Raw genomic sequence first — 52645 nt, forward strand, 5'->3', positions numbered from 1 at the left:
GTACGAGTACGAATACACAAACCGCTGCGAGTACGACTACTAATACTAATTAATTGAAATTGAAAGGAAGAGAGAACAAATATAAAGCATCAAAAAGAAAAAAATCGTTTAGTCCCGGTTGGTGTTACCAACCGGTACTAAACTGCTCGGCCTAGCTGCTGGCGTGGCCAACAGTTTAGGACCGGGCCAGCTGACCGGTACTAAGTACGCGTGCACTTAGTACCAGAGGAGCGGTATCGATCAGCAAACCGTACAAACCGGGGTTCCGACCGTTACTGATGTGAAATTTTCTAGCCGTGATTGCACCAGTGTCGAGGGCGACATGGCGTGCAATAATTGATCATCAATCAATAATAAAGCAAGTGGCTGACATAGTACTATCTAACGAACCCCAACTACCTCTCTCTCTACTTTGTAATCTGTGATTTGCTACATCTATTGATGACAAGTTCAGGCTGCCTGCCGTAGTTCGCTTAAAAAAAACACGAATCGAGCCGACGGCATGGCCTCCGCCAACGATGCCGAGCTGCGCCGCCATGGCATCCGCCGGGTCGACCTCCGCGGGGTCAAGCCCGGCTCCCGGGGCTGGGAGGAAGCCCGCGCCGCGGTGGCCGCGTCCATGGAGGCGCTCGGCGCCGTCCTCGTCGTGCATGACGCTCTCGGCCCGGACCTCCGCCGGGCCCTGTTCGGCCGCGCGGTGCCGGAGTTCTTCGCGCTCCCGCCGGACGTCAAGCGGGGGCTTGTCTCCGGCCCCATCAACGGGTACATCGGGCCGAGGCCCTACGCGCCGACGTACGAGAGCGTGCGCGCCTGGGAGACCACAAACGGCGGCGGCGTCCGGAACGTCGGCGACCTCCTCTGGCCGCACGGCAGGAATCCTTCATTTTGGTACGAAATCTTCGTCAGCTTGCTGGTGTTTCCATCTTTGATTTGGTCACGTTTTTGCCCTGCATCGTGCAGCGACACGGTCTCGACGTTCGCGACGAACATGCTGGGCATCCAGAAAAGAGTGGGGGCGATGATCCTAGAGGGCCTGGGCGTCGGCCAGGGGAGCGTCGTCTCCCACCTCGACTCGCTCAACTACAGCGTCCGGGTGTCGCGCTACGGGGCGTCGGAGGCAGCAGCCGCCACCGGCTACGGCAAGCTCATGGCGTCGCACAGGGACTGCACCGTGCTGTCCGTGGTCGTGCAGCACGACGTCGAGGGCCTCGAGTTGCAGGCCAAGGACGGGAGCTGGCTCGCGGTGGCCCCCGAGCCGGACACCGTCGCCGTCATCGCCGGCGAGCTGCTCGCGGTAAGTGCACGCGCCGTGGGTGCACGGCCGGCCCGCACGACGGCACAGGAGACGGTTGGTGATTTTTTTTTCCTCTCGTTGCGCGCGCACGTGCAGGTCGTGACGAACGGGAGGGTGCCGGCGTGCGTGCACCGCGTCAGCGCGCCGGGCGGCCGCGAGCGGCTGTCGGCGCAGTTCGTGTCCACTCCCAAGGACGGCCACACGGTGCGGCCGCTGGACGAGCTCGTCGACGGCCACCACCCGCCGCTGTACAACCCCTGCGACTTCGACGGGTACGTCCACTTCCGGTTCGTCGGGGATGGGCGCAAGTTAAGCGACCCGTTGGAGGCCTTCTGCGGAGTGGCCAAGGACGAATGAGCGATGGAATTCGTGGTCAATGCTAGCTCCACGGTTAAATCCATGCCAACTACTCCCTCCGCTATCTCCATTCTAAAATATAAAATATTTTGGTTTGTGCTACGTGAGACTATTCCAAGTTTTATCAAGTTTATAGAAATAATAATAATATTTTGTATTTCAGAGATAAGAATAATTAGATCTATTATGAAATATGTTTGTATAGTTTACTTATTTGATGTGGTAGCTACTGGTATTCTTCTCTACAAATTTGATCAAACTTAGACTATTTGACTTATGATAAACAAAATACCTTACATTTCAGGATAGAGGGACTATATATTTATCGCTGCAATATACTGGCAATTTGCACGTAGCTTCGTTATAGGAGTCTGCATGTTTGTTACAGCTCATATGCATGTTTCTTCCTGTGAGACGAGCCATGTGGCTCAAAATTCTTATTCTGGGCAGGTGCGCGGAGTAGTAACCAACGGACAAGTGACCCAAAAACTTGCTTGTACGAGGTGACGACTCTTGCATCTATTCGCGTCCTCTCTCTTCTTGATCTGTTTGGCCACTCCAATCCCTTCTCTGTTTCAACTCTCTCCGGAAATGGTTGGTGTCGCTGCCAACGAGGCAGAGGCGGATGCAGAAATTGAAAGTAGGGAGCTCATCTCTCTTCTCATTTGTTCAATCCCCCTCCCCCCTCCCTCTTCATGTTTCTCTTTTTTCTCTTCCTCTCCCTCCTTACTCCCTCTAATTTCCTTGGAGTCCTTTGGGTAGGGGGGCTTGAGATCCCCACGCTGGCTCCGCCGCTGCAATGAGGCATTGTTGCTACATATAGATAAGAAAAATGCGGGATCAAGATTGTTAGGGTTAACCGATGCTTGACTTAAGAGTATTTATGCATGTGTTAAAAGTTTTCAATATTCAAATAGAATGATTCAAACATATAGTCTCAATGTTTTGAATGTCGAAATTTTCCATAGAAATTGAGAAGTTTCGGTATCTAAGAAATAATGTTTCGCAAGCTAATTTTTTTGGGTGCATAATCTAAAGTTTATATTTGGAGTAAAAGATTCTCAATCTTTTACTTAGAGACAAGATGTCCAAGCTTTTCATAAAGTATTGGATCTAAGAGTATAAAGTATTGAACTGTGAGGACAAAGTATTGGATATAAGAGTACCAGTCCAAATTAAGCTAGTATAAACTTCAAGCTTTTGAAATGTAAAGTTTGGAATTACAAAATTTTGAATCTATGAGTAAAATGCTTCAATTGTGATAGTAGTAAGTACGTGATTATTTAGAATGAGAAGTTTTTGATATAGTACTTCGATGTTTGAAATATGTTATTAGAAACTTTGCATATTTGTAGTGAAAGCTCAGAGTTTTTTATGTAATTTTTCTGACTACTGACTTCAAAGATCCTAAATTCATAGTGTGAACTTATTGAATTTGGAGTTCATAATTTTTTTATTTCAGAAGTTTATTTTTTGAATAAATTGTGCACAAGTTTTTCATGTAGTGTAAATTTTTTTAAGTATCCATGTATAAAGTTTTCATTTATAAAATTTGTTAAACCCGTGTGGGTATAATAATCATTAGCTAAAACAAAAAAATTAATGAAAAGCACAATAATCTAAATGAAGTGAACAGGAAAATATGCTACTCATTCTGTCATATAATATAGCTACTTCTAAAGTTTTCAAATAAACTAAGGATCGAGAGTAAAAGCTTATATTACCCCCTTCTATTGTTACCATATTAAGAGAATATTTATGGGCCTTGCGCTGCTGCCATTTAATTTGTCTCAGAAGCACCCAGCTGATCCTAGCACACATTGATTTCTAAACGAGCGCAAGTGAATCGGAAGCATATAGTTTGAACCTTTACATCATATTATTTATTTCTCGTACTTAAGAACTTCGGTTCAATAGAAAAATAAAATAATTATTAGTACAAATTGATTATATGTGAATATAAAAGTGCAAATAATTGTACACAATATAGCATATAAAGTTTTGAAACTTGTCAGATAAAAATAATTATAACAAATAAAATTTGTTCTTCATGAACAAAAATTGAAAAGTCATGTGAAACAAGAAATAAAAAAAACTTGTTCCATTGGAACATATGTGTATAGATATTGTGTGGAGTAAGAACTCATATCGGTTGTGGATCCGATGCACGCACAGGCGATTTTTGCTTCCTGCGCGCCAAATCCCCCTCCAAGCACCATTGAAATACCCCCCCCCCCCCCCCCCCAATCCCCCTCGACCAACCCTAGCAGCACGAGAAGCGATCGGTAGCAGCGGTGCAGGAGCTGCTCAAGGCGGAGGCGCAACAGGAGCAGAGGGGCAGAGGGCCAAGGCGGCGGCGCAGAAGTGGAAGGCCAAGGGGTGTTGCTGCGGTTCCGGAGCAGAAGACAAAGGCCACGGGAGAGGCTACGGCAGCGCCGTGCTTGCTTGTGCTGGCCAATGGCTCCGGCTTCTCTGCGCCTCCGTGCTTGCTTGTGCTGGCCAATGCCTCCGGTTCCTCTGCGCATGCTTGCTTGTGCTTGCTTGAGTATTTGTGCGTGGCTCTGCTATGCCATTTAAAATCAACTCATACCATCATATGTTTGTGTCTCTGTGATTTGTGTCCCTGTTTTATTTACTAATTGAGCTATGTGATGTTTGTTTGTGCTATGAGCTAGCTAATATAAACTTTTTGTTACTGTCAATTGTAAATTAGAATGGATTGTGCTAATTTTTTTGGTCAATATTGCTCGTACAAACCACTGGACAAAGCTTTGATTAGGTTGTTGTTTATTTTAGAGGCTTAATCATATTCAATTAATTTGTCATTCGATTAGGTTGATGTTTGTTTTAGAGGCTTAAACAGATGATGCTATTCAATTGATTGTCCTCTCCATCTTACTTTGTTTCTCTAGGATTGCAAGCCAACTGATTGCGTTGTTTTTGTGTTTTGAACTCGTGATCTATGCTTACTTTGGAATATTTATTAGCACCGCAGATGCTTCTCTAAAAGACTCATGCGGATTATTTGAATATATCATGCATTCTCTCATGTAAGCACTAAAATAGCTACAAATATCAAATAATGTACTAGATCATCATGATTTATGTGTCAAATGATGAATTAAATATCTTGCAGACAACTAAATAAACACCAACATTCTAACTGTTAGACAAGCTGTCTTTTTAACTGTCTATATGTGATAAGAAAACAATAATTGTCTAAACTGTTGTATTTGCTCTAACTGCAGCAAGTTGCCTGCCCATTTTTCGATGGCGATGGCCGATCATTTCGAATCAAACGAGAAAAGGAAAAACTGCCATACCTCAAGGATATGTGGGCCGCTAAAACCACCATGGGCTGCAAAACCGAGGAAAGCTGGCTTCTGCGACGCGGTAGCTAGCGGTATCGCGTGCCTCTCTCGGTGACACGCATGAGTGGTAGTGGAGTCATGTCACAAAGAACATCGTGGTCCGGTTCACACGCGTATCTCCAGAGAAAATATATAAAAGAGAGATTTGAAGTAAATAAATTTGTAAATCAAATTCAGATCGGACCATTAAATTTGTTACGATGATATCTTCAAAATAGCATCCCAGTTGACTATATTTAAATAACTTTTAACGTGGAGCATTTCTCCTGAAGGGAATAATTTTATTATGAAGTTGGAACAATTGTTTCCCGCTTGAAAATAGAATTGTAAAGCTGGAACAATTTTATTGTGAAGATGGAACAATTGTTCCGATTTAAAATAAAATAGCAAAACTGGAACAATTTTATTGTGAAGTTAGAACAATTGTTGCCGATTTAAAATAAAATTGCAAATTTGGAACAATGTTCCCGATTTAAAATAAAATTATTTCAACTTAAATTTCTTCGAATGTACTAGTCAAGTATAGTCTTTCTTTTGCTCCTCAATCCATCGGTAACCTGCTGCGGTTTCTTGCTTTACCCGCTGCGCACCTCACGTCGGATCTACCAACCCAAGCGCTCTGCGAAGTCACCGGATGGCGTGATTGGACGAGTTCCAAGCGGCGAAGGGAATCTACCATGATTAGGAGCACCCTAATTAGAGGACTAAACCGTCCTCAAGACATAAAATATGTGTTAAGTAATCAGGTCCATGAAAGTCTACAGTCTCTTTCCGATTCAAAGGAAAGGAAATGACTCAAAGAGACTCAATTAGCACTCGGTCCACGGCCTGACTCCACAGTGCAGCCCATTCGAAAACCCCTCGAACCCGCGGAGCGATCTCCACCTCGCTCGATGTCTTCGACAGCACCCTGCATCTCCGCCTCGCTCGAGGATAGTGAGCCTACCCTCGAAAGAGCGGATCAACTCCGTCTCGCTCGAGGCCACCCCTCGGCAGAAGAAACTAGTGACCCATCTGCTCATCCACCCGTCGTACGGAGGCATTAAATACCAACAACTCCACCGCAACACCCGGATCAGACGGCGTCAGACCACCACTCCGTACAGTGGCTGTGATCGGAGACCCGTCCGCCAACTCCGGACACTGCTCCGCCATCCCCGGTGCTGTGGCAACACTGTGGGAACCTGCGGCGCTCAGTCTCCACCTGCCCGGCACTGTTATCACCACTGTACTGCCAACTCCCTGTACTTCCCTCGTACTCTCCCCACCGCGGAACCCTCAATCGGCATGGGCACAACCCTCGAATGCGGCCCGAGCCTTGACCGAAGCAAGACTCCCGCCTGCAGAACCCTCGAGGCGTCGCCACATCGAGCACGGAGGACGGTACCATTCACAGCAACCACCACGACGCCCACTGGAGCCGCAAGGACGCCGGCGCAATCTCCGCAAGGCTAAGGACGACGCTTAGGACAACCGCACGCCCGACGCCATGATCTCCAGTGCCCCACAGTGTACTTTCTACATTAGTTGTTCACTGTGCGCTCCCGATTCGGGGAGAGACAGCGATTTCTTCCCCCTCCCATGCATGTACACCGCCCCTCTTTGTGTCCATAAAAGGGGGAGGCAGGCTCTGTCTTCTTCATTCTCTCTCTGGCCTCCACACTCTCATACGACCAACTACTTAGTTTCGTCCGCTCGATCTGCTGATATTGGCACTTGCCTCAATCATCTAGCAGAGACTTGGGAGTTTCCCTCCCTCTCTCGTCTTGCTTGTGCCCTTACTACAAGCACCCCCGGTGTAAAATAGTACAGTGCGCTCGCACTCCTTTGCTGGACGTACGGCCCCGTGACCGGAACCAAAATAAACCTGTGCGTTTTTGTGTTACCTCTTGCATTAACCATCTGGACCGCCGGGTTAGAAACCGGACACATCCGGAGCGGGAGTTGAACCCGGAGGCCGGAGCACGGCGCGGGGCGGCAGGGCACCACATGGGTCATGGCTTGTTGCGCCGCGCGCCCTCCCGTCCGGCCGCCCTGCCCCATGTTTGTGCTCCCGTCATCCTGCTGTTTCTCTTGCGCGTCCCAGGCCCGGATTTCAGGCACCGGATCATGTGGGGCGGGGGGCGCCGCGGGGCTCGGAGACGGGGGCTGGGGCTGGCCGAGAGTGAGAGATCACAATCACAGACGAGGTCGAGGATGCGATGCTGCTGATGGGACTGACGGGCCCCTGCACGCGCGCGTGCTGCCGTTTGATCCGTCCAAGCGTGTACCCTGTTCCCAATCGGCAACAGAATCCCTGCACTGAACTGCCGGGGGGAGCACGCAGGGACGGCAGACGAATCCGGGCCGGACAGAGCGACGCGAACGGTCAAAAGCGGCGAGCACGCGCGCTGCACACGCTCGCACGCACGCATGGCGCACCGGGTCCTTGACACCGAAGTCAAGCAAACGCCGTGTTTAGTTGCGCGTTGTAAAGTTTTTGAAAAGATATATTTCTACATTTGAAGTACTAAACATAGACTAATTATAAAAATAATTACATAACTCGTATGTAAATCACGAGACGAATCTAACGAGACTAAGTAATCCATCATTAGAGGTTATTTACTGTAGCATTTTAGCATCTAATTACAGCCTAATTAGGTTCATTAGATTCGTCTCGCCATTTACAGACAGCAGTCGCAATGTGTTTTTTATTTCGTCTAGATTTAAGTCTCCATGCAAGTTTCGGAAAAAAATTTGGAATTTTGATTTTTGTAACTAAACACAGCCAAAGTCTAGCCAGACTCGGGACTACAAGCACGAATGCACGGCCGTCCGGTCGAGCTTACGGCGGCCGAAGGTTCCAAAAGGGGCGAGATGACAGCGACACAAAGGTCTTTCCTCTTCTTTCTTTCGAACAAACAACAGGAAGGTCTTTTTCTTCTCCGCTCGTGAGAGGCGGAAACAATGCCCGACCCACGTATTCCCCGTTGCAGCCGGCGATGCTTTTACCACTAGCACCAGCAGCGTTCATGGAAAACAATGCGTAGAAAGGAAAAAAAAAGGTGCCTCATTGCGTGGACTTGGATGGAGGAAATGCATTTTAGTTTCTTCTCACGCTATCCGTTTCACTATTTGTGTTCGTGTGATTGGACTCGGTGCGTGGAAATAAGAGCAACTCTAGCCCAAGTCCCTACTCTAAATTTTGAGAATTCAGGGAGAAAATAAACTCTACCAGGCTCCCTAAATGGTCTTCCATTTTAGATAGGCTCTCAAATTAGCACCCAAACCCCTAAGAATAGGAGCCTCCCACGGCGGCCGGCCTGCTCGCGCTCTCGTGGCGCCGGTGGCGCATGCAGAGGGTCGCTGGGGGCTCACCGTCGTCGCCCACGGTCACCGGCGGCCGCTGCAGCACTGAGGCCACCTCCCATCTCGCCCTCTCTCAAGAACTTCCTCCTCAGCATCGTCTCCGGCGGGGTCGTGCTCGTCGCCATCCTTGGCGCCGTCGTCGCTAGGGCTGGAAACGAGCCGAGCCGAGCCAGGCTCGGCTCGGCTCGGCTCGCCGCGACTCAATCATCCAGCGAGGCGAGCCTGGCTCGGCTCGGCTCGTTATCGGCTCGCGAGCCGGCTCGAGCCGACTCGCGAGCCACAGCTAGTTATTGCATATTTGCATCACAGTTCACAGATTCACAGATCACATACAAAAGTGCAACCACATCAAGATTTTAACAGTACCACATAAAGATTTTAACAGTACCATATCAAGATTTTAACAGTACCATAGCCACTACAAGGTAAAATGAAGAGAAAATATTTTAAATTACATGACAATTGACAAGTGGTCCATAGGTAGCTCAGCTCGCGAGCCAGAGCGAGCTGGCTCGGCTCGGCTCGGTATTTTAGCGAGCCGAGAAAAGAGGCTCGGCTCGGCTCGTTCCAAGCTCGCGAGCCGCTCTGAGCCGAGCCGAGCGGCTCCGAGCCCGAGCCGGCTCGCGAGCCGCGAGCTTTTTTTCCGGCCCTAGTCGTCACCGTCTCCAACTTCGACCCCGTCAAGCGGGGCTGAGCTCCACCACAAGCACGGCTGCGCCATGGCTGTGCGTTCGGCTGCATGTCCTCCGCGGACTCCGGCCAGGCCAGGCCCGCCCCTGCCGCCACCCTGGTCTCGCCATCGAAGCCGCCGCCAGCCGCGCCCGCGGTCACGCCGGCCAAGCCCCCGCCGACGGCCACGCCCCCGGCCGAGGCGCCCGCGACGCTGCCACCCGCTGCGACCCCGCCCGTGGCCGAGGCCCCCGCGACGCTGCCGCCGGCCGAGGCGTCGTCCAAGGGCAAGAACAAGCACAAGAGGAGGAAGAAGCAGCACCGCAGCCGCTGAGCCCGCCGGCTCGCGAAGGGAAAAGGAGGAGGTTGAGCAGGAGAAGGACTTGCTGCGGCAGAGGTCCGGCAGCGCGGCGGCGGCGTTGAACGACCTGTATAAGAGCGAGCGGATGGTTTGTTTCCTGACAGGTGGGACCTGTTGATTTGCAGTCCGAGAATTGAGAGGTCCGCTGGAGTTGGGCTCAATTTTTAGCCCTCATATTATGCAGGCCGGCTTGCAAATGGGAAAATAGGGACTCTGTTTTTGGAGTCCGGCTGGAGATGCTCTAACAGGTCTTTTCGGCTGCGAGGATAGGATTCGTGCCATCGCCGTATCGACTAAGCGCAGGAGATGCTTGAAGCGTCAGAGATAATGCGGTCAGCTTATTCGCAGTGGGATTACGATCATAGCGTGTCAGGTTTTTTGCCGGAGTGGCTGCCGGTTTTCTCCGATCTTTTTTACTGCTGGCTGAAGCAACGGGGGGCACTGGACTCACGTGTTCTCGTACTAACCAAGCAACTCCCTACGGTATTGTCGCAATGTAAGCATTCTGCTCTTTGTCAGCCACAGACACACAATACTTAATTCATAAACTTTACTCTGAAGAATCTATGCATAAACAAACTTTGCTATCGAGGTCGTAGGAGGATCGAATCGTTCCTGAAATAAAACAAGGCACTGTCAAGTGGTGCCATGGTGGGCGCTGGAAGTACAGAACCCAAGCCCAAAACGGACGCTGTCGAGATCCCGAGCGACCAAACCGGGTGCACGGGCAGCAACTTGTTTTTATTATCTCGTTTTCCGTCAGAGTTCTTCGGTGCACGCGATCCTGCGACCACACCGCCGCCGTCAGAAACAGCAGGGCACGGCCAGCCCGGGCACCGGGGTTGCCGGTCGCGGAGGCCGGGACGGCGCGGTGGACCCCGGAAAAGCAGAGGCGAAGGCGCCGAGGCCCACGGTTTCCGCGGCCACGGAACGTGCGGCCACCCGAGCGGCGCATGCCATGCCAAGCTTTATAATCCCGAGCCGCGGGGGCGTGCGGTGCGGTGGCGCTGCGGCCTCTCAAAATTTCCAAAGCCCCGACACCTCTTGATCTCAAGAGCACACATCACATACTCTCTCTCTGTCACTCACTCGCGACTCGATCGCCGTCGGTGTCAGACTGGTCGTTCCGGGCGCGCGCGCGGGGGGCGGCGGGAGGGCGACGACTCGATCCTACAAAACCGTGCTGGTCCCCATGGCCGTGGCGTTCCCGGCGCACGTCATGGCGCTGAGCAAGGTGCAGCGGCTGTACGACGCCTGCGACGTGGTGTTCGCGTCGCCGGCGGCGGGGCCCCCCACGCTCGGCGAGATCAGGTGGCTGCAGAAGATCCTCGGTGAGCCGCTGAGCCCCCATCCATCTTGTTCGTATCTTGCCCGTGTTCGTGTTCGCCGGCCGGCAACTTACGGTGCTGGGATTCCGTGCGCTTAGATGGCGTGGAGGCAGCGGACGTCGGGATCGACGACGGGGAGAATCCGGCGCCGTTGTCGTCGTCGTCGGACGACGAGCTGAGCCCCAAGGGCGCCCGGCTCCTGTCGGCGCGGGCGTTCACGCGCATCACCTACGTGCACATCCACCAGTGCGAAGATTTCTCGGTACGCGCGCGTGGTCCGGCACGGTTGGGCAGTTGGCCAGCGAAATCAGCGGACGGTGCTGATGGTTTGGGGGCGAGTTGTGCTGGCTGCGTGCTTACTGACCATGGGCGCGCTGGTTTTCTCTTCTGGTGGCAGATGGGCGTGTTCTGCTTCCCGGCGGGCGCGACGCTGCCGCTGCACGACCACCCGGAGATGGTGGTGCTGAGCAAGCTCCTGTACGGCTCCGTGCGCGTGCGCTCGTACGACTGGGTCGCCGCGCCGCCGTGCTCCGCCGCAAGAAAATGTGCGCTTCCGATCCTTCTTTCTTCCCCGGCCATCGCGCACTGGTCGCGTTCGTCTTTCGTGGCGCCGCTTGGGCTAACGCGACGGCGTGCCGCTGCAGGTGGGCTGGCCAGGGTGGTGGCCGCGGACGAGGTGCGGCGCGCGCCGTGCGAGGCGTCGGTGCTGTTCCCGCGGAGCGGCGGCAACCTGCACGCGTTCACGGCCGTGACGCCGTGTGCGATCCTCGACGTGCTCACGCCGCCCTACTCGGAGGAGCGCGGCCGCCCGTCCACCTACTTCAGCGACGTCCCCATCCCGTCTCTCCCAGGTGCACTGCCTGCTTCAGTTTGCATTGCAAATGCGAAGCATCCGACCAATCGACCATTGGTGACTTTACTCTCTGACAGACTGACACGGTGCCTCCTACGATGTTCATGTTCAGGTTTTGCGTTCTTGGAGGAGACGGATCTGCCGGAGGATTTCAGCGTCGCTGGGGCGCCGTACCTTGGGCCTGAGCTGACGGTCGATATGGATGATTACGATGACGATTACGATGCCTACGACGAGTAGCTAGATGCAGATGCTAGCTATAGAGATAGCTAGGCACACAGGCTCGCTGTACATGCCATGTTTGTATAGTACTACAGAGTTTTCAGAGTAAAGTTTCACTGCTGGAGTGCTTGCTGGTTCGTAGTCTAGCACACAAGTTTCACATTCCAACAACCGTGTAAAAAAAAAGGACGTTTCGTTTCCTTTCGCCTAGTTAAAACTTGGTGCGTGGAACAACAGCCCCCCTTCCGGAAATGAGAAGAAGCAACAGCAAGTGGCCAATAGAATATATGTCCATCAATGGAAAGTGGGCAACACAAGTACACACACCATGCCCGAAACGGGCCGAGCAGGCCACCCCACGGACAGCAACTTGTTTTAGTTTTTGTCAGAAACGGTGGTGCCCGCGACCCTGCGAACGCACCGCCGTCAGAAAACAGCACGGCTGGCGTGACCCCAGCGCCAGGGTTGCGGAGGCCCACGGTTTCCGCGGCCCCGCCGGAAGGTGCAGCCCCCAGCCGCCGCGCATGCCTTGCCATGCCATGCCGAGCTTGCCTTTATGTATCCGAATTTCCAAAGCTGGACACCTCGCATCGCAGGTTGAAAGAGGAAAAGAATTCAGGGCCCGTCTTCGTCTCGCCGGCCGGCGCCACCTTCAAACCGGTCACCGTCGTGCTCGTGCGTACGTCGGAGCGTGCGCGGGCGACGACTTTATATAGCGTGTGCGTTCCGGGCTTCCTGCAGTGGCGACGTGGCGCTCAGCAAGGTGCAGCGGCTACGCGACGTGGTCTTCGTCGCCGGCGCGGCGGCGCCCACGCTCGGGGATGTCAGGGGCTACAACTTTAGTACTTGACTAACTTGCTACCTAAGGAAAATATCTTGGCATGCTGAATAGTATTAGATTAGTACTAGACTAATTAGAAATAATATAAAAATAAATAAGATTATAGTTAATATAATTATCTAACTCATATTCTCTTTCATCTATTAAATTTTCTAACATATACTCTAAAATATATTTACCATTATCCAGTTGCAATAGATTTCATTTTACATCATACATTCATGTATGTTTGATATATATTTATTTGAACGAATTGTCATTTTTTATCTCTTCCATCATACATGAATACATGGTGACACATATCATGAGTAGTATTTTTATATAAACAATAGCATAAATAATATAATAATAATGATAGAAATAGTTATCTAGAATTTTATATTGTGTATTTTAATACTTTGTTATACTTATATAATTTAGATTCAGAGTTATTTAGGGGTTACTTTAACTTTTAGTAGTAATATAATTAGATAATTTATATGCAAATTTAGAAGGTTATTTATATTATTTTAATAATAACATAGATAGGTAATTTATACAAAAATTAGGGGTTATTTTAGATTTTTTTGTAATGGCAGAGGTGGGTAATTTAGATAAATATTTAGGGGGTTACTTTAGTCTATGTTCATAATGTTAAAGGTGGGTAATTTATTAGAAAAAATAACAGATCCAATGACTATTATGATTAGAGTTGTTGGATTGATGGTCAGATATTTATATTTCTGATTATTGTGAGAATTTTTAAATTTTCTCTATTTTTTTAGAGTGTCTACCTAGGATTCTAGGTGGCTTTACGTGAAGCTTCAAAAGGAGTCTCCGATTAGTAATCATAAGACGTCAGTTAATCTAGAGTTTGAACATATCTATCGTTATAATCTTACTATTATTAATTGGAGATTTCTTTTGAAACTTCCACGTGTAGCCACTTGGAGATTCCTTTTGAAACTTTCACGTGTAGCCACCTTGGGATCCTCATTGGACACTCTAAAAAATAGAGAAATTCTAGAAATTCTTACCACAATAAAAAAACATTCTGCTATCATTCCAACAACTCTAATCATAATAGTCATTAGATATGTTATCTGTCCTAATAAATTACCCAATCTAACATTATGAAAATAGACTAAGTAACCCCTAAACATATATCTAAATAACCCACATATGCCATCATCTAAATACCATGGCATGCTGACTAGCACATATACGGTTAATTAGATTAGTATGTCGGTTAATCCAGTGTTTGAACATCTGTCATTATAATTCAACTAGAAGCGATAGGGAATAACTTTTCTTTTTTCAGGAAAAAGAAGGGATGCAACCTTTTTGGTATTTTTGTCTTACCCAGGGATCAAACAAAAATGAAGGACATTTAACGAGGAGATTGAACTCCTAAATAAGCTGAATCTGTGATGCTAACATACCCATTACTGAGTTCTATTTCAGAGCACGAGCCTGGTGATCCGGCAAGCAAGGCCTTCAGCTCCTCACCAGAAGTCTCTTGGCCCCAAGGGTGCTGCGACAGCTTCCTGACTCTGTCAAGCTCTTCTGCAACCTCCCGCATCGACGGCCTCTTCTCGCTCGCCATCTCCAGGCACTGCTTCGCCAGCTCCGCCACCTGCTCGATCAGCTCCATGCTCTGTTCGCCCTTTATTTGCTCGTCCAGTATCTCACCAAGCCTTCTCTCACCCATCGCCAGGAGGAAATGCGCCGAGAGGTTTATCTCCTCCTCGAGTGGAGCCTGCAGGTTCATCGCCTTCCTGCACGTGAGCAGCTCCAGGAGCACGACGCCGAAGCTGTACACGTCGCTCTTGCTCGTCAGCTTGGAGGTCTGCATGTACTCCGGGTCGAGGTAGCCGTACGTCCCCTGCACGAGCGTGACGAATTGCGCCTCATCCGTCGGGGCCAGCGCCGAGGCTCCGAAGTCGGAAACCTTGGCGGCGAGGCCCTCGTCGATCAGGATGTTGGGCGACTTCACGTCGCCGTGGATGATGGGCGGCGAGGCCCAGGAGTGGAGGTAGGCGAGCGCCTCGGCGGTCTCGTGCGCGATCTTCAGGCGCGTCGCGAAGGAGACGCGCGCTCCGCTGCTGTGGTGCCGGCGGTCATGGATGAGCTCGTGCAGCGTGCCGTTGGGAACGAACTCGTAGACGAGCATGGGCACCTCCACCTCGAGGCAGCAGCCGTAGAGCTTGACGACGTTCCGGTGGTTGACCTGCGACAGGATGAGCATCTCCTTGCCGAACTCCTTCTCCTTCCTCTCGCTCACAAGCTTGCACTTCTTGACGGCCATCAGCCTCTTGTCCTTGAGAGCTCCCTTGTACACGGTGCCGTTCCCTCCCTTGCCGAGCACATTGCGCTCGTCGAAATTGCCGGTCGCCTCCTCGAGCTCTTCCTTGGTGAACAACGTGAAGGACAGACCTTGCTTTGACTTCATTTCCTCGAACAGCAGCAGGCCTCCGTGCTGCTTGAAGTACCTCTGTTTCACAGCCGCGAGTCTCCTCCTCTGGTGGATCATGTATGCACACGACAGGGTGATTACTAGTACAACTAGGCCGATGCTAGTGCCTGCAGCAAGGTCACATGAACATGATCAGACGCAGCTGAGGAAATGAAAAAAAAAGGCAACTGAATTCAGGCAACAATGGAGGGATTCATGAAAGTACCAACTGCCATGCGCACTCCAAGTTGAGATTTCTTGGCCTCGCACGTGCCATTGTACGCGTTGCCCGTTGTCTTGTCAGGGCAGGAACAGAGGAATCCTCCAGCAGTGTTGACACAGGTTCCAGGAACAGAGCAGGGGTACTTGAATCTTGCGTCATCGCATTCGTTAACGTCTGCAAACCAAAGGCCAAACAATGACGATTTGATAAAGTCCATCGATCATCAGAAATTCAGAATCTGAAAGGAATTGAAGAACGGACGGACCTTGGCAGCCGTCAGGGACGTAGGGGTTGCCGTCGTACCCCCGGGAGCAGTTGCAGAGATAGCCGGGCCCGTTGCTCGAGTCCACGCACTCGCTGTTGCCGCTGGCGCACATGTACCCCGTCGCGTTCCGCGCCGCCTCCGCGCACGTCTCCTTCCCCACCACCCAGTCCAGCACCAGCGGCACCTTCCCGCCGGTGGACTCGACGAAGTCGCCGGTGGTGACGTAGGTGGTCTGGAAGCTGAACGCGGTGGCCTCCATCAGGACGGCGTAGCTGCACCGGCTGAAGCCCGTGATGTTGGAGGTGTTGAACTTGTGCTCGAACAGCGTCTGGTACGTGTTGATGCCCCGGGGGATGGCCGCCTCGCAGCAGCCCATGCCCGAGCACGAGCCGTTCTCCAGCTGCCCCGCGCTGGGGCAGGTGGCCATGCACCCGGTCATGTACTCCTTCCCGGTGTTGACGGACCGCACGTAGGCGAAGGAGTTGCAGCCGACGACGACGAGCCGGTTCGCCTCGACGGAGAGGCGGAACTGCGAGTCGGAGAGGTCGACCCAGGGCTGGGTCTCGTCGTCCATGGACCGGGACGCGGGGTCGTAGCACCAGGGCACGATGTCGTTGCGGATGCGCGCCTGGCCGCGGCGCAGGGAGACGCCGAGGACCTCCACCGCCTCGCCGCTGAAGGTCTGGTAGGTGCCCGAGCGGGTGAGGTTGCAGGTGAAGCCGAAGGTGATGTCGCCTTGGCCCGTGTCGTGGTAGCAGCCGGGGCCGATGCCGAACGGGTAAGGGATCTCCATGTCGCCGCACCGGCGCTGGCAAGAGGCTGGTGGGTTAGGTGTTCCGGCCGCTGCAGGCCGTGCCGAGACGAGCACGGCCATGATCAGTGCAAGGAACCTCATCTGATCGCGCCTTCCTCTTCTTGCAGGAGCAGCTAGCGGCCTAGCGCCTAGCGGTGGGGGTGCGCTGCTGGGCTGCTTTGGTTGCCTCGTGGTTGGTTATGCCGGTAGGTTTGCTAGCTCCGTCACCATTGTTTTTCATTTAAGGTCTTGTTTGTATGCAAAATTAAAAATTCCAAAAATATCTTGCAGCATATTAAATTTAGATAAAATAAAAAACTAATTTCATAGATTGATTGTAAATTACGAGAAAAATCTAATTAGTCTAATTATGCTATGATTAGACAATAAATTACTACAGTAAAACTACAGTAACACATGTGCTAATGATGGATTACTTAGTCTTAATAAATTCATCTCGTAGTTTACAGATGAGTTCTGTAATTAGTTTTGTGATTAGTTTATATTTAATACTTAAAATGTGCAAAGATTCCATTTCAAAAGCTTTACACGGGGTATCTAAACGAGACATAAGGCCAGTCTCAGTGGGAGTGTCATCGACACAGTTAAGACTAGAAACTTGAGAACTGTACTAGTGTAGTGTCATGGTAATGACACTACTCTCACATTTCATGATACTCATCTCTCATCTCTTCTCATACTATTGGTACATGTTAGCAAATTTAATGTCCATAATACTCCTATAACACTCCACTGATATTAGCCTAAGTCGCACGCGATCACAAGATCGATCAGACAGGGTCAGAAGAAGGATCAACATCGGTGCTGCAGGGATAATGCAAGGCGCATTGACTAAGGTGTGAAATGCAAATAAAGACCCCTTTAGCATGAATGGATGATGTCTTAATCACTGCAATAGCTTGATCATTAAGCCTTTATTACTACATGTGAAATGGAGCCAAAGTCAGGTGGGAGAAAGATGGGAAAAATAAAATACGCCTTCTTGATAGTGACGGTTAATAATTTGAAACGGAGGGCATACGCAACTTGTTAGTTAAAGAAAACAACCTGCCCGCAGGTAGGAGATTGACCGTACCCAACCACATCAGAGAATACTTGGTTCCCATTAGCACATTGAAAGAGTGTCGTGCAAGCGCCTTCAATGACTTCCACCAGTTTCATATGGATTTATTCACGTATGGATTCATTGATCAGTTTTTATAAACCTATACTCCCTCCGTACCTATAAAACTTGACGTTTTGGACAAGACTTGGGTCAAACATTGGGAATATAAATCATCAATAACTTTTAAGTTGCTGAGTTTGCAAATATGAAAATTATATGAATAGATTTGTCTTGAAAAATATTTTCATAAAAATATACATATACCACTTTTTCATAAATATTTTTATAATAACAAGTGGTCAAAGTTGTGTTTTGGAGACCGTGTCGTTGTCCTAAACGTCAAGTTTTATGGGTACGGAGGGAGTATTCTACATCGAGAGGGCTCTCGATTTAGCGTATCGTGAGAGCCCCCGATTTGGAAAGCAGACGAGGAGCGCACGTTTGGTCGGAAGACAAAAGAAGAAAAAAAAGAGAAGCAACAAAGGGCTCAAGGAAGTAACACCACTGAGTTAAGCTTATTGGATTCCGATTATCTCTTCTGGCTCCAGTAGGAGGTGGGCGGAGCGGTCGGTGGCGAGGTTGCCGCCGGCCGAGGGCGACGGAGGCCAAAGGGGGAGAAGAAGGATTGATTTAGGGTTTCAGGGTTTGGGGGGTTTTCATAGCCACAAGTTTAGAGGGATGGCTGGAGCGGCCGCCGGACCGGCGGCGGCGGTGGTTTGTGGGCGGTGAGGCTGGATGCGATGGCACCGCTGGACGGGTGGGAGGGAGGGAGGGGGACGCTGGTTGGGTGGTGCTGGGGCGGGGGCAACTGGTGGAAGCAGACTGGGTGGGGGAGGGGGAAGGGGAAGAAGATAGATCCATTTTTATTTTTTTCGCTGCTTATTGGGAGAGTGTGGAAGCCTCCTTTTATAAATTAACAAGTTCCCGGTTTCACTACTTGTCACTTTGATCTATCTGACAAAGTTTGAAAGTGGAACAAATAAAATATCACCTTTTTACATATAAATAATGTCATCAATTTTATTTCTGTACGCAACATCAGCTCAACGACCGTTCGAGGTGGTCATCACGAGTTTGCTAATGACAGGTCAGAGGTGTCACCTAGTCACACTCCATTGACAGCGGAGCCTTCGATGGGATAGGTGGAACCATCGTAATTCGGAAAGCTGAGTGGAAAAGGAATCGGAAAGAGCGAATAAATCAGGTGAGATTATGAGAAACAAGACTTCGCATGCCTCGTTGTTATTCCCTGCGCCTCACGCAGTCACGCTGCTGTTCTATTCACATTTGCCTTTCGGTTCAGGTAGCCGCTGAGGCGAGAAGCGAAGGGTTTTGATGATAATTTATTCACATCAGTACCAGACACTAAAATTTTCATACAAAAATGTATACAAATATTTATCTGGCACCTCACTGGTAATCAATTGTCATAAATACACAAAAATACCTCGCTTCTGTGATTAATTGTTACTGTATTATTATGGAGAAGTGGAGGAGCCAATTACATGTAGATGGATAAAAATACACGATGGTTTTAAATAATTAGAACCCTATGGAGGAAGCCATGTAGATGTAGATATAGTACTAGCGTCAAGCAGGCCATCGTGCGATTCTAGGAAGAGTAAAATTAATAATACGATCGATTATTGTTCATAAGAATCCTTGCAACCTACCTCTTAGCCACTCATATAATAATTAGTTCTTCATCATTAATATATGCTACACTTATTTCTCTCACAAAGTTTCTTGGTTTTTGTATTGAAGTTGGCTCTTCCCCACCTCAGCATTCAGTCTGATTACATTTTGTTATGATTACAGCTTGTTATGATACTTGCTCTGATGTATAGATGGCCATTCAGGCCCCCCGGCCCGGTCCTAGCACGGGCCCGCTCTTTCCCGGGCCGTGCCTAGCCCAGCCCTATATCCTAGCGGGTCGTGCTGTGCTAGCCCACGGGCTCCCCCAATGGCCCAGGCACGGGCCCATGGGCCTATTTCGTGCCGGGCTAGCCCGAGATAGCCCGGCCCTATAGCAGAGGTTGGGCCGCCCGAAGCCCATCGGAGATGGAGGGGAAGGGAAGAGGCCGACTATGGAGGGCTGGAGGCAGAGGTGAGGAGCCAAGGCGAGGAGGAGGCGGCGACCGGCGGGGGCGGAGACGAGGAGGCGGTGGTCGGCAGAATGGAGATGAGGAGGAGGCGGCCGGCGATGTGGAGCCGAGGAGGCGGCGACCGGCGAGGCAGAGACGCTGGGTATGTCACCAGGGGGGTCGTTGTGCGAACGGGGTCGGGAGTTAGGGTTTGGGGGACGCTGGGTAGACCTTTGGACTCTACTTAAACTAAATTAAACACTAGTCAAACTAAATTAAACATTAAACGAATATAACTTTACGTTTTTCGCATGCCATCTTCCTTCACGGCACCTCGGCTTTGATGTCCTGCAGGCCATCGCTGTGTTCGCTTGACTTGTCAGCCAACCAGCCAGCAGTGATGTTCTCTCATACTAAATTAGCACCAGCCACCAGTTACCAGCCAATCAGCAGTATTGTTCTTTCATAACAAATCAGCACCAGCCATCAATCACAGTCAAACTAACACAGCTCATGTTTCGCTGGCACCCCATACTGTGAAAAGGCGGCCGGACGCCCGCACACATCACTGGGCCCGGGGAGCTGCACACAGGCAGCAGCCCGGCAGCGGCACCAGAGCGCGCGGCGCGGTGGTAGGCTGGTGCCACTGGAACCCGTACTGTGCATCTGTGCTTGCCAGCGACGCTCGATCCCTCCCGTTGCTTCACCTTCCTGCAAAAGGGTTGAGGCTCCAAAACCCCACGTACAGCTGAGAAACATAAGAGCACCCGCAGTGTGGTGAAAAAGCAATGCTTGGATAGGAAAGAGAAGATTCGAGCATCAATTTTGCCACTGCACAAATCGATGCTGAGTTTGAAAATCCCCGCACCGATGCTTGTTCAGTCCTCGATGCTGAGTGGCCAGAAGTGGGCAGAATATTTTTTTTTGAAGATTAAGTACCTTACCAACTCAGTCTGTGCATTGTGTGATTCAAAAGCTATAACACAGTTGAGTAAAAATCTCGTATTTTATTGAGAGGCGGGACATACGATACTTTTGCGCATCGAAAGCTCAATGCTACAGTGAAAAATTGAGGAATGTTGAGTACTCTATTCTACTTGTGATGAGTAAATTATCAACCGTGCGGTATGATCATGCGCTTGGTCATTGGATTGCAGGTACACGGGCGTCGAGTGTCGACGGAGAGTTGCCGTGGAGGAGCTCGGTCCGGGCGGCAGCTGTGGCGTCTATTCCTGGATCGAGGGCGCAAGCGGTGACGGAAGGCGGGTTTCTTGGTTTGCGCCACAAAACCAAGGAGGCGGACGGCGGTTGAAGACGCCAAGTCGTGGAGGCACGGGCGTCGGTCTCGGGACTGACGGAGGCGATGGGCGTCGACGGCGTCTAGGGCCTCGCTGAGGGCGAGGAGGTGACGGGCGTCGGGCGGCGTCTAGGGCCGTCAGAAGGCCGAGGCGGGAACGGCGTCTAGGGCCACGAGGTGGAGGCGGGAATCTTCCCGCGTGTGAAGTTTTGACGTTTTTCTCAAAACCGGCCACCTACCCAGGTTTCGCGAACCCTCCAAAACCGCGGACCAGAACTTCGTCGATGTGGAGGCATCGCAGCAAAGACTTCGAGTCGAAGAAAGAAACTCCGCCGTCGATTGAGTCTGTACAGCGGGCTGCTGCAGACCCGACCAGTCTGACCGGTCCCATGGACCGGTCTGACCGGTCTGGCCGCAGCAGCCGGGTATTTAAGCCCCCCTCACATGTTCGTGGGGGTAGAGCCTCTTGAGTCCTTTTCTGTTTACTCCTTCTCCTTCCTCGTGCTCTAGGTCAGGGCCAAGGTCTCCAACGCAAAAGAGGGTTAGGTTATAGCTAATCACTCAAATCTAGAGGGTGGATGATGGGCGGATGGCTCTAGCCTTTGTATAGGTGAATTCCTCTTAGATTAAGGAATGAAATTCGTTTGAAATTCACCTTTGTGTACTGATTCCTCGTCCTCTCCCTCCTCTCTTGCGTTTTGGATTCAATTCTCCTCTTTTGGTGTGTTTTGTGTTCGGAGGAGACAAACCTTTGAATTCGTAGTTTGATGGACTCTTTGTGACGATTCTAAACCTTCTAGCCTAGTGCTAAATCTACTGGAATCGAGAGTTCTCACGAATTGGAGTTTTTTGGTTCTTGAGAAAATCCCAATCCTCTTTGATATTCCCTTGATTACTCAAGATCTGTTAATCTTTTGGGAAAGTTCTTTTGGGGATATGTTCACGGGGTAGATGCGAAGCTATCCTCCAAGTTTCGTTGGATTTGGACTTCGTTAGCTCGAGATTTGCCATTTGAAGCTTTGTTTGCGATCTGTCTGGGCGCAACCGGTCTGACCGGTCTCTGAAACCGGTCTGACCGGTCTGGATTTTCGAATTCCAGCCAGACCGGTCTGAGCAAGCGGTCAGACCGGTCCGACTCAGCAGAGCTACAGTTTGGCAAGTTTTTTTGTTTTGCTTCCGCGCAGCTTCCTAGGGTTTTTCGCTAGGAGATAGCTAATCCATAGCTACTCTCTCATATCCTAGGTTCGAGGGTTTGTGGTGAATTTTGGGATATAGGCCGACGGATTGAATTTCTGAAGAAATTTAGATTGGCTCCCATTCACCCCCCTCTGGTCGTCAGTTTCGGTCCCTCAATTAGTATCAGAGCTTGGTTGAGGTTTTCAGCACCTTAACCGGTTCGAAAACCACTTGGCGACCATGGCGAGTCTTGGGAAGATCCCGGTGTTTTCCGGCGAGGACTATACCTACTGGAAGGTTCGCGTGAGAGCCTTCTTCAGAGCATGGGAGCCGAGGTCTTGGATGTTACCAAGAACCAGGCTTACGTGGTGCTTGCCGCTCGGGTCACTCCTCTTCAAGTGACCGAGCACGAGGCTAACGCCAAGGCTGTCAATGCCTTGTTCGCTGGAGTTTCTCGTGCGGAGTTCTCACACGTCCAGGCTTTTCAGGAAGCCCACAAGATTTGGACGTGCCTTGAGAACTACCACCAGGGCACACCTCAGGTCAAGGCCAGACTGTTCGAGACTCACCGGCGTGAGTACGAGAACTTCACACAGGAACCGGGTGAGAGCATTGACTTGATATTCAGTCGTTTTCAGTCGATTGTGAACAAAGTCAATACGAACAGATCTGCTGATGCCCTTGAGTACACAGAGCACGAGAAGGCCCTCAAGTTGCTCTACGCACTTGACCGCTCTGTGTGGGATCTCAAGGTGAACACCATCATTGAGTCTGCTGGCTATGAGACTGACGGTGAACGAGCTTTTCAGCAAGCTCAAGGCCACGGAGGTGGATAACCAGACACGAGCCAAGCTCAATGGTGCCCCTCCTTCCAAGAGCATCGTTCTTGTGACTGGCCCAGGTGGATCGAGCTCTAACGCTAACTCTGCTCTTGGCTTTTCTCTTACCTCTTTGCCTTCTGTTTCAGATGAACAGCTGGAGATGCTGGGCAACGACGACTTGTGCCTCCTCATCAGCAAGTTCCAGCACGTCTACCACAACAGGCAGAGGAAGAAGAACCCCGGGTGCTACAACTACGGCGATTTGAACCACTTCATCGCCGATTGCCCCAAGAAGTCCGACGGTGGCCAGAACAACCACTTCGACTACTACCGCCACCGCGACCGCGACGAGGGAGGCTCCAACAAGGAGCGTCGGCGCCACAAGCACCGCAGTGGTGACTGGGGAGGACGCTTCGACAAGGAGTCGCTCAAGAAGCGCTTCCAGTATAAGGCCAAGAAGCGGGAGAAGGCCTTCCTGGCGCAGCTCAGCGACCTCGACAAGAGCTCCGACACCGACCGCTCTTCTTCACCGACTTCCGACGACGATGACAAGAAGAAGAAGCGGGACAAGGAAGCCACCGGCTTCATCGTCCTGTGCTTGGCGGCCGGTCGGCGCAAGAGTTTCTGCACCATGGCGGGCGAAGCCGATGGTGCACGAGCGTCTTCAGGTGGACATGCTACACCGACGCACGCCAACTCTTCTCCTGGATCCGAGAGTGATTCAGAGGTAAACTCCACGATCGACCTGCTAGATACAAAGGTTAGGGAGTTGTACGCCGCTCTCGACAACCAGAAAAGGCTGCTTAAGGAAGCAGCTAGAGAGCGTAGAAAGCTTAGGGCTGAGCTGGCTTGTGCTAGGGAGAAATCTAGTGAGGATGAGTGTGCTGGCTGCATATCTCACATGAACGATTTTGTTGCTCTCCGTGCCAAGCATGATGAGAACGTCACGAACTTAGATGTTGCTAAGACTTCGCTTGCTGACGTGTCTCATGAGCTCGCTAAGGCCAAGCATGAACTAGAACTGGTTAAGGACACTCCTATTGTTAGCGATGTGCTTGAATGTGATGAGTGTCCTATCTTTAAGTCCAATCTAGCTTCGTTGCAGTCCAAGTTTGCTACTATTGTGTGCGAGCTAGAGGAGCTTAGGTCTAGACCTGTTCTGCTTAGTGCTTGTAAGCTTTGTCCCACGTTTAAGTCGGAGCTAGATGAGAAGAACGCTTTGATCAAGTCTTTTGGGAAGACTAAGGTCATAGAGTCTAGCCCACCTATTGACTGCTCTGTTTGCCCTGGTTTGATTGCTGATCTGGATAGTCTTGCGGTAGAGAAAGCCAACTTAGAGAATGAGAATACCTATCTTAGGGCGATTCTGAGTTGGGTTTCTAGCAGCGAGCCGCAGTTGGGCATGATGATTAAGCAGTTCAAGTGTGGTAACGGGTTTGTGGTCGGTTACTCATACATGAAGTCAGACTTTGACAGGTTGTATGGTAAGATTGGCAAGGCTGCTAGAAACACTGCTAGCACGAGCATGCAGCCTACGCTTGTTGACCCCGCGGATGGTGTGCTTAAAGAACCACCGAAAGCACCTCCGCAGAAGCAGGTTTGGGTTCCAAAGCCCAATGAGCTGAGGAATCCCCTCGACACGCTCCCTGCTGCCGCAGCCCAGGTTGCCCAGAAGAAGGGGGCTGCTCCTCCCCGTCCGCAGGCTAGGCCTCCACCTCCCAAGCGTGAGGTGAGGCACCACTGCGAGTTCTGTGACAGGGAAGGTCACCTGGAGGAGTTTTGCTTCAGGAGGAAGCGGGCTGTGAGGCGAGAGCAGGAGAGACGGAACGCAGACATGTACTCTGCTCGGGTGCATGGTCCTTCTCGGCGTGGTGGTAGGCAAGATGCCAGGGCGCGCCGTGTAGGTGGAGGTCAGGGAGACGGTGGTGCTTACCGTGCTCCAGCGGGTAGTCGCTTTGCCGGCCGTGCTCCTGGTCGTTTTCAGTACGCCTATGGACACGGGACCGAGGCTTTGGAGGAGGTTTTGAGGATCCACGTTTTCCTCGCGGTGGTGTTCGTCAGTCACATGGTAGACGGGACGGGGGATATGCTTTGCTTGGTTTTGCTAACCCTTCTGTAGAGCAAATGGCTTGACACTGGTTTGCTTCTCACTTTGCTAACCCCAGTGTTGAGACATTTGCTCACCCTTTGTCTCACTACTGATGTGCAGGTTGGAGGCTTGGAGAACAGGTGGATCATGAACTCCGGTTGTTCGCGTCACATGACCGGAAATGACAAATGGTTCTCCAGCCTCACCCCGATGCGCTCAAAAGAGTACATTGTGTTCGGGGAAAATGGAAGAGGAAAGTTGCAGGAGATGATGAGCTCAGCACCTCCATCCTTGAAGATGAGGAGGAAGAAGCTGCGGAGGGCGACCCTGAGGCTACCACGCGTGCTGTGGACCTAGTTGCTTCCGCCACGAGCTCAGACGATGACGACGGCCCCGACCCGACTACGTCTACTTCCCGGGGGCCGGTCGAGCAGGTGACTCTGGCTTCACCAGATGTACCTGAGGAGACACCAGATTTGGTTGAGGAGGAGGCGACTTCGACAAGGGAAGCACCGCGACACATTCAACGCCGCCATCCACCTCAACAGATGCTAGGTGATCTCAACGAGCGAGTCACCAGGTCCAAGGTAACAAGTATCGCTGGCTTTTCTCATTCAGCGTTTGTTGCCTCTTTTGAGCCCAAAGATATTGGACACGCTCTTTCTGATTCTAATTGGGTCAATGCCATGCATGAGGAACTTGAAAATTTTGAAAGAAACCAAGTTTGGGTTTTGGTCGAGCCTCCACCTGCTTGTAATCCTATCAGAACGAAGTGGGTTTTCAAAAACAAGCAGGGTGAGGATGAGTTGGTTGTTTGAAACAAGGCTCGTCTTGTTGCCCAGGGGTTTTGCCAGAAAGAGGGTATTGATTTTGAGGAGACTTTTGCCCCTGTTGCTCGTTTGGAAGCTATTCGAATCTTTCTTGCTTTTGCTGCTTCCAAGGGTTTTAAAGTTTTTCAAATGGATGTTAAATCTGCCTTCTTAAATAGTTTCATCGAAGAAGAGGTTTATGTGAAACAACCCCCTGGTTTTGAAAATCCCAAGTTTCCAAATCTTGTTTATAAACTTCAGAAAGCTCTTTACGGTTTGAAACAGGCGCCTAGAGCTTGGTATGATAGACTGAAAACCTTTTTGCTGGCTCAGGGTTTTAAAATGGGATGTGTGGATAAAACTTTGTTCCTCATGCGATCTGGCACTGATTTTTTATTAGTTCAGATATACGTGGATGATATTATCTTTGGTGGCTCTTCTCACGCTCTTGTCTCCAAGTTTTCTGAGCAGATGTCCAGGGAGTTCGAGATGAGCATGATGGGTGAGCTGCAGTTATTCCTCGGGCTGCAGATTAAGCAAACTTCCCAGGGCACGTTCGTTCATCAAGCCAAGTACACCAGGGACTTGCTGCGGAAGTTCGACATGAGCGACTTGTCACCTCAGCCGACTCCGATCAGCACTTCGACGGCGCTTGATGAGGACTTGGACGGTGAGGCGGTGGACCAGAAGGAGTACAGGAGCATGATCGGCTCCCACCTGTACCTGACGGCGACGCGGCCGGACATTCAGTTCGGCGTCTGCCTCTGTGCGCGGTACCAGGCTTCTCCGCGCACCTCCCACAGGCAGGTTGTGAAACGCATCCTCAGGTATCTGAAATTCACCCCTGAATTTGGTCTTTGGTACTCTGCGGATTCTTCTCTGGTGTTGGTGGGCTTTTCTGATGTCGATTTCGGTGGGTGTCGGTTGGATCGCAAGTCGACATCCGGCACTTGTCAATTTCTCGGTACATCTTTGGTGTCTTGGTCCTCTCGCAAACAGGCTAGCGTAGCGCTTTCTTCCACATAAGCTGAGTATGTTGCCGCTGCTAGCTGCTGCTCCCAGATACTTTGGATGAAACAAACCTTGCAGGATTATGGATTGAGTTTTGATAGGGTTCCCATCTTTGTAGACAACATGTCCGCTATTAGCATTGCAAAGAACCATGTCCTACACTCCAGAACCAAACACATAGATATCCGGTTCCATTTCCTGCGAGACAACAATGAGAGAGGACACATAGACCTGATCCATGTCCCTTCAGAGAGGCAAACCGCAGATATCCTCACCAATCCGCTAGAACAGGACACCTTTGCACGCTTGCGAGGGGAGCTTGGGGTTTGTTACCCATTTTGATCGCTGACTTTTCTTTGGTTAGTTTTTGTAGGTCTTGTTTGCTCTTCTCTTTGTTTTCTAGGATTGGTAGTTGCATTGTGCATATGCATTGTACATATTTGCATTTTGCATTGTCTCACTTGCACTAGCATTCTTGTATACATTGCTATGATCTTCTAGTGCCTGCTAGTGTGAGTTGATAAATTTGATCATGTATAGCTTGCTCCACTGTGTATATGACATCATCTGAGTGAAGCTATTTTGATTTAAAAATATGAAAACATGATCACCCTGTCTTGGCTACTAGCATGTTAGGTCGTGTCGATATGCTTTGCTATCTTATTCATGATAGTGTAGCCTTTCGTTCAGCAATTCATACTTGAAATGATCTAAATTTGATAAAATTGCTTGAACTGTTCTTGAAATGGATTGAAAAAATCCAGGTGGGATTGCTTGTCGCACTGATCGAGCTTTCGGGACGGCTCACTTTGCACTTGTGAGAACCCGGGCAAGGCTGTGCATGACTGAAACGAGTGATTTAAGCTTCTGATTGTCTTTTGGCATAGGCTTGGCCTCGTTGCTAAGTAAAGCATGACAAGCTTTCAACCCCTGGCATTACGAATTGCTTGATATAAATTTGGTTGAAAAATGAATGTGTGCAACATGCTTTGGCTGGTTTGGCTCACCTGTATGAGTATGAGTAGCACTGCTTTCTATTCCCTACTTGTTAGTGCTAGATCATGGGTGATGCTTTTATTTCTCCTAAACTGAACTTGCTTAGCTCAAGACTGATTTGATATATCCTGTTGAGTTAGATGCAGGTCTTGTTTATGGATGCACACATGCTTGTGACTAGATGTTGCTCATATCCTTGTATCCCTGAATGCTTTCACTTACACCTCCTGCATTGCATTCATTGCATAGCATCTGTTCAGGGGGAGTTTCAGCCTCAGGGGGAGCTTTAGGTCTTTTTAGACTTGAGTTTCAGCCTCAGGGGGAGCTTTAGGTCTTTTTAGACTTGATGTGTGCATGTGCCAACAAGGGGGAGAATTTTTGGGAGAAGTGATCGAACAAGGGGTTGTTTGATTTTTGATTTTTGAAAAAACTTGTTGTGCACAGGGCTTTGAGAGTGCATCATTTTGGGAGAGTTGCACTTGTGAGAGGGAAAAACTTTGCTTGGGGAGTTTCTGCTTTAGTTTTGGCTCCTGGTTTCCTCGTTTTCCTTCTGCTTCTTACATGACTGCGTCAAGCGTTACCTCTGTCTTTGAGGAGTCATGTTTTGGCTTTTGATCGATTGCGTCAAGCCATTGCCCTTGTCTTAGGGGATCGATCTCTGCTTGAGTAAGTGATTGTTTCTGCTTTTCTGAGCTTTGTGTCACTTGCTTGAGTTCTTCACTTTCTTGTTTATCTTTTTATCACTTCTCTGGTTTCGGGTTGTGTGTTGACAATGCACTCATCAAGGGGGAGATTGAGGAATGTTGAGTACTCTATCCTACTTGTGATGAGTGAATTGTCAACCGTGCGGTATGATCGCGCGCTTGATCATTGGATTGCAGGTACACGGGCGTCGAGTGTCGACGGAGAGTTGCCGTGGAGGAGCTCGGTCCGGGCGGCAGCTGTGGCGTCTATTCCTGGATCGAGGGCGCAAGCGGCGACGGAAGGCGGGTTTCTTGGTTTGCGCCACAAAACCAAGGAGGCGGACGGCGGTTGAAGACGCCAAGTCGTGGAGGCACGGGCGTCGGTCTCGGGACTGACGGAGGCGACGGGCGTCGACGGTGTCTAGGGCCTCGCTGAGGACGAGGAGGTGACGGGCGTCGGGCGGCGTCTAGGGCCGTCAGAAGGCCGAGGCGGGAACGACGTCTAGGGCCACGGCGTGGAGGCGGGAATCTTCCCGCGTGTGAAGTTTTGGTGTTTTTCTCAAAACCGGCAACCTACCCGGGTTTCGCGAACCCTCCAAAACCGCGGACCGGAACTTCGTCGACGTGGCGGCATCGCAGCAAAGACTTCGAGTCGAAGAAAGAAACTCCGCCGTCGATTGAGTCTGTACAGCGGGCTGCTGCAGACCCGACCGGTCTGACCGGTCCCATGGACCGGTATGACCGATCTGGTCGCAGCAGCCGGGTATTTAAGCCCCCCTCACCTGTTCGTGGGGGTAGAGCCTCTTGAGTCCTTTTCTGTTTACTCCTCCTTCCTCGTGCTCTAGGTCAGGGCCAAGGTCTCCAACGCAAAAGAGGGTTAGATTATAGCTAATCACTCAAATCTAGAGGCTGGATGATGGGCGGATGGCTCTAGCCTTTGTATAGGTGAATTCCTCTGAGATTAAGGAATGAAATTCATTTGAAATTCACCTTTGTGTGCTGATTCCTCGTCCTCTCCCTCCTCTCTTGCGTTTTTGATTCAATTCTCCTCTTTTGGTGTGTTTTGTGTTCGGAGGAGACAAACCTTTGAATTCGTGGTTTGATGGACTCTTTGTGACGATTCTAAACCTTCTAGCCTAGTGCTAAATCTACTGGAATCGAGAGTTCTCACGAATTGGAGTTTTTTGGTTCTTGAGAAAACCCCAATCCTCTTTGATATTCCCTTGATTACTCAAGATCTGTTAATCTTTTGGGAAAGTTCTTTTGGGGATATGTTCACGGGGTAGATGCGAAGCTATCCTCCAAGTTTCGTTAGATTTGAACTTCGTTAGCTCGAGATTTGCCATTTGAAGCTTTGTTTGCGATGTGTCTGGGCGCAACCGGTCTGACCGGTCTTTGAAACCGGTCTGACCGGTCTGGATTTTCGAATTCCAGCCAGACCGGTCTGACCGGTCTAAGCAAACGGTCAGACCGGTCCGACTCTGCAGAGCTGCAGTTTGGCAAGTTTTTTTGTTTTGCTTCCGTGCAGCTTCCTAGTGTTTTTCGCTAGGAGATAGCTAATCCATAGCTACTCTCTCATATCCTAGGTTCGAGGGTTTGTGGTGAATTTTGGGATATAGGCCGACGGATTGAATTTCTGAAGAAATTTAGATCGGCTCCCATTCACCCCCTCTCTGGTCTCTAGTTTCGGTCCCTCAAAAATAGATTGAAGCATCGTTGCTCTTTGTCAGTAAGGTGATGTTTCAAACCTCGGTTATACTGTGGATACCCTGAGAAGTCAAAATGACACCATCCAGGGACATTTTCTTCAATAGGACACCCACAGTGTGGTGGGAAAGTGATGCCCAGTTTTTCTCTCTCTTGTTTGGGGCATTCTTTTTCCCATTGCAGCACCCGATGCTCAGTTTAAAAAATCAAGCATCGGGAGCAGTACTATCACGAATGCTCACTCTTTCCAATCAATAAAATAATATTATCCAATTACATGGCCGTTGGGCTCACCACGCGAATGATGCGGTGGCAGAAGAGGTGGTTGGGTCCAGTTTATTTTTTTACTTCGACACTGGCCCCACAGCCTTTTCGGCACCGACGCCTGCACACTGCAGCACAAAATGTTTCGAAGCCTCATCAGTGAAATGACATTTTAAGCCTCGACTACACTGCGGATTAGGAAAGCCACTTAGCTTCTGCCCTTGTTTGAACTCTCGCTGATGAAAGGTTCTTCTATTTGCTTTTTCCCAAATGTACCATCAAAAGGAAATTGATAGGCCGTCAAGGAGCATGTGTCTTTTTTTTTTCTGAACCTTTCCCCAGCTCTTTTCCCACAACGTACTGATATCGCTTCTGTAGAAATGATGGAGGAGGTAGCTGCTGTAGTTTGAACCAATTGGTTAGCTAGCTGTGTCCACACTGAACAAGTGAGGAGGCAACCAGCTTTTACATAGTTCTTCTAAAAAAATACAAGTGAGCACGCATTTTAGAACGAAGGGAGTACTCCACATCCTAAACTGTGTTGGGTTCCGTCTCGTTGTCTATTCGTTAAGTTCTTGACTTCTGATATTTTGCTGATTTTTTGCCAGCCCCCAGACTTTAGGCGTATGTACTGCACACTGTCGGCAAGTTCACTAAACAGTGACTGCCGCAAAAATCTTCTCTGGTTCTTCGCACATCAAAGGAAAATCCGCATCATACAATCACTGTTCCGTGTAAGAAATTTCCACCACTGTTTAAAGCTGGAGCATAGCTTATAGCAACCGCAAGGCAAAACCCGAGCTGCATGCGTACTAGTAACCGCTACTCATCATGCAAGCAAGTCACAGGAATATGCTCCTTACACTGACAGTCGCCGTGCTCGTGTGGGCATGGCCGGGAGCTGCAACCCCACCGAGGCCGAGCGCCGCGGCTCCCTCTTGCCAGCGCCGGTGCGGCGACATGGAGATCCCTTACCCGTTCGGCATCGGCCGCGGCTGCTACCTCTACACCGGCGAAGGCGACACCACCTTCGGCCTCACCTGCAACCTCACCGCCGACGGCACCTACAAGACCTTCTGCTACGAGGTCCAGGTCATCGGGATCTCCCTGCGCCGTGGCCAGGCGCGCGTCCGCAGCGACATCCGGTCCTGGTGCTACAACCGCACGTCCATGTCCATGGACGAGAACAACATCTGGTGGAACGACTTCACCGACTCGCAGTTCCGGCTCTCCGACGAGGACAACCGGTTCACCGTCATCGGCTGCAACTCGCTGGCCTACGTGAGATCTGCCAACACCGGGTCCAGGTACATGACCGGGTGCATGGCCACGTGCCCGGCCGCCGGCCGGCTGGAGAACGGCTCGTGCTCCGGCATGGGCTGCTGCCAGGCGGCCATCCCCAGGGGGATCAACACGTACGAGGTGCAGTTCGACGACAGGTTCACCACCGCCAGCACCAGGGGGTTCAGCCGCTGCAGCTACGCCGCGCTGGTGGAGGCCGCGGCGTTCGACTTCCGGACCACGTACGTCACCGCCGACGACTTCATGGAGTCGACCGGCGGGAAGGCGCCGCTGGTGCTCGACTGGGTGGTCGGGAAGGAGACGTGCCGGGAGGCGGCGAGGAACACGACGGCGTATATGTGCGTCAGCAGCAACAGCGAGTGCGTCGATTCCAGGAACGGCCCGGGCTATCTCTGCAACTGCTCGAGAGGGTACGACGGCAACCCCTACGTCCATGACGGCTGCCAAGGTGTGCTCTTCAATTCCTTGGAGATTCTGAAGGCTCCGGCCGACTTCATCGATTTTTTTTTTTGCAAACTATATTATTGTTACTTGTTGATGCATACCCTGCGATGCTCTGTTGCTAAATTTACCTACTGCAGTTCTATTATTATGTTGGAGATTCTGAGTTCTGACAAGAGGATTCTAAAGGCTAGATTACTGTTACTTGCTCATGCATACCCTGCGATGCTCTGGTGCTAGATTTACCTGCAGGAGTAACGACTTATTGGTTGCCCTTTGGTTTGCAGACGTTAACGAGTGCACAAGCTTCAAGTACCCCTGCTCTGTTCCTGGAACCTGTGTCAACACTCCTGGAGGTTTCGTCTGTTCTTGCCCTGACAAGACAAGAGGCAACGCTTACAGTGGCACATGCGAGGCTCAAAATTCTCAACTTGGTGTGCACATGGCAGTTGGTACGTCACCGTCCACGCCCACTACACTTGTTCATTTTTCTCAACGAGCTTTTGACCGTTCTTGAAAAGTTGACTACCGGTACCGGTTATAATGTGAGAGGAGTAAAAGTTGATACGTTAGGTACTGAATTTTACTCCCTGCAGTCAGAATTTGACCTGCAATTAATTACTCCTTGCTGTCTGAAATGTCAACTGTGAGAATACGCAGCTCCTATTGATAACATCTTGAAGCTCATTTAACCAACTATATTATGCAAAATGTAGCTTATATGTTTGGTTAGGTGTCTAGGGACTTAATTGTAACATTCTTCAACTTTGAAGCTCATGTTGAGAGCTCTTTTTGATACTAAGGGGCTGTTTTGATATATGCACATAAGCTGTTTGTTAAAATGCTTGTAAGTAATTAGCTTGCTAATTTGGTCGCTTCCGCTGCCCCTCTGCGCTCACATCAACAATATATGACTAGAGGTAGTAATAACTTAGTTACCAAATTCATGCTATAATTTGACATCAGCTCCTATGACCAGTAGTAGAGTTTCCTATAACTTATACCTTGTTGCAGGTATTAGCATCGGCTTGGTTGCACTAGTACTGAGCATGTCTTGTGCTTACATGATCCACCAAAAGAGGAGCCTTGCCGCTGTGAAACAGAGGTACTTCAGGCAGCACGGGGGCCTCTTGTTGTTCGAGGAAATGAAGTCAAAGCAAGGGCTGTCCTTCACATTGTTCACCAAGGAAGAGCTCGAAGAGGCGACCGACAAATTCGATGAGCGACATGTGCTTGGCAAAGGAGGGAATGACACCGTCTACAAGGGAGCTCTGAAAGACAAAAGATTAGTTGCAATAAAGAGGTGCAAGTTAGTCAACGAGAGGCAGGAGAAGGAGTTTGGGAAGGAGATGCTCATCTTGTCCCAGGTCAACCACAGGAACGTTGTGAGGCTATATGGATGTTGCCTTGAGGTGGAAGTCCCTATGCTCGTCTACCAGTTCATCCCAAACGGCACGCTGTACCAGCTTATCCATGGCCGGCCACATGAGACACGCATTTCCTTCGCGACACGCCTGAAGATAGCACACGAGACCGCTGAAGCCCTCGCGTACCTGCATTCCTGGGCTTGACCCCCAATCATCCACGGAGATGTGAAATCACCCAACATACTAATTGATGAGGATTACACCGCAAAAGTTGCCGATTTTGGAGCTTCGACATTGGCTCCAACAGATGAAGCTCAATTTGTCACATTTGTCCAAGGGACTTATGGTTATCTCGATCCAGAATATATGCAGACCAGCAAGTTGACGAGCAAGAGTGATGTATACAGCTTCGGTGTTGTTCTGCTAGAGCTGCTTACATCCAGGAAGGCGATGAACCTTCAGGCACTTGACGAGGAGAAGAACCTCTCATCACATTTCCTCCTGGCCGTGAGCGAGAACAGGCTTTGTGAGATACTGGACGAACAAATAAAAGGTGAACAGAGTGTCGAGCTGATCGAGCAGGTGGCGGAGCTGGCCAAGGAGTGCCTGGAGATGGCTAGCGACAGGAGGCCCTGTATGCGGGAAGTTGCAGAAGAGCTTGATAGAGTCAGGAAACTGTTGCAGCATCCCTGGGGTCAGCAGACTTCTGACGAGGAGAGAAAGGCCTTGCTTGTTGGGTCACCAATCACGCGCCCTGAAATAGAACTCAGTAATGGGTATGTTAGCCTCACAGATTCAGCCTACTTGGGAGTTCAATCCCCACGGTGAAGCCTTTCTTTTTTTTGCCGAGTTATGTACTTATGTTTGTGGTAATACTGATGGATTCCGATATGTGTGGGTAAGTTCCTAAATAATGAGGCATACGAATAGAATATGGCCCAGTGATTTTAGTCCAGCTCCATTTATGCAGTGGTAACAATATAATATTCTATTTTGCTAGCGTCCGCAGCGCCAGGATATCCGATGGAAATTTTCCATCGGTCACAATATTGAAAATTCACTAATGTAATATCGGACTTCACTTCTTGCAACATACGAAATTATACGTAAAATTGACTATGGCATCTGATTCCGAGATGTAAAATTCCCACCGCAACATGTACGTCATGTCTCATGCAACATCCACTCAAAATGGTAACATGCAGAAATAATGTTTGTAACATTAATACTTACTTTGTGGGACATCCAAAATTATATTTCGCAATATCAAAAATTACAAATTGAAAACATCGAATAAAAATCGATCACTCGTTGCAATAACAAATCATCTCTTGCAATATAGAAAAGAATCTTTGCAACATCTTAGCTCAGCGCCCTACGGCTGCAACGCAAGGTGTGGCCATCACGCGCACAGCGCGGCATGCAGGAGGCGTCGTGACCTCACCGGCCGCGAGAGCGGCAGAATGGCAGGGGGCAGTCGTGACCTCACCGACAGCTAAGAGCGGCAGCACGGCAGGGGGGGAGCGCAAGGGCTGTGCGGGGGACACGATGAGGCTTAGGCTTTCTGCACTAGTGATCCTCTATATTCATTCTCTAAACAGAATATTCTGTCCTAATCATCGAGATTCTCTTCTCTATCCCCACTTCTCCAACACTCGTCATACTCTATATCTCATCCTCTATATCCCAGTCATCTACAATTTCTACTCAAATCAACTTTACACATCTCTTCTATAGTCACTCACAAGTGGACCCATCCTAACTTTATCTCCCAGCCCCCTATCCCCACATCCTCTCTCCTCCCCTATTTCTCCCCCGCCGGCAAGCTCACCGCCGCCGCCGCCCACACTCTGCAGCGCTGTTCCGGCGGCGGCGACTCTGGCAGGGGAGGGGGAAGAGGATGGGGAGGAAGAGGAGAACGCGAGGCGGAGCTTCAAGTAGAGCAAGAATGGTGGGCGGTGTTGGAGGAGCCGATTCCGGCCGGGAAACGGTCGGAATCGCTCGGTTGAGCGGTGGAGAAGGTGGGGGAGGGGCCACTGCACACCCACTCGTGGTCGATGGTGCAGGACCTCGCAGCGGCGACGCAGCTAGGCGGAGCTCGCCGGGCGAATGCAGCACAGGCAGCGGCGGTCGACGGCGTCCGCGCGCAGGGGTGGCAGCGTCCGATGGCGGTGAGCGGCGGGGCTCCCCGCAGCGCCCTTCCGACCGGCGGCGGCGGGGCAGGGCGCCGCGGCCTACCCCAGACGACGGCGAGTGGCGGGGCTTCTGGTGGCCTCCCGGTGGCGGCCCGGCAGCCCCGACTGCGGCGAGAGGCGAGGCTCCTCGCGGTCTCTGCAACGGCGGCCCCGAAGTAGCCTTCCAGCCGGCGGCGGAGGGGCAGGGCGCCGCGGTGGGCCCCGCGCCACGTGGTTGTGTAGAGGAGAAATGGGAAGTGCGCTGGATTTGAAGGAATCGCCTGCTCCCGCTACGGTAGCGGATCGCTTACCGTGCCCCGCTGCAGGGGAAATTCCGCCATGGGCGTACTCCAGGATCCTTTACAGGATCCCAGTGCACATAGCCTTACGAGGGGGCTCGCAGGGTGGGGAGACTCGGCGATGTGGACGTTCCATGGACGGCGAAAGAGGCGGGTGGAGCTCGTCGCTGCGAAGGGCTTCCAAGGCGGCGAAATGGAGAGGTGAGGGCTCAAATCGGTCAAGAGGACGAGGGGAGGCCGTAGCCACGAGAAATTGAAAAGTAGCTCGTCATAGACGATGGGTTTGGCAGTGCCCATCGAGGCCCTCTCCTGCACCGACGACTGCTGCGGCGAGCGAGGCACCCCTCCTCAGCCCCATGCTCCCCTCCGTCGTGGTCATGCTGCTGCTCGGCGAGGGCGCGCTCCCACCGTTGGCGCCACCTCCCCTGCCTCCGCAATAGTACTTCCGGTGCGCCGACGACTACAACGACAGTACCAAAAATACAAAATTCAATACATTACAAAATAAGAATAGTAATTTTTTCTACTTTGCAAGTTCACATGCAAAATGGGATCTTGGCAGCTTATTGGCATCTTTTGATGTTCAGGTTTTGCGTTCTTGGAGGAGACAGATCTGCCGGAGGATTTCAACGTCGCTGGGGCGCCATACCTTGGGCCTGAGCTAGCAGTCTTTATGGATGATGACTACTACGATAACGACTACGACGAGTAGCTAGATCCAGATGCTAGCTATAGAGATAGCTGTGCACACACGCTCTCTGTACATGCCACTAGTGTACAAGTTCTTCGTCCCCTGTTTGTATACTACAGAGTTTTCAGAGTAGAGTTTCATGGACAAAACCAAGCAAGTCTAGCTAAGCCAAGACTATAAATAGAACGCATGACAGGTCTTTCTCATGGTGAGAGGTGCCATCGTCTCCACACCCCTTTTTCGCTGCGTTCCATATGCTTGGTTTGCAGCTGAATTACCACTAGCATGGTAGCACCGTGCTGGTTGGGAAGAAACGCAGGGAAAGTGTGCTCTGGACCCATGTTGTATCAAGGGTATCACTACTTCAGCGCCCCTCATCACCGCCGGTTCGAAATGGGCATCACCAACGGTTCGGGGGGCGTTGGATTTATGTCGATGGTGATGGGAGGGGCTATCACCAACGGTTCTTCAACCGGCGGTGATGGAGGGCCTCATCACCGCCGGTTCAAAAACCACTGGTGATGTTAGCACCAACCGTTGGTGATGGTTTAGCATCACCGCCAGTTTGTGTAAAGAACCGTTGGTGATGGGAAATCAACACCGCCGGTTCCAGTTACGAACCAGCGGTGTTCGTCACTCATCACCAACGGTTTCAACTGGCGGTGAAGACCTTTTCCCATCAAAAAAATATATTTATATATTAATACTGCACCATTTGTATAGCATATATAATATATAATTATACTAGCAGAATTCAACCATAAAATATTATACATTCAAATTACATAAAAGAATTCATCCATCAAGATTAAGGATATAGAGTCCATACATCAAGATTAAGAACATAGAGTCCATACATCAAGATTAAGAACATAGAGTCCATACACCAAATATATTATAATGTTTGACAAGAACGATACGATCATGCATTACACCTAGATTATGCTATACTCAGATCCTGGCTTCACAACATAGTCCACAAGCCATCCGGCTAGTTCCTCTTGAAGTGCTACTAGCTCGCCCATGAGCAATTCACCTGTACTCAACTCATTGTTTTGAAAAATATAACACAATAATATGATATTAGACAAGTTAGATAATTCAAGACATAAGAACACATATTAATATAAAACCATTTCATACAAACCATTGCCTCGTCTATTTCATCACCGGTGCGACAGTGCATGTAATGCATTACATAGAACCCGCAGTGATCGTTGCCAAAAGGCTGCTTGAGGATGAATTCAGCCTCGTCCACAGTGAAGTCTTTCCAAAAAGGTCTATGGATTTTGCTTTTCTTACGGTACTTAGCGAAGGCCCTATATATGGGCGAAATTATGAAAGATAAATTGCATGAATAAGGTACATGACATTCAAATATCATATAAATTCATTTGCTATACTTACTTGTTGAGGACATCAATGACAGGCTAGATTAGTGATAATGGCCTCTTTCGTGAGTCAGAAACCTTGATTCGACTATCGCTAAGGCAGATATCGAGTAGGACATGATGATAACCGTATATAAGACACAACAAAGCAAATTAATAATAACTGTGGTGAGCATAATTTTGATATGGAATTAAAAAACAAACATACTAGCAATTGTATGAAAGAAGTATGTATCTTTTATCCTGCATGGAGAGGAAAGCATTGTACAAGTAGTCAACGGTACTTGGTAAGTGAACTGAGTTCTCATGTATAGTGCTAGGGTCCAAGAAGCCTATATTGTTAATCCCACTTCATCTACATTTGTGTGACTCCATTCTAGAAAAGAATGACGAAAAGTTAAACATGCTAGTGAGTGATATATGACGACAGATGATCATTAGTGAGGATACTTACATAGTCCATAAGGTCATGATTGAGACGTCGAGAGCAGCCTGTTGGTAGAAATGATACAAGTGCTCGAATTCAACCCATACTATGTTTCCCCCCTTATGAAGATCTTCATCAAGATATCTTGCCCCAAACAACTTACCATTTTGTATCTTGTACCAAGTATGCAACTGTCGCATTCTTGTGGGTAGCATCTGGATTTGTTCTGGGGGTAGCAGATTTTCCCCCAATGCAAACAGCTTACCAATATGAAGTTGAGCAATATAATTAATAAAAGTACTTTAGTTCACTCTAAATATTACATAGTTAAAATGGTGCATAAATATAGAGAAACATAGCTTCAGTTGACGATGAGAGCCTCGTTATGATCGAGTCGTACATAAGTTGGTTCGTCACCCTCTTCAAACACAGGTAGGTCGATATCAGGTCCAAGTGGAGGCATATCTTGGAATCCGTTTCCTTCATCCTCAGTCACATTTTCGACGCCGACTATCTTCCTTTTCCCCTGGAGTACCACATGTTTGCCCTCATTCGCTAGGTCCTTTGCATAGAAGACTTGGACTACATCTTTAGCCCATATGAATGGTTCGTCTCTATACCCTATGTTGGTGAGGTCAACGACCGTCATGCCATACTTGTCTGTGAACACCCCCTTGGGAAGCTTGACCCATTGGCACCGGAAAAGAGGGATTTTTAGTGGTCCATGCTCCAACTCCCATATCTCTTCTATGAATCCATAATATGTCTCCAATTGACGATTGTCGTTGTAAGCATCGATACGGACACCACTATTTTGGTTGGTGCTTTTTTTATCTTATTTTCTGGTGTGAAATGTGTATGCATTTATGTCATATCCTTGGAACTTTAGAATTGTACTAGATGGACCGATGGCCAAAAGATCTAGTTGGGCGTTGCCGGTATCAACACCTTCCAATTTAAGTCGTAACCAGCTTCCAAATTCCTCTCTGTGTTGTTTTGTGAGCCATGCTTCTGACTTGCCACGATATTTGCCTTGCAGTTCTCTCTTGTGCATGTCGATATAAGGTGAGACTATAGATGCCTGCTGCAGAACGGTGAAATGTGCCTGTTTAAAAGTAGTCAGGTCATCAATATGAACTGATTGTTCACCAATTGTACCTCTGCCCTCTAGCCTTCCCTCATGACGAGATACTGGAACTCCAATTCTATTAACATCCAGGTAGTATGTGCAGAACTCAACTGCCTCCTCTGTAGACCATCCATTAACCATGCACCCTTCTGGACAGAATCTATTCCGAACATACTTCTGTAGAATGCTCATCAACCTCTCGAAAGGAAACATCTGATGCAAGAAGATTGGACCAAGAGCTTTTATTTGGGCAACATGGTGAGTGATAAGATGCAACGATATATAAAAGAAAGTTGGTGGGAAATGCATCTCAAGCCTATTAATTGCGTGAATCAAGTCTGCTTGCAGTTTGTCAAGTATGTTTGGGTCTATGACCTTGTTTGAGATTGCATTGAAGAATGAGCACAACTTAATGATCGGATCTCTGACCTTCACAGGAAGCACGCCCCTTAGAGCAACAGGGAGCAATTGTGTCATAATGACATGGCAGTCATGGGCCTTCATGCAGCTCATGTTGAACTTCAACTCTTTCATTTTTGCAAGCCTTCTGATGTTTGATGAGTAGCCAGTTGGCACTTTGAGTTCGTTGAAGAAACTACAAATCTTCCTTTTCTTAGTTTTATCCAAGGTCCAAGACGCAACTGCAAGCTTCTTCTTCCCATCAGGTTGAATAATTGGATGCAGCTCACTTCTGACATTCATTTCTTCTAGGTCCTGTCGAGTTTCCAGCGAGTCTTTTCCTTTACCTTTCATGGCCATTAGCGTTCCGAGTGTGCTATCGGTAACATTTTTTGTTAGATGCATGCCATCAAGTGCATGACGAACTATCAAGTATTGCCAATAAGGGAGTCTCCAGAGCAAGGAATTCTTTTTCCACAAGGAATCTACTGGAGCGGGTACACTTCCTTCACCCTTTCCTAGTACAACTCTTAGTTTACTAACCTTTTTGTATACCTCCCTCCCATTTAAGAACTTGGGAGGTGAACGTTCATCCCTTGTACCATCAAAGGATTTCTTGTTCCGGCGATATGGGTGAGCCTTTGGAAGGAACCTACGATGACCCATGTATACCATTTTCTTGCTATTATTCAACCATTTTGCGTTGGTATCATCGAAACAAACCACACATCCCTTGTAACCCTTTGTTACTTGGCCTAATAAGCTACCAAGGCCGGGAAGGTCTGTGATTGTTACGAACAACAATGCCTTTAGAGTGAAGTGTTCTCGCTTGTACTCATCCCACACCCGAACACCATATTGCCACAATTTCATCAGATCATCCACCAGTAGTTCCAAATACACATCGATATCATTTCCAGGTTGTTTTGGCCCTTGGATTAGTAATGGCATCATGAGGTAGGTTCGCTTCATACACAGCCAAGGAGGAAGGTTATATATGCAAAGGGTCACAGGCCACGTACTGTGTTTACTGCTCACCATGTTAAAAGGACACATTCCATCCGTACTCAAACCGAACCTTATGTTTCTTTTCTCCTTTGCAAATCGATTCTTGTATTTGTAGTTGATAGCTCTCCATTGTGAACCATCTGCCGGGTGTCTAAGATTTCCATCAATGAGTCGATCTTCGGCATGCCACCTCATCAGCTTGGCAGTCTTTGGGTTTGCAAACAACCGCTTCAAACGAGGAATGATAGGAAAATACCATACAAACTTTGCAGGTGGTCGTTTGTTGCGATCACCTTTCATTGATAATGCCGATTCAGGACACTTGTACCGTGAAGCTGAGCACACTGGACATGCATCCAAGTCTTAGGGCATGCATGGATCTTTTGTACCTCCAGTCCCATTGGACTGATCATTTACTTCGCCTGGTATGTGTTTTCAGGCAACCCGTTAGGGTTTGGAAGCAACTTCTGTAGTAAGCTTAACAAGTCATCAAATCCCTTATCTGACAAACCATTACTGGACTTCATCTCCAATAGCATCAGGTTTGCTTCAAGTTTAGACACGCTGCAACATGGGTAAAGTGGTGTTTTTGCATCTATCCTCATCTGCTCCAACTTCTTTAGATTCTTTTCATCAAGAAATTCCGGCTCCCCATCAAGTATCATCTGGTCTAGTGCATCCACAACATCATCAGCAACTAATGTTTCCTGCATGGTTTCATTGACGCTTTCATGTCCGGATTCCTGCACTGTTTCCGGGGTAGTTGTTTCCTCCATTGTTGCATGCATGTCCTCTTGGACGGAGTGCATTGTCTCACCAACCTCACCGTGCTTGTTCCAAACTTGGTAGTTGGGCATAAAACCTCTAAATAGCAGATGGAAGCGGATCTGCTCAACATTGCCAAACTACTTCTAATTTTTGCAATCAATGCATGGGCAATACACGTAGCCATCATCTTGTAGATTCTTGTGTGCCTTGGCAGTATGCACAAACGAGTCCACATCGTCGACAAAATCCAAATTTCCAGCCTTTGTACCGTACATCCAACCTCGATTCATCTATGCACACAAGAAAACACCTAAGAATCTAAATTTAGTAAAATTATCATCTCTACACATAGATTTTCAGTTTATCAAGTTTCATAACGAATATCATACTTTTAGGGCCATCTAAATCAATTAAGAAAGAGCCTTTACTTCAATTAACAAATTAAATGCCATCTACATCAATTAAAACATAACCTTTACTTCAATAATTAAAATATCTATTTTAATTTTTGTCAAGTTCCTTATCATCAAAATTAAGATATGCCATCTAAATTAATTAAGAAAAAAACATTTACATCTCGATCATCACAATTAATAAATATCCTATAAACTAATTAAGAAAGATCCCTTACATGCATCCCAATCATCGCAATTATGACAACAATCTAACCATAAAGAGCTAGTTCTTACCTTGAATCAAGTATGTGAAGTCCAGCCCTCAAAATTTAATGAGCCTTCATGATGACTTCATGATGAGTGTTCATGAGAAATTATCCTAAAGTGAAGAAAAAGAGACTCTCCTTGATCAATTCATCACAAAATGAATGATTAATCCTAAGATAAAGGCTATGAATCAAATGGATTGCTAGCTACAAACCTAGCAGAAGTTGGTGCACTCAAACAACAAAAAAAGAAGCCCCATTGATGAGAAATGATCCAAAAATGGAGAAAAAAACCCTCCATGATTAATTCATCATGAAATGCGTGATTAATCCAAAGAAAATGGGTACAAAGCCAATGAATTAATGGCTACTAACCTTAGAATAAGTTGGTGGAGCCAATATATCAAGAATGGCGATGTTTCATGAGAATTTCGGCAAAATCCGGCCGCAACAATGGAGGAGAGAGGTGTGGCCGTCGGGTTGTAGAAGAAAGGTGGTGGGAGGAAGAAGGGGTTGGGGTTTTGTACTGTACAGGCTCATCACCGCCGGTTCGTAAAACGAACCGGCGGTGATGCTTACTATCACCGCCGGCTCGTGTTACAAACCGGCGGTGATGAGTTAGGAGGCCATCACCAACGGTTCGTAACACGACCCGGCAGTGATAGGCAGCATCACCGCCGGTTCCAACGGCCACTACGGCCACCTACTCTGGACCCGGCGATGATACCTCATCACCGCCGGTTTGTGTTGAACCGGCGGTGATATCCCGTTTGCGATGATCAATTCTCTAGTAGTGTATTCAAATAAATACCTATTATTTCTGACAAAACTTTTTATATATGTAGTGTATCATATACATATGACGCAAAAATACAAATATTACACAACATAACAGGCTTCCAACCATTTTGTTTCTGCTTCGTGCTGAAAAATCATAGCAGCCCACGTCCCACCCCTCCCTACCTGACGGTCCACAGGTACATCGGGCAAGAAGCTAGTGAGCCAGCCTAACAGGTAGGCCAAGCAACCTTGCATCCTCTCGATCCCTCGATTCCCAATCCTCAGCTACAAGACCGCAACCCTAGCTCCTCGAATCAGTGATCCCGCCAGTGAGGGCGCGATGAAGCCAAACGGACAGACAAAACTAGGGGCTCGTCAGCCGCAAGGACGACAACGGTAGGGGCTTCGTGGCCGGGTAGATAGATGGCGTCATGAGCTTGGCAGCCGGGCAGGCCACGAGATGCGAGTAGCGGCCAGCGTCTAAGCTAGGCAGGGGCGCAGGCCTCAAGCGTGCACAGCGTGGCCCACGCGGCCAGGGCAAGGCGTTGCTGCTTCGCCAGGATGGCAGGGCCTCCACAGCTCTGACGCTGCAACTGTCTGTGCCTTGTGGGGCATGGGCGAGCAAGTAAAAGCAGTTCTGAGCAAAATCAAACTGAGCGCAAAATAAGCTGACTAGTAATAAATTTGATCTTTATTTTAAAAATTATTATTGTAATTTAGGAATTTTGGGCTATCAATTTTTTATATATTTTTTGAAATTTTGAATACCCACCTCTTAATTCCTGGGCCTGCCCTGGACTAACGGTGGAAATGTAGTTCTTGGTGTAGCAGGTCCGTTCGCTTCTGCGGAGAACTCCCGGTTTATATAGAACAAACACAAGGAGCAAAGCGATCGAGCTGAATCAAGCGCTAAACTAGTGCGGTCAGCTTGATTTGGATTGGGTTGTAACGTGTTTCGACATTGCAGTTCACGTACTACTATTAGACAACGGTTTCGGTTCAGTTGGGCTGTCTGAACCTGAAAAAACAAAATCCAAAACACAACTTTTGTCAAGACGGCCTCCCATATTTATCCAGCACTCGTGCAACGATTGTATGCGCACAAATCAACCACGATAGCTGAAAGTGAATATGGCTGGGAAAATTGTAGATGCATTCCAAAGGCAATGGCCGATTACATATATAGGCAAGAAACCCTAGGGGTTTATGGAAATACCACCAAGGGATCCTTGCCGTTTACATGAGGGAGCATCTAAACCTAGGGCCGGCACACACATCCAGTGTGGATGGAGGCCAGGTGCCATGGGCCCTGAAGGCCGAACCAAGCACAGCCCATTACGAGCACTACATAATCCTCTAACACGCCCCCGCAGTCTGATCGGCAGCACCGTGAACGTTCAGACTGGACATGAACTCAGCGAAGACCATCGAGGGGAGGCCCTTGGTGAAGATGTCGGCGTACTGTGACGTGGTCGGCACATGAAGGACACGAACATCACCAGTGGCAACATGCTCTCGGATGAAGTGGAGGTCGATCTCGATGTGCTTGGTGCGCTGATGCTGAATGGGGCTGGAGGACATGTAGACGGAGCTGATGTTGTCACAGTAGACCAGGACAGCTCGACGAAGGGGGCGTGAAGTTCCTGGAGAAGCTGTCACAGCCAAGATGCCTCTGTAATAGCATTGGCGACAGCACGATACTCAACCTCAGCACTGGAGCGTGAGACGGTCTGCTGCCTCTTGGACAACCACGAAACCAGATTATCACTGAGGAACATGGCATAGCCCGAGGTCGACTTATGTGTGTCGGGACAACCAGCCCAGTCGGCGTCAGAGTAGACCACCAGCTCAGTCAACGAAGAAGGTCGCAGGAGAAGCCCGAGATGAAGAGTGCCCCGTATGTAGCACAAGATCCGCTTGAGAGCAATGAGGTGTGGCTCTCGGGGATCATGCATGTAGAGGCAGACCTGCTGAGAAGACGTGCCGGCGTCCTTCTTGTTGCCATCGCTACGCTTGGTGCGGCGACTCTTGGAGGGCTTCGCCTGAGCGCCCCGGGAGCCAAAGCCGCCTGAAAGGATCGACACTAGTCCTAGAGGGGGGTGGTGAATAGGCCTGTTTAAAAATTTCATGAAAAACATGGCAGAAAAATATCAGGCCCGGATGATCCGGCCCTAGGTCGGATGATCTGACAGGGGGCAAGAATCTATCATGAGATTTGAAATTTACTTAGCTTTTGACAATTCTCTTTGAATACAAAGTTGACAAATAAAGTAACCAAGCCTGTGAATCACTTTAGTACAAGAGGAAAGCAACTAACAAGTAGATCAAATGAAGATTAGCTCAAGAACTATAAATGGAAGGGACACAAGATTTATAACGAAATTCATTCCACAAAGGAGCTACGTCTCCGTTGAGGTGCTCACAAAGAGCAGGGTTGCCCTTTAACCCTTTTTCTCAATCAATCAACCACTTAGGAGGATTGAGATGCTCACTAGAAAATGTCCACAAAGGATGGGTAATACAAACTTCCGGAGGCTCAACCACAAAGGAATGGAAGCTCACCGGCACCTCTAACCGTCTAGGAGCCAAGCTCCAAGAGTAACAAATGCGAATCGGCGAATCAAGGTTGCTTCAAATGCTTCTTGAGATGAACAAGTGCTAGCTCACGGAGTCCTCTCAAATCACACCTCAAATCTCACTTCCTCTCAATCCCTAGGTGTTTCCGTGTAAGAATCAAGCTCTAGGATGGAGAAAAGTGAAGGAATTAATGTTTTGGAGGTGTGGTTGATCGGGGAGAGAGAGGAATAAATGAAGGGGGTGAAGGGGTATATATACTCCCACCACCGAAAGTGATCGTTGTGTGTTTTCTGGTGGTTCCCGGATCATCCGGGGTAACCTCGGATCATCCGGGTAGTGACAGAATAGGCAAAAACTGTGACAGTCTAGGTTTTATGGGCTAAAACCATCCAGTTAAAAATATAGTTTTTGTGTTTGTTAAAAATTCAAACCATGATTTCTATAGCAAGGGTATTTTTATAATTTTGGAAAAATACAAAGTCCTTTCTACAAAGTAGTTTAGCATAAGGAAAAAATTTCAAATTTTGTGAGGGATTAAAATGCATATCTTGTTTTTCACTTTTACCATCATAAAAAGATATATTTATGTCTAGGGCTGCCCTTGTAATTTTAAAACTTAAGTTGTGTTCTTTTAAATTTGACGGATTTCAAAATAGTTTCAAATCCTTTGATCTAGTGAGTTTTTGCACAACATAAAAGTTATAGATTTTGAAAAACTAAATAACTTTCATGTTGAACACTTTTTCATTTGAGCCCTAGATTAACGGGAAATTTTGTCTTTCTGTTAACCCCCTGGACTTTTCTATAATCACAAAACCACCTTTGCCTCTATCTTCTTCTTCCTTCTCTGCTGGAAAACAGGGGCGCCGCCCCCCTCGCCGCCGGTCTGCTCGGCTGCCACCAGTTTTGCCCCCAGGAACGCCGCGCCGCCTTGGCCGCCTCCACGCGTCGCGAACCAGGCTCCGCCACCACCGAACCACCTCTGCTGGCCTCCCACATGCGCGCCACGCCGCCCGCTTGCGCCATGACCACCGGCCGCCCCCTGGATGATCAGCTCCGCCGCGGGTAGTTTGCCCACAGCTCGAAGGAGCTTATCCTCCTCCCTCTCTACCTATAAATAGCCCCACTGGCCATCCCTTTCATCACACACCACCACCGCCCGCCATTGCCGCCCGAGCTCTGAGCTTATCGCGAAACATGTCCCTCCACCCCATCTCGATCCAAACCAACCTCACCCAGAGCTCATTCTTACTCCTGTGAAGCCTCTAGACCAGGCCGCACCACTCCCTTTGCCGCCAGGACACCCCCGCCACGGATCAGACCCTCGCCGGCCATCCCTCCCCGTGGCGATCTCAAATTCGTCCATCTTCCGACGAATTAAGCACCCCATCAGCTTAACCTTGCCCCAGTAAAGCTTCCCAGCCTAGCTACCCTCCACTTCCTCACTGGAGCGCCGCCCAGCATCGCCCTCGCCGATGCAGACCCGCCGCCGACCACCGGAGCACGCGGACAAGCCGCTTCGGGCCACCACTTCCTTTCCTAAGACCACCGGCAGGTGCGCACGAGCCCCCTCTTTGTTTTCCCCCACCGGCCCCTCGCCGCCGGCGACCATCCCCGCCGGAATCCGGCCGCCTCCCTTGCTCTGTTTTGCTTTGCCGATGAAGGACCTAGATGCAAGAAACCAGGGACCCAATTGTAATGATTAATTTGTTTCCAGGGACTTTTCTGTAAAAGAAACAAGTCCCTATTTATTTCTTTTCTAGTGAACTTTGAAAATTCACAATAATTTGTAGAAAAATCATAAATTAGCAAATAAATACTTTTTGGAATCCTTATAAAAAACCCTTCTCCATGTTAATTTGGGTAGTCAGAGTACTTAACATAGATAGCCTAGGTCGTTTGATTGTTTGAATGCAGGGTCATGCCATGTTTGCTTAAGGTTTAAATTGTTTGACTTCTTTTGAATTCAAACTCTGGATTTGAATGCAACTACTCTGTGTTGCTTAGAGTAGCCAATCATGTTGTTTTATGGAATTGAATATGTTAACTTTTACTCCATAAATGACTGCCCAGTAAGTAGAAAATAAAATGATTGTTTTCTTGACTTGAGTTTTATTGATACCAACTTTTAGTGAAGGAAAGGTATACTCAAGCACTTCACTAATTCCAACTATTGCATTGCATATAGAAATAATATCGCTAGTCGACGGAACGTTCGAACTCATCCAGGAACCAGACGGGGATATTTCTGAAGCCCAGATTAACGTTGTGGAATTAACTGAAGTCCTGAACTTCGATTCGGAAGAGCTAAAGCTTACTGACTTTATAAACGTCACTAAAGGCAAGCCCTGGTACATAATCCTATTATTTTAAATTTTGCAACTATTATTACTATTTCCTTGTGCTTTTAAGTTATTGGAGTTGAATGAAAACCTTAGATGCATAAGTTTAGGTACCTATTGATTGAATACTAGAAACTGAGTCCGTTTAGATGCTATGCTAATAGGACCGGTAAAAGTCGAGTGATTTCTTGTCACTCGCAAGATTTATAGGAGTTGATCGTTTATTTCTTGCAATCACTATAAGGACCATGGATGGATTTGATCATCCGCTTCATTGGAAATCCGTCTGTGTTGATAAATTGCTAAGGCCGCGGTGTGTAGTAGCGGTGGTTAAGCATTTGAAAGTACTAGCCACATGCCGTAAATATGGTACGCGGTAAGCCTAGTAACTCCTCGGTCCGGCAAGTGGACATACCTCCCACTCTCTCGTAGAGATAGGAAGTTAAGATATGTTGAAAGTTATATTAAGTTGGCAACACCACGGGTACACAGATGTGGTGGTTCTCTGTAGTCGGGGAGAGTGGTACTGATCCATGAACCGGAATGAGGAGCCAAAGGTTGCTTAGGAGTGACTCAATGGTGCTTCAAGTGTGTGCGCTAGGTTTATCCTTGCAAGGTTGGAATTCGATTCAGAATCGTCCGCTTCTCACGAAGATTGAGACTGCTTAATCCCTTTGCTGCATAGAGTAAGAAGTGGAACAATAATGATATCAAATATGGTTGGTTGAATTTAATTCATCTACCATGCTTGTATAGATAGGTGCTTACCTAGAATAATAATTGAAACTAGAATTTGAAAGCTAAAACTTAAAATTAAGGATCTACTCTTTATGACTTTTCAGCAAAAGTAAACCCAGAACCTTTCACAAGCCTTGCATGTCTAGTTAAAGGGATCTTATGTACCCTTCTTCGGGTCAGCCTTGCTGAGTATTAGTATACTCAGTCTTGCTTGTGACTTATTTTCAGGTAATTCTTAGGATACTTGGTGAGATTGATGTCATGTACGGGCTTCATCATGATGTCATATATCGTCGCTAGTTATCGTCTGTTTGTAAACTCTGAAGATCTTATCTACTTCGAATTTCTGAGGTACCCTGTTTAAATCCTCAAACTTAGTTTGTAATAACTTATACTATTAAAGTTATATGGCAAATTTTATAGTCATTGTAATCTCTGAACTCACCCTCGTGTGACGTATGTTGTTACGATCAGATATTCAGTGGTTTTATCGGGATTTTACCCGACAGACTGTCAAATTACTCGGTTTTAAGTGTGTATTAACCATTTTATCGATATTAGTGATGGTTAACGCATTTGATTCGGATTAATTTTGGCGGTTCTGACACAAAAACACACTCGAATTCCTAGGTCAGGATCATCCGGTGTAGGGCCGGATCATCCGGCCTGGCCTCTTCCAGGCGCTCACAGAAGTCCGGGTCCGGATCATCTAGGCTAAGGCCGGATCATCCGGACTTGCGCAGTGCTGACCAGCACTGTTTGGCTGGATCATCCGACCCTGTGCAGAAACTTTGTGTAGAGTGTTTTGTGAGTGAAGTGTTTGACTCTCAAGAATATCATCTCAACAAGAAGCATTCTAACAACCTAAAATTCGATCAAATGCATCCCCCTTGATGGTACGGTGAACCTATACTCAAATTCAAACCAAAAATTAAAATTAAAACTCTAATATAATCCACCATACTTAATTTGAAATTGGGGACCTTTTTTCATCTTCTTTTTTATTTTCTTATTTTATTCCTGCACACACTTTCTTGAAAGCATCATATCCCAAAATGTGATTGTCAAAAATCACCAAAATTATTTAGGGGCCTAGATGCACTTTCAATCTTTCCCCTTTTGGTGATTGATGACAATACCAATTTGGGCTCAAAAAGGGAGGAACAAATTCTAATTAAGAGATAGAAGAGCTCCCCCTAAATATGTGCATGAATATTTCAAAGTGGCCTCAAATGCCAATGCACATATTTAAGTGAGCTCCCTCTACGTCATTGCATACATGTGCTTTTGTGTGATGAAATAACCATGATGCATATGACAAAATTAACACAACAATAAAGTGAGAAATAATATTACATCATCCATAAGCATCACAACATAGATAAAAAAATAGGTTCTACATCATACTAGCAAATTTAGTCTTACAAACCGAAATTATTCGCGTGGCACACCACACATAACACCATCACATAGTTCTTACATGTCCATAATATAAATGAGATAGATAAAATGATAAAAAGTGATAGATAAAGTGATGAAAAACAAATGAGGGGCCTCCAAGCGCCAAAAAGGAAGCTACTCGTCATCGTCGTCATCGCCATCTCCATCACCATCTCCATCAGACTCGGTCTCCTCCTCATCATCTTCCTCTTCCTCCTCCTCATCATGAGTTTGACCCGGCATTTCTTGACCTCTATAGTCAAGCTCAACATCCTCAAAGGGGTTCTCTTGAGGCACATAGTCATCCCATGGATTGTAGACCCTTGGAAGAGTAGGAAAGTCTCTAGGTTCACGAACTGGAGAGTGAGGAAGATCAACTTTGGCCATGATTTCCATTTGCCTCCTCTCCAACTTGAGAAGTTCCTCATCTCACGGATCTCCTAGGAGTTCTGGCGACACATATTGAAGAAAACAAAAATACCTTGAGCAATATAATTCAACTTGCCTTTCTTCCCTTTGCAACCCTTTCGCCCACGTGAGGTAGATGGTCCAGGTGAGGAAGGTGCTGCTCGAGAAGATGAAGGAGCTCCTCTAGAAGATGATGCACCAGGAGCAGAAGCAGATGTAGGTGGATAAGCACCAGGAAAAGGTCCAGAAGGTTGAATCCCAGTGCTGTGGTTGCTAATGTGAAGAGCTTCCTCAATCTTGCCTTTGGTTGTATGATAAGACACATGAACGGTACTGTGCACAATATTGAGTTGAGTCACTGTCTTGATCATATGGAATATGTAAGGAGTATAGTGACATGCACTAGTAGAATCTGATGAGTGTTGACGCTTCTTAAAGCGCCAATTTACGTACCGCAAGTGCACGAATCGTGTAGCTTTTCCCTTAGAGTATTCCCCCAAGGTTTAACAATCCACGGAACAAGTGTATTACTATGCTTAACTAAGCACTAATGATGTTGGTAAAAGATCTATATTGAGTGTTTGAGTGTGAAATAGATCTAATCTAACCAATCTAATCTAATCTAGACTAGTGAGCAATGATAGATGTGTGCACAAGATATGAAGAGCATTTGTACATAGGGTCTAGGATCACTAGAGATGTAATCGCCAAGCAACGAAGAATGGATCTAATCTACCAAAGGTGTGCTCCAAGATCAAAACCTTTCCCTCCTGCATACTGTCACTACACGAGGATAATCGGTAACGAATCAACAAGAACACGATAGTTGATGTAATCAAAGTAAACGATGCAAGAGCAAAGCAAACCCAAAGCCAAGTCACGAACTATTAGGCATCAAAGCATCATCAACAAGAATCATGGTAGATCAATCTCATAAAGGATTCGGCAATTACAACTCAAGATCTCCTTACAACCCCATGAACAAACGAGGACTTTACCCCATGAAGCTAAACGAAGCGTAGTCGGTCATGGTGACGAAGGATCCCTTGCTGTCCTCCAACTTGTAGCGGCGCCGAGGGACGATGAGGCCTTCGGTGTCGCCTTTCTCTTATGTCCAACTCGAATGTGTCTCTGGATGCTCTTCCTCTGCGATCTCTAGATCCTCTGGATGACCCCCTGGATGATTCCGCGATCTCCCCCTTTGACGGCGGCTTCAGGGTACTTATAGGCAGATATGGTCGGTGGTTTTGGTAAAACATAGATTAGGGTTGACGCATACTTCGTGCTGAAGAAAACTGAGACCGATTGGGCTCTGAAATGGGCTAGGCCGGCAGGCCCAAGGGCTCCAGGCCGGCCGGCCTGGGCCCTTTCTGGCCTCTTTCGGTCCCATCTTTCGCGTGCGGCCTCTTCTCGTTATTCCTCATCTTAGCCCAGTTATAACCATGCGTCAAAACATCTCCGAAAATGTCCAATTTCCTGCCAAAACACAACATGCTCCAAAATCCAGGACAAAATAAAAAACGGTCAAGTTCGGGTGCCAAGTGGCGGGTTAGTACATAAATCATCCCGAAGAAATTACCAAAACCTCTCCTAATTGTATAATAAAATGGGTACTTAAGGAGCGCCAACAATGAGCAAGAGATGATTTCATTCCAAATGAACTCTATAATTGCAAACTTGTGCTTTCCAGGCGCCATCTGTACTAACAAGTTCTTGGCCCTATATGAGATGTTGTCTGAGTCACCCCCTCTTGGAGTGAGAGTGAAGTGAAACAAAGTGTTGAGCAATCGATAGAATGGAGTGAGGCCCTTGACTTGCCCAAGAACAATCTCACCATAAGCCCGATCATACATGAAGTGCATCTTGAGGGGTCAAGTT

At 48.5% G+C, this 52645-nt stretch overlaps 5 protein-coding genes across 8 annotated transcripts; 4 read left to right on the forward strand and 1 right to left on the reverse strand.

Moving 5' to 3' along the window:
• Positions 1-402: 402 nt before the first annotated feature.
• LOC120680223 (probable 2-oxoglutarate-dependent dioxygenase AOP1.2) lies at positions 403-5236 on the forward strand. 4 transcript variants are annotated; one of them, XR_005677532.1, is made up of 4 exons: positions 403-1294; positions 1391-1684; positions 2102-2291; positions 4900-5236. XR_005677532.1 is itself a non-coding variant. In XM_039961831.1 (3 exons), the coding sequence occupies exons 1-2, from the start codon at positions 503-505 to the stop codon at positions 1649-1651; spliced, it is 1053 nt and encodes a 350-aa protein (XP_039817765.1). In that variant the 5' UTR covers positions 403-502; the 3' UTR covers positions 1652-1684; positions 2102-3868. The 4 variants fall into 4 exon arrangements, 3 of the variants coding, with proteins under 3 accessions (XP_039817765.1, XP_039817766.1, XP_039817764.1); XM_039961831.1 differs by lacking the exon at positions 4900-5236 and having other exon boundaries at positions 2102-3868; XM_039961832.1 differs by lacking the exons at positions 2102-2291; positions 4900-5236 and having other exon boundaries at positions 403-888; positions 961-1294; positions 1391-1954.
• Positions 5237-10427: 5191 nt separating this feature from the next.
• Positions 10428-11960, forward strand: LOC120679846 (plant cysteine oxidase 3-like). The gene is made up of 5 exons (XM_039961513.1): positions 10428-10734; positions 10830-10993; positions 11129-11276; positions 11376-11582; positions 11697-11960. Exons 1-5 carry the CDS (start codon positions 10596-10598, stop codon positions 11822-11824), a joined length of 786 nt encoding a protein of 261 aa, XP_039817447.1. The 5' UTR covers positions 10428-10595; the 3' UTR covers positions 11825-11960.
• Positions 11961-13913: 1953 nt separating this feature from the next.
• Positions 13914-16584, reverse strand: LOC120679420 (putative wall-associated receptor kinase-like 16). Its single transcript, XM_039961004.1, has 3 exons — positions 15570-16584; positions 15308-15478; positions 13914-15209 (listed from the first exon to the last, which is right to left on the reverse strand). Exons 1-3 carry the CDS (start codon positions 16462-16464, stop codon positions 14017-14019), a joined length of 2259 nt encoding a protein of 752 aa, XP_039816938.1. The 5' UTR covers positions 16465-16584; the 3' UTR covers positions 13914-14016.
• A 14518-nt stretch (positions 16585-31102) lies between these two features.
• Positions 31103-34485, forward strand: LOC120679389 (wall-associated receptor kinase 2-like). The gene is made up of 3 exons (XM_039960976.1): positions 31103-32175; positions 32456-32620; positions 33183-34485. The coding sequence occupies exons 1-3, from the start codon at positions 31257-31259 to the stop codon at positions 33737-33739; spliced, it is 1641 nt and encodes a 546-aa protein (XP_039816910.1). The 5' UTR covers positions 31103-31256; the 3' UTR covers positions 33740-34485.
• Positions 33736-34490, forward strand: LOC120679390 (putative wall-associated receptor kinase-like 16). Its single transcript, XM_039960977.1, has one exon. It carries the CDS (start codon positions 33902-33904, stop codon positions 34361-34363), a length of 462 nt encoding a protein of 153 aa, XP_039816911.1. The 5' UTR covers positions 33736-33901; the 3' UTR covers positions 34364-34490.
• The last annotated feature ends 18155 nt before the right edge of the window (positions 34491-52645 follow it).

Source organism: Panicum virgatum, chromosome 6N (genome assembly GCF_016808335.1).
Source record: "Panicum virgatum strain AP13 chromosome 6N, P.virgatum_v5, whole genome shotgun sequence".
NCBI lineage: Eukaryota > Viridiplantae > Streptophyta > Magnoliopsida > Poales > Poaceae > Panicum > Panicum virgatum.

What these genes read in the sequence shown, in the direction of transcription:
- LOC120679389 (XM_039960976.1), top strand. Translation starts at nt 31,257, where the DNA reads ATGCAAGCAAGTCACAGGAATATGCTCCTTACACTGACAGTCGCCGTG. An exon ending in CGTCCATGACGGCTGCCAAG is followed by an intron (nt 32,176 to 32,455) that starts GTGTGCTCTTCA and finishes TTTGGTTTGCAG; the next exon opens with ACGTTAACGAGTGCACAAGC. An exon ending in TGGTGTGCACATGGCAGTTG is followed by an intron (nt 32,621 to 33,182) that starts GTACGTCACCGT and finishes ACCTTGTTGCAG; the next exon opens with GTATTAGCATCGGCTTGGTT.
- LOC120679390 (XM_039960977.1), top strand. Translation starts at nt 33,902, where the DNA reads ATGCAGACCAGCAAGTTGACGAGCAAGAGTGATGTATACAGCTTCGGT.
- LOC120679420 (XM_039961004.1), bottom strand. Translation starts at nt 16,464, where the DNA reads ATGAGGTTCCTTGCACTGATCATGGCCGTGCTCGTCTCGGCACGGCCT. An exon ending in CGTCCCTGACGGCTGCCAAG is followed by an intron (nt 15,479 to 15,569) that starts GTCCGTCCGTTC and finishes TTTGGTTTGCAG; the next exon opens with ACGTTAACGAATGCGATGAC. An exon ending in TGGAGTGCGCATGGCAGTTG is followed by an intron (nt 15,210 to 15,307) that starts GTACTTTCATGA and finishes ACCTTGCTGCAG; the next exon opens with GCACTAGCATCGGCCTAGTT.
- LOC120680223 (XM_039961831.1), top strand. Translation starts at nt 503, where the DNA reads ATGGCCTCCGCCAACGATGCCGAGCTGCGCCGCCATGGCATCCGCCGG. An exon ending in TCGCCGGCGAGCTGCTCGCG is followed by an intron (nt 1,295 to 1,390) that starts GTAAGTGCACGC and finishes GCGCACGTGCAG; the next exon opens with GTCGTGACGAACGGGAGGGT.
- LOC120679846 (XM_039961513.1), top strand. Translation starts at nt 10,596, where the DNA reads ATGGCCGTGGCGTTCCCGGCGCACGTCATGGCGCTGAGCAAGGTGCAG. An exon ending in GTGCTCCGCCGCAAGAAAAT is followed by an intron (nt 11,277 to 11,375) that starts GTGCGCTTCCGA and finishes GTGCCGCTGCAG; the next exon opens with GTGGGCTGGCCAGGGTGGTG. An exon ending in CCCCATCCCGTCTCTCCCAG is followed by an intron (nt 11,583 to 11,696) that starts GTGCACTGCCTG and finishes GTTCATGTTCAG; the next exon opens with GTTTTGCGTTCTTGGAGGAG.